We start from the raw sequence: 72,089 nt of genomic DNA on the forward strand, positions 1-72,089 counted from the left end.
CATACTTTATCATCAAACTCTTGGCCATTTAGGCCATCTACAATTTTACTGTTTCGTCTGCATTTAATGCAGCCATATCTGAATCGTCGGTTATCAATCGGAGGTGATTTCAAAAGAATTGTGTTTTAGATGATTAAACGCTGATGGTAATATGGTGGAATATAAAAGGTTCCCCGGTAACAATAAAGAGCACGCATATATATCAAAGTTATAATAAGGTTGTTTCGAACGAAAAGTCGAAGTTGACTTGCTGGAGCTGTGACAAAATTTTCTACTTTGAAAGGAATCACCAAGTTATTTTGGGTGATAATAACACTAAATAAATTAGCACAGCTACGTGTTAAACGTTTACTCAGTTTTCGAGTGTTTTCAGGTGCATAACTATATGCATCAATCTCTTCTTCCGTAGATGGAGTGCGGTTGGTTCATCCTATCGATTGAAGTGTTTTCAAGAATTATGAAAGGTTTGAATCGCAGATTGTAATCGTCAAGATACAAATGAGGTTTAAGACGAAATCAAGTGGCAAACTTGAAGAATTGTTTAGTTTCGTATGTTATAATAAATATTTTAATTCATTTTAATTGTCCAATATCGGCAGTCCACAGTTGATAGTCCACAGTTGACAGTCCAATATTTCATATATAGCTTAATATATAATATTCAAATTAATTAATACGTATCGTGACCCGTGTACATGTCTCAGACTCGATCACAACTCAAACTATATATATTATTGTAGAATCAACCTCAACCCTGTATAGCTAACTCCAGCATTACTGCATATAGAGTGTCTATGGTTATTCCAAATAATATATATAGATGCATCGATATGATATGTCAAAACCTTGTATACGTGTCTCGATATTTAAAGTGCGTAAAATAAATAACAGAAATTAAATGACGATAAATAAAATTGCGAGATTATAAATTGCGGTAAATAAAATGTAACCAGTTAGCTAGGAACAGTTAGCTAGGAACAGTTAGCGTGGATTCTTAACAATGTTTCAATTAGTTAATTCGTTTGTTTCTAACAAATTTTATTTTTTTCAATGTTTTCTTCATTATGCCACATGTTGGATTCTGAGAAGTCAAAATCCAAATATGAAATTGAATAAAAAATGGTTATTCCGTGGTGAACGGATTCGTATATCAATGAATGTAAATAGGATAGTAATTGACTGTTGAATCAGATTCGAGGAATGTACAGTGTAACTTACTAATGTGAAATCTAAATATTCCTCGGGTATTACCTACCCATTAAAATATTTTCACCATTAACAGTTTGTACGAAAGAATTTTTAATTACAATCTTTATGAAAATATACTTACATATATATTTTCTTCAGATGTAATCATAGATTTAATGAGTTAATATAATATTAATCTCATTTGATTTACCGTTATAACTAGAATACATAGTCTCTAAAACATTAGAGATTACATAATCGCCATGAAGAATGAAGATAATTGATGTAGAATGATACGTAGAACGATAATTGTACTCGAGGTACTGAATGGGATGTTGAGGCATAGATTGTTGATGGTACTGGTGCTGTTACTGATGGTACTGTTGGTGCCGGTGATGTTGTTGAAGCTGGTAAATTTTGCACCATATTCTCCAAATTAATTACTCGAGCGCGAAGCTCGTTGACTTCTTCTATTATTCTGGGTTGATTATTAGTCGGAACGAGTGGATGAATAAGGTTTAGAATTGTATAAATTATGTGATCGTTGTGAGATATTCTGGAAATGAGAGAAACAAATGGTGTTTCGGATTGGTTCGCCGGTGAATGATTCAGGTTCTTCGCCCAGCGGACAATATGGTGGATGAAAGGGATCGTTTCTTCTTGTCTCCAATGATTAAGTAGACTACGAACCCATCAGATGAATTAGGGATGGCTGATTGGTTGATTCATTCTGGTGACGCTGCTTCCGGAGCTTAGGTGAATATCCATGTCGGAATAGCTGTCAGAATAACTATCGTAATAGCTATCGGAATCTGAGGGACTCGAACTGGTTGAGGGATTCATCTCGTACGATCAGAAGAAAGATTTTGGATAAGAAATAGATTATAGGATGTAGATTAGTACCCTGCAATACATAGTTTACATATGCATATATAATACTAAAATCCCATAAGTTACGGAGGAATCTACGGAAGCTGTTAGGCAAAGGTAACAATAGCAGATACGCTAAGATATGAATTTATCTAAACACTGTCTATGTAATAGAGGCAGTAGGACATGTCTAGACTAAGAATGATAAGCAGGTAATTTCCTAAGGATGATAAGCAGATGATTTCCGACTAGAAATGATAAGCAAAACTTTTGACATGCAGACACGGTCGAAGTCCAGACTCACTAATGCATCTAAACAACTATCAGTTAGACACAATAATGCAAGACCTGGTTCGCTAAGACCACCGCTCTGATACCAACTGAAAGGACCCGTCCAAATCCATCTGGACGAAGTCTTCAACAGCTGGTCCCATTGCAAGGTTCTGACCTCTATATGCTCTGAATGACTCCATGTAATATGAGCAAATGCACAGCGGAAGATTTCTTTCATACCTGAGAATAAACATGCTTTCAAGTGTCAACCAAAAGCTTGGTGAGTTCATAGTTTATCGTAAAACAATAAAATTCATCATTTTGATAGACCACAGGATTTAAATACTGCATGGTACAAATGGGCCCGAATCCTATACTGAAAGGATCCGTTCATATACATTATAAACGATTCACAATAGTTGATTACATCGCGAGATATTTGACCTCTATATGATACGTTTTACAAACATTGCATTCGTTTTTAAAAGACAAACTTTCTTTACATCTAAAATTGACGGCATGCATACCATTTCATATTACATCCAACTATAATTGACTTAATATTAATCTTGATGAACTCAACGACTCGAATGCAACGTCTTTCAAAGTATGTCATGAATGACTCCAAGTAATATCCTTAAAATGAGCTAATGCACAGCGGAAGATTTCTTTAATACCTGAGAATAAACATGCTTTAAAGTGTCAACTAAAAGGTTGGTGAGTTCATTAGTTTATCATAATCAATCATTTTTGTAATAGTAATAGACCACAAGATTTCTGTTTATAAATATATGTACACTCGCAAGTGTATAAAAGTATTCTATAAGTTGTAGGCACCCGGTAACAAGCCTTAACGTTCATGTTTTACCCTCTGAAGTACACCAGATCAGGTGTGTTTAATATAACCTCGAAGTACTAAAGCATCCCATAGTCAGGATGGGGTTTGTCAGGCCCAATAGATCTATCTTTAGGATTCGCGCCTACCGTACATAGACAAGTAGTTTAATGTTACCAAGCTAAGGGTATATTTCTGGTTTAAACCCACATAGAATTTGTTTTAGTACTTGTGCCTATTTCGTAAAACATTTATAAAACAGCGCATGTATTCTCAGCCCAAAAATATATATTGCAAAAGCAATTAAAAAGGGAGCAAATGAAACTCACAATACTGTATTTCGTAGCAATTATGTATATGATGGAACTGAACAAGTGCAGGGTTTGTCTCGGATTCACGAACGTATCAATATTGTGATTCAATATTGCAGGAAAGTACGTAGACGCAACGAAAATGATAAACGTTAGGTTGACCTCACGAGCAATACCCTCGAACAATACCCATAACCTCTATAGCTATAACCCATAATTTCCTTAGCTCTATCCCGTTTGAAAACTTATTTTGAAATCGTCTGAATATAACTCCGTCGTAGTATTTTATGTATACTAATAATATCTTGAAATAATACTAAGTAAATATATATATATATATATATAATTAATTCGATTGAGAGAGTTTAGAGAAATATATTTTCAAGTTTCTATGAAATAATGAAACCTATTGAATTCTATTTATAATAGATTTTTGAATTATTAAAGTGAATTATTAAAGTATGAATTATTAAAGTAAATTATTAAAGTATGAATTATTAAAGTGAATTATTAAAGTCTGAATTATTAAAGTATGAATTATTAAAGTAAATTATTAAAGTATGAATTATTAAAGTGAATTATTAAAGTATGAATTATTAAAGTGAATTATTAAAGTATGAATTATTAAAGTATGAATTATTAAAAGTGAATTATTAAAGTAAATTATTAAAGTAAAAGTAAAGTAAAAGTAAAGTAAAGGTAAAGTTAAAGTATAGTAAAAGTATAAAACTATATACGTATAATACGCGTATATATAATATTAATTTAAATCGTTATATATATTTAATAAAATAAAATATAAATATCGTTATCTTTATCATACTGGTTAAGTAATGAGTTGTCAAAAGTGGTTCTAGATATTTATAAAAGTTATATACGTTTTAATAATAAAGGTCTTTTTAAACTGAAAACGTCTTTGTACTTTTGAAACTAAATTAATAGAATATTATGGAAACCAATTCCCCACTATCTTTTGTCTAACTTTCGTAAATGACACTTTTTGTTTTTATTTATAAATAGCTTTACAAATTATTCTGAATATCGTTAAGAGGAATAGATTTTCTCAAATCATAGTGGACCTCTCAACAGAGACTTGTAATCATAATTCAATGTTTCTGATAATTCAATCATTTAATATATTTTTTTAATTTCATCGAAAATCATATTGAAACAAATACGTTCGTGTAAGGTATTATACGTTTAATACTTTATTAATATTCTCAAGTTATAATACATATATACATATACATATCGATTTATATATAACGGTTCGTGAATCGTCGGAATTTGGTCGAGGTTATAATGAATGTATGAACACAGTTTAAAATTCTTGAGATTTAACTTAACAAACTTTGCTTATCGTGTCGGAATAATATAAAGATTAAAGTTTAAATTTGGTCGGAAATTTCCGGGTCGTCACAGTACCTACCCGTTAAAGAAATTTCGTCCCCGAAATTTGATAGAGGTCGTCATGACTAACAATGAGAATGTTATTATAATGATTATAGAGTTTTATCATGTTTAAGAAGAATGGATAAAATAATTCGATTAATTGAAACGTGTGAGTGAAGTTATCGTAAATGAATGAAATAAGATAATAGTGATTCGTCGTATCTTTTGACGTCATCACGATTGATCTCCGAAAAGAAAATCTTTGTAATATATATTGGATTTGATTATTCGGCGATTAAGGAAATTATGATCCTCTTCGAATTAATGCGATAATCCATTTTGATTTCTCTGTCGGATATTTCACTATAAATCCACCTCATTTGTTTTCTTACAACTCACACCTTCTCAACTCATATTTTAAAGTATTTGTCAATATACTTCATCCAGTGTTGATTCTTGATATACTCCTCACTTTCATATCTGTCGCTCTTCTTTTTCATCTACCTCCGGAAGAATCTATTTACTTCTACTATACTCTTGGTTTTATAGTGTTTTTAGTTCTCCCGTGTCTTTATATTGCTATATGCATTGATATATACGGTTTGTGATTTCAGGGTTGTTGTTGGGTTTTATATCTTCCCTTATATTTCAAAGTCCTTGCGTCTTCTATAATCATTGTCATCCCCAATTAATGCTCTCTTTTATTTGCTGCGATTTATACCCCAATTTCTATTTCGGAGTTTTGTCCTTTCGTTTCTTCTTCTTGCGATTAAGCACCGCTTGTAATGGTCCAGAATTCGCATATTTGAATTTCGGAATGAACATTGTTAATGTTCTAAGAAGTAAATTGTAATGACACGATCTTGACTTGTCAAATTACTAGAATACCTCGAAAAAGGCCGAATCATCAAGAAATATTTTCTTGATATTTTAGAGGTTAAAGAGAATACAAGAGTCGTGTAACATAGCACATGATGACGTTATGATCTGTGAATCATCACGTTCCATTTAGAAACTCAGCATGACTTAATGTAATATAATCACGTTGATCAAGTGTCATTATATTATACTAGTTCATGCTTCAGTTCACAACACTACTTCAAAAATATTCCTATTTTAAATTCGAAAGTTTCAGAATTTAGAAACTAAAATAGTTTCTTTTACGATGTAATACAGACAACACGAAGAGGTAAATGATTTCAGATAAGAATAATTATGGAAATATCTTCAAAAATATGGAGGATATTTATAATGAAAGATACGATGATATCTTAAAATTTCTAATATCAGAGGATGATGAAGAATATTGTCCGTAAGAGTTTAGAGTCAGGAGCAAGGTATTCGATAATGACTTCAGCAGACACGGAATCATTTAGATTCTTTGAAGGTAGATTTCGTCCTTGTGATTTATCCACAGCCTTCTTCATGGTTTGCTCAATTCGTATTTTTCAGTACCAAATATTCTCTTTTTCTGAGCTTTACCAACACACGACTCTTTATCATCAAACTTTTTACTGTTAAGGTCGTTTATAGTTTTTGCTGCTTCATCAGTATTTCAAGAACTAGTTCGCAGTTTAGGGTGTTTTTCAGAAACTTCACATTCAAAGTATATAAGTCCAGAAGATAGACACATATAATTGTTGGCGTAGACATGCTGCGAGATTTCAAAATACTGATTGCTAATTTCCGATGATTCGTATGGCAATTCTCGTTACAAGATGCAGATGAGTAAATGATGGGGTTTTGATAAATATAAAGATATTTCGGAAAGTCAAAGATCAATGAAGTTGTTAATAAGTTTACTGCTAATGTGGCGAGATATGAAAGGTTCCCTGGTAATAATGATGAAGGGGTAATCATTATAATAAGGCTTATTCGAATGAACAATTGAAGCTGGTTTGCTGGAGCTGTGACAAAACCGTCTATTTTTAGAAGGGATTGAAAAGTTATTTTAGCTAGTAAATGCCAAAAGGTCTGACATGGATACATGTTAAATTATGACTTTGGTTTCAAGAGTTTTTCAGGTACGTAACTGTGGATAACATGTGGTTGGATCATCATCTCTATTGTTCATTATTTGAAGTGTCTTCAGGTATTTCGAAGGGCTTGAACACAGATTATAATCGTTAATATACATACAATGTTCTAACACAGTTTTGAAGTTAAAGTATAGCTTTGAAAGATGTAAGAATCTAAGAGTGATGATACCGGTTATAACTTGAATTAAATCCGGCGATTTCAAAATCAGAATATGTAATTAGATTTTTGAATGAGTATGGTTGTTTTGATTTCTATAAAAGAATGTATATTGTTGTGAAAGTAGGGAGTATAATGGATAATTTGCTGAATCAGATTCGAAGAATGTAACATATTAATTGTGAATTTATATATCTCTCGGGTATTACCTACCCGTTAAAAAAATTGTCACAATTAATATTTTGTACAAAAGAATTTTATTAAAGTCTTTATGGAAATATATGTGTATATTTCTTCAGATGTAATATTGATTTAATGAGTTAATATCAAATTAAACTCACTTAATTTATGGTTAAGGCTAGGATAGATAATTTCTAGACTTTAGAAATTACATAATCGTCGTAGAATGTTTTCCCAATGAAGTTATGAATCAATACTTCATCGTTGTGGTATTCCTTAGTATCTACAGGGCGTATGACGTCGATGCTCATGGGACAGATTGTGAAGTTGAGGTTTGCGATGCGGTTGTTGTTGGTGGTGGTAATGGTACTGTTGATGTTGTTGATGGTGGTAGTGGTTATGTTGTTGTTGCTGCTACTGGTGTTTGTAACCTTTGCACCATATTCTCCAAAGCCACTACCCGAGCGCAAAGCTCGTTGACTTCTTCTATTACACCGGGGTGATTGTTGGTTCGGACGAGCGGATAGATAAGATCTAGAATTTGGTGTAGTATATAATCATGACGAGATACTCTGGAAATGAGAGAGAAAATGGTGTTTCGGACAGGTTCGCCGGTAAATGCTTCAGGTTCATTGCCAAGAGGGCAATGTGGTGGATGAAAGGGATCACCTTCTTCTTGTCTCCAATGGTTAAATAGATTACGAACTCATCCCCAATTCATCCAAAATAGATGATGGCTAATTGTTTGATCCATTTCGGTCATGCTGCTTTCGGAGCTCATGTGAAAATCCATATCGGCATAGTTGTCGGAATCCGAGGAACTCGAACTGGTTGAGGGATCCATCTTGTATGATCAGGGAAAGAATTTTTGGTATGAAATAGATTGTAGAATTTAGATTTGGTATTCTTCAATACATAATTTACATATGTATATATAATACCAAAATCCCATAAATTACGGAGGAATCTTTGAAAGATGTCAATCAAAGTTCACAGTAACAGATATGCTAAGATAAGAATTCGTCTATACATTATTATGCAATAAATGTAGGAAAACGCGTCTAGACTTAAGAATGATAAGCAGGTAATTTCCTAAGGATGGTAAGTAGATGATTTCCGACTTAAAATGATAAGCAAAACTTTTGACATGCAGACACGGTCGAAGTCCAGACTCACTAATGCATCTTAACAACTATCAGTTAGACACACTAATGCAAGACCTGGTTCGCTAAGACCACCGCTCTGATACCAACTGAAAGGATCCGTTCATATACATCATAAACGATTCACAATAGTTGATTACATCGCGAGATATTTGACCTCTATATGATACGTTTTACAAACATTGCATTCGTTTTTAAAAGACAAACTTTCTTTACATCTAAAATTGACGGCATGCATACCATTTCATATTACATCCAACTATAATTGACTTAATATTAATCTTGATGAACTCAACGACTCGAATGCAATGTAGTGACCCGAACTTTTCCATGTTTATATATATTAATTGAGATTGATATTTACATGATTAAATGTTTCCAACATGTTAAGCAATCAAACTTGTTAAGACTTGATTAATTGAAATATGTTTCATATAGACAATTGACCACCCAAGTTGATCGGTGATTCACGAACGTTAAAACTTGTAAAAACTATATGATGACATATATATGGATATATATATATATAGTTAACATGATACTATGATAAGAAAACATATCATAAAGTATATTAACAATGAACTACATATGTAAAAACAAGACTACTAACTTAATGATTTTTAAACGAGACATATATGTAACGATTATCGTTGTAAAGACATTTAATGTATATATATCATATTAAGAGATATTCATACATGATAATATCATGATAATATAATAATTTAAAATCTCATTTGATATTATAAACATTGGGTTAACAACATTTAACAAGATCGTTAACCTAAAGGTTTCAAAACAACACTTACATGTAACGACTAACGATGACTTAACGACTCAGTTAAAATGTATATACATGTAGTGTTTTAATATGTATTTATACACTTTTGAAAGACTTCAATACACTTATCAAAATACTTCTACTTAACAAAAATGCTTACAATTACATCCTCGTTCAGTTTCATCAACAATTCTACTCGTATGCACCCGTATTCGTACTCGTACAATACACAGCTTTTAGATGTATGTACTATTGGTATATACACTCCAATGATCAGCTCTTAGCAGCCCATGTGAGTCACCTAACACATGTGGGAACCATCATTTGGCAACTAGCATGAAATATCTCATAAAATTACAAAAATATGAGTAATCATTCATGACTTATTTACATGAAAACAAAATTACATATCCTTTATATCTAATCCATACACCAACGACCAAAAACACCTACAAACACTTTCATTCTTCAATTTTCTTCATCTAATTGATCTCTCTCAAGTTCTATCTTCAAGTTCTAAGTGTTCTTCATAAATTCCAAAAGTTCTAGTTTCATAAAATCAAGAATACTTTCAAGTTTGCTAGCTCACTTCCAATCTTGTAAGGTGATCATCCAACCTCAAGAAATCTTTGTTTCTTACAGTAGGTTATTATTCTAATACAAGGTAATAATCATATTCAAACTTTGGTTCAATTTCTATAACTATAACAATCTTATATCAAGTGATGATCTTACTTGAACTTGTTTTCGTGTCATGATTCTGCTTCAAGAACTTCGAGCCATCCAAGGATCCATTGAAGCTAGATCCATTTTTCTCTTTTCCAGTAGGTTTATCCAAGGAAATTAAGGTAGTAATGATGTTCATAACATCATTCGATTCATACATATAAAGCTATCTTATTCGAAGGTTTAAACTTGTAATCACTAGAACATAGTTTAGTTAATTCTAAACTTGTTCGCAAACAAAAGTTAATCCTTCTAACTTGACTTTTAAAATCAACTAAACACATGTTCTATATCTATATGATATGCTAACTTAATGATTTAAAACCTGGAAACACGAAAAACACCGTAAAACCGGATTTACGCCGTCGTAGTAACACCGCGGGCTGTTTTGGGTTAGTTAATTAAAAACTATGATAAACTTTGATTTAAAAGTTGTTATTCTGAGAAAATGATTTTTATTATGAACATGAAACTATATCCAAAAATTATGGTTAAACTCAAAGTGGAAGTATGTTTTCTAAAATGGTCATCTAGACGTCGTTCTTTCGACTGAAATGACTACCTTTACAAAAACGACTTGTAACTTATTTTTCCGACTATAAACCTATACTTTTCTGTTTAGATTCATAAAATAGAGTTCAATATGAAACCATAGCAATTTGATTCACTCAAAACGGATTTAAAATGAAGAAGTTATGGGTAAAACAAGATTGGATAATTTTTCTCATTTTAGCTACGTGAAAATTGGTAACAAATCTATTCCAACCATAACTTAATCAACTTGTATTGTATATTATGTAATCTTGAGATACCATAGACACGTATACAATGTTTCGACCTATCATGTCGACACATCTATATATATTTCGGAACAACCATAGACACTCTATATGTGAATGTTGGAGTTAGCTATACAGGGTTGAGGTTGATTCCAAAATATATATAGTTTGAGTTGTGATCAATACTGAGATACGTATACACTGGGCCGTGGATTGATTCAAGATAATATTTATCGATTTATTTCTGTACACGTATACAACTAGTTGTAGGTTACTAACGAGGACAGCTGACTTAATAAACTTAAAACATCAAAATATATTAAAAGTGTTGTAAATATATTTTAAACATACTTTAATATATATGTATATATTGTTATAGGTTCGTGAATCAACAGTGGCCAAGTCTTACTTCCCGACGAAGTAAAAATCTGTGAAAGTGAGTTATAGTCCCACTTTTAAAATCTAATATTTTTGGGATGAGAATACATGCAGGTTTTATAAATGATTTACAAAATAGACACAAGTACGTGAAACTACATTCTATGGTTGAATTATCGAAATCGAATATGCCCCTTTTTATTAAGTCTGGTAATCTAAGAATTAGGGAACAGACACCCTAATTGACGCGAATCCTAAAGATAGATCTATTGGGCCTAACAAACCCCATCCAAAGTACCGGATGCTTTAGTACTTCGAAATTTATATCATATCCGAAGGGTGTCCCGGAATGATGGGGATATTCTTATATATGCATCTTGTTATTGTCGGTTACCAGGTGTTCACCATATGAATAATTTTTATCTCTATGTATGGGATGTGTATTGAAATATGAAATCTTGTGGTCTATTGTTACGATTTGATATATATAGGTTAAACCTATAACTCACCAACATTTTTTGTTGACGTTTAAAGCATGTTTATTCTCAGGTGAATATTAAGAGCTTCCGCTGTTGCATACTAAAATAAGGACAAGATTTGGAGTCCATGTTTGTATGATATTGTGTAAAAACTGCATTCAAGAAACTGATTTCGATGTAACATATTTGTATTGTAAATCATTATGTAATGGTCGTGTGTAAACAGGATATTTTAGATTATCATTATTTGATAATCTACGTAAAGCTTTTTAAACCTTTATTTATGAAATAAAGGTTATGGTTTGTTTTAAAAATGAATGCAGTCTTTGAAAAACGTCTCATATAGAGGTCAAAACCTCGCAACGAAATCAATTAATATGGAACGTTTTTAATCAATAAGAACGGGACATTTCAGTTGGTATCCGAGCGTTGGTCTTAGAGAACCAGAAAATTTGCATTAGTGTGTCTTATCGAGTTTGTTAGGATGCATTAGTGAGTCTGGACTTCGACCGTGTTTTCTTTAAAAATGATTGCTTAACATTTTTGTTGGAAACTATATATTTTTAACATATGAATATTATGTGATATATTAATCTCTTAACGTGTTTGATATTATGTGATAGATGTCTACCTCTAGAACAAGTCCCATTGACTCACCTAATAATAATGAAGAGTCAAATGTAAATTGGAATGATTTGTGGACTGATTCACAAGTTCCCGAAGAGGAACCGGAAGAAGAGTCGGAACCGGAAGAAGAATCGGAACCGGAAGAAGAATCGAAACCGGATGAAGAAATAGAACCGGAAATGGCACCGACTACTCGACACACCGTGAATATGAATGAAGAGGAATTCCGTACTTTTCTAGCTTCAAACATAGCCGCAGTACAGGCTGCGCTACATACCAACAATAACCTTGGATCTAGCAGTACAGGAAATCGTGTAGGATGCACCTACAAAGAATTCACTGCCTACAAACCTTTGGAATTTGATGGAACCGAAGGACCGATCGGATTGAAACGGTGGACCGAGAAGGTTGAATCGGTGTTTGCCATAAGTAAGTGTACTGAAGAGGACAAAGTGAAGTACGCTACGCATACCTTCACAGGTTCTGCGTTAACATGGTGGAATACCTATCTAGAGCAAGTGGGACAAGATGATGCGTACGCACTACCGTGGTCAGTATTCAAGCACTTGATGAACGAGAAGTACCGTCCCAGAACCGAGGTCAATAAGCTCAAGACAGAACTTAGAGGGTTACGAACCCAAGGATTTGATATTACCACGTACGAAAGACGATTCACAGAATTGTGCCTATTGTGTCCGGGAGCATTCGAAGATGAGGAAGAGAAGATCGACGCGTTTGTGAAAGGATTACCGGAAAGAATCCAAGAAGATATAAGTTCACACGAGCCCGCCTCCATACAACAGGCATGTAGAATGGCTCACAAACTAGTGAACCAGATTGAAGAAAGAATTAAAGAACAGACTGCTGAAGAGGCCAATGTGAAGCAAGTCAAAAGAAAGTGGGAGGAAAACGGTGATAAGAATCACCAATACAGCAACAACAGCAATTACAACAATAATCGCAACAATTATCCCAACAATCGCAACATCAATCGCAACTACAACAAACGGCCCAACAACAACAACAACAACAACAACAGCAACTACAACAATCATCCCAACAACAATAATAACCGCAACAACAACAACAATCAGAAGCAGCTATGCCAAAGGTGTGAAAAGAATCACTCGGGGTTCTGCACCAAATTTTGCAACAAGTGTAAAAGAAATGGTCATAGCGCGGCGAAGTGTGAGGTCTACGGACCAGGGGTTAATAGAACGAAAGGAACAAATGGTGTTGGAACGAGTAATGGCGGAGCAAGTAGTGTCGGAGCAAGTTATGCCAATGTAGTTTGTTATAAATGTGGAAAACCAGGCCACATTATTAGAAATTGCCCGAACCAGGAGAACACGAATGGACAAGGCCGTGGAAGAGTTTTCAATATTAATGCGGTAGAGGCACAGGAAGACCCGGAGCTTGTTACGGGTACGTTTCTTATTGACAATAAATCTGCTTACGTTTTATTTGATTCGGGTGCGGATAGAAGCTATATGAGTAGAGATTTTTGTGCTAAATTAAGTTGTCCATTGACGCCTTTGGATAGTAAATTTTTACTCGAATTAGCAAATGGTAAATTAATTTCAGCAGATAATATATGTCGGAATCGAGAAATTAAACTGGTTAGCGAAACATTTAAGATTGATTTGATACCAGTAGAGTTAGGGAGTTTTGATGTGATAATCGGTATGGACTGGTTGAAAGAAGTGAAAGCGGAGATCGTTTGTTACAAAAATGCAATTCGCATTATACGAGAAAAAGGAAAACCCTTAATGGTGTACGGAGAAAAGGGCAACACGAAGCTACATCTTATTAGTAATTTGAAGGCACAAAAACTAATAAGAAAAGGTTGCTATGATGTTCTAGCACACGTCGAGAAAGTACAAACTGAAGAAAAGAGCATCAATGATGTTCCCATTGCAAAAGAATTTCCCGATGTATTTCCGAAAGAATTACCGGGATTACCCCCACATCGATCCGTTGAATTTCAAATAGATCTTGTACCAGGAGCTGCACCAATAGCTCGTGCTCCTTACAGACTCGCACCCAGCGAGATGAAAGAACTGCAAAGCCAATTACAAGAACTTTTAGAGCGTGGTTTCATTCGACCAAGCACATCACCGTGGGGAGCTCCTGTTTTGTTTGTCAAGAAGAAAGATGGTACATTCAGGTTGTGTATCGACTACCGAGAGTTGAACAAACTTACCATCAAGAACCGCTACCCACTACCGAGAATCGACGACTTATTTGATCAACTACAAGGCTCGTCTGTTTATTCAAAGATTGACTTACGTTCCGGGTATCATCAAATGCGGGTGAAAGAAGATGATATTCCAAAGACTGCTTTCAGAACACGTTACGGTCATTACGAGTTTATGGTCATGCCGTTTGGTTTAACTAATGCACCAGCTGTGTTCATGGACCTTATGAACCGAGTGTGTGGACCATACCTTGACAAGTTTGTCATTGTTTTCATTGATGACATACTTATTTACTCAAAGAATGACCAAGAACACGGTGAACATTTGAGAAAGGTGTTAGAAGTATTGAGGAAAGAAGAATTGTATGCTAAGTTTTCAAAGTGTGCATTTTGGTTGGAAGAAGTTCAATTCCTCGGTCACATAGTAAACAAAGAAGGTATTAAGGTGGATCCGGCAAAGATAGAAACTGTTGAAAAGTGGGAAACCCCGAAAACTCCGAAACACATACGCCAGTTTTTAGGACTAGCTGGTTACTACAGAAGGTTCATCCAAGACTTTTCCAGAATAGCAAAACCCTTGACTGCATTAACGCATAAAGGGAAGAAATTTGAATGGAATGATGAACAAGAGAAAGCGTTTCAGTTATTGAAGAAAAAGCTAACTACGGCACCTATATTGTCATTGCCTGAAGGGAATGATGATTTTGTGATTTATTGTGATGCATCAAAGCAAGGTCTCGGTTGTGTATTAATGCAACGAACGAAGGTGATTGCTTATGCGTCTAGACAATTGAAGATTCACGAACAAAATTATACGACGCATGATTTGGAATTAGGCGCGGTTGTTTTTGCATTAAAGACTTGGAGGCACTACTTATATGGGGTCAAAAGTATTATATATACCGACCACAAAAGTCTTCAACACATATTTAATCAGAAACAACTGAATATGAGGCAGCGTAGGTGGATTGAATTATTGAATGATTACGACTTTGAGATTCGTTACCACCCGGGGAAGGCAAATGTGGTAGCCGATGCCTTGAGCAGGAAGGACAGAGAACCCATTCGAGTAAAATCTATGAATATAATGATTCATAATAACATTACTACTCAAATAAAGGAGGCGCAACAAGGAGTTTTAAAAGATGGAAATTTAAAGGATGAAATACCCAAAGGATCGGAGAAGCATCTTAATATTCGGGAAGACGGAACCCGGTATAGGGCTGAAAGGATTTGGGTACCAAAATTTGGAGATATGAGAGAAATGGTACTTAGAGAAGCTCATAAAACCAGATACTCAATACATCCTGGAACGGGGAAGATGTACAAGGATCTCAAGAAACATTTTTGGTGGCCGGGTATGAAAGCCGATGTTGCTAAATACGTAGGAGAATGTTTGACGTGTTCTAAGGTCAAAGCTGAGCATCAGAAACCATCAGGTCTACTTCAACAACCCGAAATCCCGGAATGGAAATGGGAAAACATTACCATGGATTTCATCACTAAATTGCCAAGGACTGCAAGTGGTTTTGATACTATTTGGGTAATAGTTGATCGTCTCACCAAATCAGCACATTTCCTACCAATAAGAGAAGATGACAAGATGGAGAAGTTAGCACGACTGTATTTGAAGGAAGTCGTCTCCAGACATGGAATACCAATCTCTATTATCTCTGATAGGGATGGCAGATTTATTTCAAGATTCTGGCAGACATTACAGCAAGCATTAGGAACTCGTCTAGACATGAGTACTGCCTATCATCCACAAACTGATGGGCAGAGCGAAAGGACGATACAAACGCTTGAAGACATGCTACGAGCATGTGTTATTGATTTCGGAAACAGTTGGGATCGACATCTACCGTTAGCAGAATTTTCCTACAACAACAGCTACCATTCAAGCATTGAGATGGCGCCGTTTGAAGCACTTTATGGTAGAAAGTGCAGGTCTCCGATTTGTTGGAGTGAAGTAGGGGATAGACAGATTACGGGTCTGGAGATTATACAAGAAACTACCGAGAAGATCATCCAAATTCAACAACGGTTGAAAACCGCCCAAAGTCGACAAAAGAGCTACGCTGACATTAAAAGAAAAGATATAGAATTTGAAATTGGAGAGATGGTCATGCTTAAAGTTGCACCTTGGAAAGGCGTTGTTCGATTTGGTAAATGAGGGAAATTAAATCCAAGGTATATTGGACCATTCAAGATTATTGATCGTGTCGGACCAGTAGCTTACCGACTAGAGTTACCTCAACAACTCACGGCTGTACATAACACTTTCCACGTCTCGAATTTAAAGAAATGTTTTGCTAAAGAAGATCTCACTATTCCGTTAGATGAAATCCAAATCAACGAAAAACTTCAATTCATCGAAGAACCCGTCGAAATAATGGATCGTGAGGTTAAAAGACTTAAGCAAAACAAGATACCAATTGTTAAGGTTCGATGGAATGCTCGTAGAGGACCCGAGTTCACCTGGGAGCGTGAAGATCAGATGAAGAAGAAATACCCGCATCTATTTCCAGAAGATTCGTCAACACCTTCAACAGCTTAAAATTTCGGGACGAAATTTATTTAACGGGTAGGTACTGTAGTGACCCGAACTTTTCCATGTTTATATATATTAATTGAGATTGATATTTACATGATTAAATGTTTCCAACATGTTAAGCAATCAAACTTGTTAAGACTTGATTAATTGAAATATGTTTCATATAGACAATTGACCACCCAAGTTGATCGGTGATTCACGAACGTTAAAACTTGTAAAAACTATATGATGACATATATATGGATATATATATATATAGTTAACATGATACTATGATAAGAAAACATATCATAAAGTATATTAACAATGAACTACATATGTAAAAACAAGACTACTAACTTAATGATTTTTAAACGAGACATATATGTAACGATTATCGTTGTAAAGACATTTAATGTATATATATCATATTAAGAGATATTCATACATGATAATATCATGATAATATAATAATTTAAAATCTCATTTGATATTATAAACATTGGGTTAACAACATTTAACAAGATCGTTAACCTAAAGGTTTCAAAACAACACTTACATGTAACGACTAACGATGACTTAACGACTCAGTTAAAATGTATATACATGTAGTGTTTTAATATGTATTTATACACTTTTGAAATACTTCAATACACTTATCAAAATACTTCTACTTAACAAAAATGCTTACAATTACATCCTCGTTCAGTTTCATCAACAATTCTACTCGTATGCACCCGTATTCGTACTCGTACAATACACAGCTTTTAGATGTATGTACTATTGGTATATACACTCCAATGATCAGCTCTTAGCAGCCCATGTGAGTCACCTAACACATGTGGGAACCATCATTTGGCAACTAGCATGAAATATCTCATAAAATTACAAAAATATGAGTAATCATTCATGACTTATTTACATGAAAACAAAATTACATATCCTTTATATCTAATCCATACACCAACGACCAAAAACACCTACAAACACTTTCATTCTTCAATTTTCTTCATCTAATTGATCTCTCTCAAGTTCTATCTTCAAGTTCTAAGTGTTCTTCATAAATTCCAAAAGTTCTAGTTTCATAAAATCAAGAATACTTTCAAGTTTGCTAGCTCACTTCCAATCTTGTAAGGTGATCATCCAACCTCAAGAAATCTTTGTTTCTTACAGTAGGTTATCATTCTAATACAAGGTAATAATCATATTCAAACTTTGGTTCAATTTCTATAACTATAACAATCTTATATCAAGTGATGATCTTACTTGAACTTGTTTTCGTGTCATGATTCTGCTTCAAGAACTTCGAGCCATCCAAGGATCCATTGAAGCTAGATCCATTTTTCTCTTTTCCAGTAGGTTTATCCAAGGAAATTAAGGTAGTAATGATGTTCATAACATCATTCGATTCATACATATAAAGCTATCTTATTCGAAGGTTTAAACTTGTAATCACTAGAACATAGTTTAGTTAATTCTAAACTTGTTCGCAAACAAAAGTTAATCCTTCTAACTTGACTTTTAAAATCAACTAAAAACATGTTCTATATCTATATGATATGCTAACTTAATGATTTAAAACCTGGAAACACGAAAAACACCGTAAAACCGGATTTACGCCGTCGTAGTAACACCGCGGGCTGTTTTGGGTTAGTTAATTAAAAACTATGATAAACTTTGATTTAAAAGTTGTTATTCTGAGAAAATGATTTTTATTATGAACATGAAACTATATCCAAAAATTATGGTTAAACTCAAAGTGGAAGTATGTTTTCTAAAATGGTCATCTAGACGTCGTTCTTTCGACTGAAATGACTACCTTTACAAAAACGACTTGTAACTTATTTTTCCGACTATAAACCTATACTTTTCTGTTTAGATTCATAAAATAGAGTTCAATATGAAACCATAGCAATTTGATTCACTCAAAACGGATTTAAAATGAAGAAGTTATGGGTAAAACAAGATTGGATAATTTTTCTCATTTTAGCTACGTGAAAATTGGTAACAAATCTATTCCAACCATAACTTAATCAACTTGTATTGTATATTATGTAATCTTGAGATACCATAGACACGTATACAATGTTTCGACCTATCATGTCGACACATCTATATATATTTCGGAACAACCATAGACACTCTATATGTGAATGTTGGAGTTAGCTATACAGGGTTGAGGTTGATTCCAAAATATATATAGTTTGAGTTGTGATCAATACTGAGATACGTATACACTGGGCCGTGGATTGATTCAAGATAATATTTATCGATTTATTTCTGTACATCTAACTGTGGACAACTAGTTGTAGGTTACTAACGAGGACAGCTGACTTAATAAACTTAAAACATCAAAATATATTAAAAGTGTTGTAAATATATTTTAAACATACTTTAATATATATGTATATATTGTTATAGGTTCGTGAATCAACAGTGGCCAAGTCTTACTTCCCGACGAAGTAAAAATCTGTGAAAGTGAGTTATAGTCCCACTTTTAAAATCTAATATTTTTGGGATGAGAATACATGCAGGTTTTATAAATGATTTACAAAATAGACACAAGTACGTGAAACTACATTCTATGGTTGAATTATCGAAATCGAATATGCCCCTTTTTATTAAGTCTGGTAATCTAAGAATTAGGGAACAGACACCCTAATTGACGCGAATCCTAAAGATAGATCTATTGGGCCTAACAAACCCCATCCAAAGTACCGGATGCTTTAGTACTTCGAAATTTATATCATATCCGAAGGGTGTCCCGGAATGATGGGGATATTCTTATATATGCATCTTGTTATTGTCGGTTACCAGGTGTTCACCATATGAATGATTTTTATCTCTATGTATGGGATGTGTATTGAAATATGAAATCTTGTGGTCTATTGTTACGATTTGATATATATAGGTTAAACCTATAACTCACCAACATTTTTTGTTGACGTTTAAAGCATGTTTATTCTCAGGTGAATATTAAGAGCTTCCGCTGTTGCATACTAAAATAAGGACAAGATTTGGAGTCCATGTTTGTATGATATTGTGTAAAAACTGCATTCAAGAAACTGATTTCGATGTAACATATTTGTATTGTAAATCATTATGTAATGGTCGTGTGTAAACAGGATATTTTAGATTATCATTATTTGATAATCTACGTAAAGCTTTTTAAACCTTTATTTATGAAATAAAGGTTATGGTTTGTTTTAAAAATGAATGCAGTCTTTGAAAAACGTCTCATATAGAGGTCAAAACCTCGCAACGAAATCAATTAATATGGAACGTTTTTAATCAATAAGAACGGGACATTTCATGCAACGTCTTTCAAAGTATGTCATGAATGACTCCAAGTAATATCCTTAAAATGAGCTAATGCACAGCGGAAGATTTCTTTAATACCTGAGAATAAACATGCTTTAAAGTGTCAACCAAAAGGTTGGTGAGTTCATTAGTTTATCATAATCAATCATTTTTGTAATAGTAATAGACCACAAGATTTCTGTTTATAAATATATGTACACTCGCAAGTGTATAAAAGTATTCTATAAGTTGTAGGCACCCGGTAACAAGCCTTAACGTTCATGTTTTACCCTCTGAAGTACACCAGATCAGGTGTGTTTAATATAACCTCGAAGTACTAAAGCATCCCATAGTCAGGATGGGGTTTGTCAGGCCCAATAGATCTATCTTTAGGATTCGCGCCTACCGTACATAGACAAGTAGTTTAATGTTACCAAGCTAAGGGTATATTTCTGGTTTAAACCCACATAGAATTTGTTTTAGTACTTGTGCCTATTTCGTAAAACATTTATAAAACAGCGCATGTATTCTCAGCCCAAAAATATATATTGCAAAAGCAATTAAAAAGGGAGCAAATGAAATTCACAATACTGTATTTCGTAGCAATTATGTATATGATGGAACTGAACAAGTGCAGGGTTTGTCTCGGATTCACGAACGTATCAATATTGTGATTCAATATTACAGGAAAGTACGTAGACGCAACGAAAATGATAAATGTTAGGTTGACCTCACGAGCAATACCCTCGAACAATACCCATAACCTCCATAGCTATAACCCATAATTTCCTTAGCTCTATCCCGTTTGAAAACTTATTTTGAAATCGTCTGAATATAACTCCGTCGTAGTATTTTATGTATACTAATAATATCTTGAAATAATACTAAGTAAATATATATATATATATATATATATATATATATATATATATATATATATATATATATATATATATATATATATATATATATATATATATATATATATATATATATATATATATATATATATATATATATATAATTCGATTGAGAGAGTTTAGATAAATATATTTTCAAGTTTCTATGAAATAATGAAACCTATTGAATTCTATTTATAATAGATTTTTGAATTATTAAAGTGAATTATTAAAGTATAAATTATTAAAGTAAATTATTAAAGTATGAATTATTAAAGTATGAATTATTAAAGTGAATTATTAAAGTATGAATTATTAAAGTGAATTATTAAAGTATGAATTATTAAAGTGAATTATTAAAGTATGAATTATTAAAGTATGAATTATTAAAGTATGAATTATTAAAGTGAATTATTAAAGTGAATTATTAAAGTAAAAGTAAAGTAAAAGTAAAGTAAAGGTAAAGTTAAAGTATAGTAAAAGTATAAAACTATATACGTATAATACGCGTATATATAATATTAATTTAAATCGTTATATATATTTAATAAAATAAAATATAAATATCGTTATCTTTATCATACTGGTTAAGTAATGAGTTGTCAAAAGTGGTTCTAGATATTTATAAAAGTTATATACGTTTTAATAATAAAGGTCTTTTTAAACTGAAAACGTCTTTGTACTTTTGAAACTAAATTAATAGAATATTATGGAAACCAATTCCCCACTATCTTTTGTCTAACTTTCGTAAATGACACTTTTTGTTTTTATTTATAAATAGCTTTACAAATTATTCTGAATATCGTTAAGAGGAATAGATTTTCTCAAATCATAGTGGACCTCTCAACAGAGACTTGTAATCATAATTCAATGTTTCTGATAATTCAATCATTTAATATATTTTTTTAATTTCATCAAAAATCATATTGAAACAAATACGTTCGTGTAAGGTATTATACGTTTAATACTTTATTAATATTCTCAAGTTATAATACATATATACATATACATATCGATTTATATATAACGGTTCGTGAATCGTCGGAATTTGGTCGAGGTTATAATGAATGTATGAACACAGTTTAAAATTCTTGAGATTTAACTTAACAAACTTTGCTTATCGTGTCGGAATAATATAAAGATTAAAGTTTAAATTTGGTCGGAAATTTCCGGGTCGTCACATATACCCACCTCTAATGTACATGCTATATCTTTTAAATACAGTACATCTTTCTCGTGTACGAAACCATTTTCATAAATCATAGTAACCGTACACATATCTTGTGCACAAAAATAACATACACATAACCTGTGTATAAAATCATTCTCTCAATATATAATATTCACATCAACTGGTGGCAATTATCATGTCCACATAATTTAATGGTGGCAATTATCATGTCCACATAATTCAATGGTGGCAATTATCATGTCCACATAATTCAATGGTGGCAATTATCATGTCCACAAAATTCAATAATAATCCACATAACTTCTGTCTGCATAATAATTCATTCGAGGAATGTTTTACTTGTGTCTATCTCGTCAAACATTTATAAAAGCATTTCATGTATTCGCAATTCAAAAATATATTTCAAAAAGCATTTAATAAAGCAGTTGTAAAAACAGCGCATGCATTCTCAGTCCCAAAAATATAAAGAGTAAAAGGGAATCAAATGAACTCACATACTGTATTTTGTAGTAAAAATACATATGACGTCATTTAACAAGTGTAGGGTTGACCTCGGATTCACGAACCTATATCAAGTATATATATCAACACACATAATGAACACATAATGGTATTCAACCAAGTTTATATATATTAATTACATAATATACTACTTATTTAATTTAGTATGTATTTATTATTTCAAATGTTATATATATATATATATATATATATATATATATATATATATATATATATATATATATATATATATATATATATATATATATATATATATATATATATATATATATATATATATATATATATATATATATATTACTTTTATATTAACATAGTAAATTAGACATACTTATTATATATAAAAAAAATACATTTTTATACAAGTACCTTTTGTTTGTTAAAATAATAATCGTGATTTTACTAAGATAATGATAATTAAAATAATGATATTTATAATAGTAATAATGATAATACTTTAGTAATAATAGCAATGATATTTGTTAATATTGATAATAAACATATTAATAAAATAATACTACTAATAATAATAATAATAATAATAATAATAAAAATAATAATAATAATAATAATAATAATAATAATAATAATAATAATAATAATAATAATCTAATAAAATAACAATAAACTACCTTTAAGGAAACAAGCTAAAAATAAACGTCACTGCCCGGGCTCGAACTCGCGACCTCTCGATTAAACTTAAAGGCCCTTAACCAACTGCTCTATTTATGTTCACTGGTTATATTCATACAAAATTTCTTTTAACCCTTAAATATGTACGGCTCAAAATTTAGTTCATCACAACCCAATTATATGCTAAGGAGCCCAATTATAATGGTCCATTAAACAGTCCATCATATACATCATCCAAGGCTCGATCAGTTTGCAGTTTTAGGAAGTGGCAGTACAACGAAGAAAAGAAAAAAATATGGTAGGGTTTACAAAAGAAGCTGCAACAGTCGATCACCACCTCATTCATCTTCATTAACTCATCTCGTTAATCATTGTGTATTATCATTACCAACATCGACTATCATCATCCCTACCATCCTCTTCAAATCATAACTATCCAAATTCCATCGTCATCTTAATTCCTAACATATCATCATCATAATCGAAATCATGATTGATCATCACCAATATCATCATTATTAACTTAACATCGTTCTATTACCTCATCATCCTCATCTATCTTTTTGTATTATCTCGTTACCATCACAGTCCATAAACTGTTGTGTAGCTCGGCCCAACAGTTAAAGCATGTAACCAGCTCGATCACCAATTTATCTAAGCCTAACTAGTATAAGTGGCCCAATAGTTTCAAGTAATATGGGAGGTTCAGTTTATAAAAAAAAATATTGGAAACCTAATTTCTAGGCTTTACAGTGTGACATCCTATTTTGATAATGATGATTTACAGCTCGACAGAAATATTGAATCCATAAAATTCTGTTTTGCGTCAACCAGAAAAACAGGAAAAAAAAATATTATAAAGAGAGGAGTGGTTGTAGTGGTTGTCGAATAGAAGGAAAAGAATACTAGGAAATTGATGTCACTAGGAACCCCACATGTTTTCCTTGGATACTCCATCAAAGCTTTACCACTTAATTACTTAATTCATATCCATCAGTACGCATCATCATAGTTTATGTATTTTAACCATCATTATTTTATTATTCATCCCACTACCATCACCTTTATTAATATCACACTTGTATTATTGATATTGATGTATTAGAAGCATAAGAAGGAACGACTAGTGGCAGCTCAACAATGTTTGGGTGTCGACTGAACATTAAATCGAAAGAAATGTAGTAGATAGTAACAGATTTCGCTATGATGTCGGTTCAAACAACCAAGCAGTAGAAGCTGCTGTTCGAGGCCAAATGATCGAGCAAACAGGTAGCAAAACAATTAAGGTGAGAGGTGATGGCCAATAGCCCGTAATAGTAACAGAAATATGGGTTTGCAGGTGGGTGTTAGAAGGTGACGAGTTTGAAGTGATGGTGGTCGTGAGGTGATTTGGTTTGTGATGATAGTACGATGGTGGTTTAATTGGGTTTTATTAATTTGGCAAAATAACACAGGAAGTTGGTGATTGTGTTTCAACTTCTTATGCCATGTATTTGAATACATAAAGTTATAGATAGTTGGAAGAAAAGCAAAGTACTGTAATCTCTAATCATAAACCCACTATCACGGATATAACATATAATATTACAATATAATACTATCATGAATCAATTAGTCACCTTTATGTCGACATGAATGAATAATTAAATAAAATAATAATAATTATAAAATAAAACGTATGAATATATTAGCCGTCTTCTACTATTCTTTTCACGGATTGAATTTCGTATTTCGTTGTTAATCAGTGGCGGATAAAAAGTCTTCAGAAAAATCTCATAGTTTTAAATTAAATATATTCAATTATTCTGGTTATTATGGTATAAAATTCGATCATTAATTTATTAAATAATAATTACCTCAACTGTCCCTCTCAATTACGGGTAAAATATAAAAAGTGTTAAAATTTAATAAGTAGGTCCTAAATACATTTTTAGTAAGCCTAAAATTTATAGATCTCATTTTTGAATCACCGTTTATTTTAAATTTGTATAAGTTTGTTAAAATAACCATTTGAATGATATACGAGTGTTATTATTGTTTCCTAAATCAATTTAAAACAATTAATTTTCGAATTACATTATATTTACATAAATATATATTAACTAACAATTTAATTATTAATTTAAAACATCAAATCATATAATACTTTATTTAATACCTCTAAGTATTATTTATGCACTTTTATATATATATATATATATATATATATATATATATATATATATATATATATATATATATATATATATATATATATATATATATATATATATATATATATATACATATATATATTTTTAAATAATTATTCGTGAATCATCGGAAATGGTCAAAGTCAAAAGGTAATTGAATATATGAACGTAGTTTCAAAATTTTCGAGACTCAACATTACAGACTTTGCTTATCGTGTCAAAATCATATAAAGATTAAGTTTAAATTTGATCGAAAATTCCCGGGTCGTCACAATTAATTTCCTAAGTATTTGATTTTCCATGCTTAGAAGCTTCGCGATGCTAACTAATTGCCTAAGGATCGTTTCAGCGGACTTGGAAGATTCATAACGTATAAATATATACAAATGTAGATTGTTTTGCAAAAGTACATACTTATTATGTGCACGATAATAAAAGTTGGAAATTGCAAAGGGCAAGTGTATGTTATGAATACTGATAATAAAGCGCTATATAAATATAAGTACTTGCAAAAAGATAAACAACGAAATTTTATTATTAAAACGCAGAGGTAGCTGCGCTAATATTACAAAAAACATCCTTATTCTTTAGATAAGTCAAGCTTGATGATGTCATCTGCAGTGGCATCATCTTGCTCGATTATCACGATTATTTTGGGATGGGAATCTCAACTATATTCTCCTTTGCAACAACAAACGCTGCTTGCGCATCTGTCACAGAGCATAGGAGGTCTGATATTTCATACGGTAACGGCTCTGGCAAGTGACAGTTGGTGGCGATCTGATCCATAAACTCCACCCTCTCGCGCAGTTGCAGTGCGGCAGCGTATGTTGAAAATTTCTTGGAAACAAGAAGAGAGTTTAGCACTTTTCTGGACAACTCAGGCAGATGTTTGCGAAGCTTTGCAAATTCTAGCTCCGCGGAGGATTTAGCGGCTAGAGCATTGTCCCGCTCTGATGTTAGTTTTGCAACATCCTCCGCTAAAGTTTTGTTGGTTGTCTGCAGGTTGGTTTCTTTATCTGCTGCTGCAGAAATTTGCTGCTTTAAATCTTCAATAGTAGCTTTTGCTGCGGTGACTTTCGCAGATAGGTCAAAATAGCGTTTTTCGCTATCTGCGAGTTTGGCCTTTTCAGTATAAAATTTGGCCTTCTAAGCCTCAAGAACATTGAAAAATTGTTCTTGGCGGTACATCATGTCGTAGGCAAAGATGAATTCCATATAAAATTTCTGCACAAAGCAGTTGCGTGCTTCTGGAGCAGGAAGCTTCGCAAACTCATGGCGAAGCTCATCCGGTATCGCCAATTTCATTTGATGGCGTTGGTCTAATGCCGTAGAAGAGGAGGTGCACGTACACCATGTTAATTCGTCAACTCTCACCCTATAGGAGTCGGCCAAAGTGCGGAACAGTTCAGTAATCTTATCCACGGTGTCAGGACTCGAGAAGATTGGGTCGCCCGTTAAGTCACCTGCGATAAAAACAATTTTGCGAATTAGTGAAGAATATTAATAAGTTCTAACACTATGATGAGAGGATAATATTTTTGGCTTACTCATCTGTTGCTCTAGATCATAGTCGGATATCATCGGGTTCTCAAAAAGAGTTGTTTCGTGTTGTTTCAACATCTTATTTTGAGACGATGGCGGTGTCTCATATGGTCGTTTGGCAGAATCAATTTGAGTAAGTGGGGATTTCTTTGTTAAATCAACAACTGGAATCAGATGTTTTTCCTTCACAGAGGATACTGTTGACTTTGATTTCGGGCTCGTTAATAGGTTGGTAATCAAGTTTTTTGGGTTTACTTTGCTATCGACTTCTTCGATTCTCATGTTGAAGATTAAATGAGTTGTGAATGAATGTAAGTGCTTTGAAGGTTAGTAGAGAAATTGATTAATTACGAGTATTTTGAGTTACGGGTAAAGATTTTGTGATTACTAATGTCGATATATATAGGGAGGTTGAGAATGTTAATCGATTATGCCTAAGTCCCAATCATGTAAATTTAACGGTAATATTTATCACCAACGGTTGAAAATGGTAACTTTGTTTCATTTAACGGTAACAAACGCATAGCGAAATAATTCAATGCGGGTTGCAGAAATAAGTAACTGTGAATTTTATTTTTTAGAGTTTATCATGCTGCATTTTTTATGAAAAATGTACCATAATAAACTGGGGGGACTTGATCATATACATAGTGTTGTATATAGTGTTGTATATGCATATTTTAAGTGCTAAAGACTAAAAACAGAAGTTACGCGATGTATGCTTAAAGGATTTGGCAGAACCACTGAAAGTTAAGTTAGAGGATTAGATTGCGCATTAATAAAGATTGCGGATTCTTTCCGCTAATTCAATGCGGATGATAAGATAATCCGCACACCGCAAATACTCTGAAAACTATAAATAGGGAGTTTGGCCTCTCATTTAGAGGTTGTTGATTCTCTGCCATTTGCTCTAGCCTTTGTAATTTTCACTTGTGACTTTGTCCAAGGAACTTTTACATTGTGTTAAGGTGAATTATGCTAATCAATGATCAAGACCGAGTCGGGGTGGTTGATCACTTGTTTGATAAAGTGAAAGACGATCATCAGGGCCCAAAACAATCATCAAACATCCCATTCCACCATTTCAATCTCATTACATTCAATCCTTAATTAAGTATCTTTAATTTAGGATTGATCAAAAATGACATAACACTCTAAATATGGTAAACCCAACATTCTTGGAGAAGTGTCTTGATTGTCATTTTAGGTAATCTCAGTTTGGTCAAGACTTAGTTAGGTTCATTAATGCATTTGGTTGAATCCTAAAGACTAGTCAACATGTCATTAACTTGCTAGTCTCAATTAATCACAAGTCATATTCATTCTAAGACTAAGTAGAGATTAATTGAATGATCTATTTCTAAATTAAACATTAAGTGCGTAAAGACATCAATGTTAAGTCATACTTGGACATATTACACAATGTATTACTTAGACAAAACCAAATAGATTATTAACCATTATTGTTTGTGAACCATTTTACACTTAATTCATTGAAGTAAACTAGTTACTTGAATCCTAGTGTTCTAACTAATAACACATAGCAAGTTTAAGAGCATGTTATCAAGTTGGCAAATTAATGAGTATTAAAGATATTAGCAAGTAGCAAGTAATACTCACACATAGTAAGAGATAGTTATTCTAAGATCAATCATATGGATATTTGCACAACACTATGGTTCAAGCTTTAGCAAGCTTACTTGCAATATAACATATTGCATGATTAATATGTAAGCACACATTAATGTCCAACACATGCACAAGGGAAGAGCAATCTCTAGTTGGGACTTGGTGACCATCCTAATTGTATCTAAGTGTATTGTAGGATTGCAAGTCTTTACTAGTTACACTTAAAAATATTGTTCTTCATTTAGCCTTAATTTGTCACTAAGTAATCTTTATTTGTAATTAGTGTTCTAGTGACATTAGCTTATGTGTGTTGGTACTTGGTGATCATCTTAAGCATGTCTAGACAAGTTAAGATCACAAGTTATTGATTAACACTTTTGTGTTACGCCTAATTATGGTTAAATTGTCATTAAGATGTAATTAAGCGTAATTAACCAAGATTAGTGTTTTTATGACCAAAACTCATTTTAGTATGAAAGAGGCATCTATTCTAAGCGTGTTGAGAAAGGTTTCATGAATTATAGATGTCGGGAAGTGGTCAAACTAAATTTGATCAAAAATGGTGACAGAGAAATCTGCGATCGCACTGCGGTTGACCGTGGTGGCGACCGTGTGACTTGTTTTCACAAAACTGTGTTGCAGATTCAGTCTAGGCTTCTACGGTCAAGTATACGGTCGACCGTGGTTTGACCGTGTAACTTTACGATGTTTATTTTCATTCTAAGTTTTTTTTTAGTCATTTGCTAGATCAAGTATGGATTAGTGAACTTGCGTGTTTTATGTTAAGATGTCGATCATCACTTACGCATATGTATGTGTCATCATCAAAACATATTCTTTGGTTAAGCATCATACTTAACTTTGTGGGTTAGTCCATTAACCAACATTCAAGCAACAACCATGTATCCCTACCAGTTCTCTCGGGCTACGATATGCAACAAGCTACGTCCATAACTATATCACCCAACGCCATCTACTAGGTCCACTATGCCATGAACCAAGTCTTGCATCAATCCAAATCAAGAAGGATTCATGCCCCATTAAAACTTCGTACTTCATTGGTTCATAAACGCACCACTTAACCGGTCAATCATGAATATTCTCTGAATCAAGAACCAACTTCACCCGTCACCACCACCGGGTTATTCCTTCAACAAAGGAATTTCGGTATCACAAAATAATTACGCTAGGGACACAACTTTCTCATCAATCGATCCGCCCACTGAAATGTCCCGTTCTTATTGATTAAAAACATTCCATATTAATTGATTTCGTTGCGAGGTTTTGACCTCTATATGAGACGTTTTTCAAAGACTGCATTCATTTTTAAAACAAACCATAACTTTTATTTCATAGATAAAGGTTTTAAAAAGCTTTACGTAGATTATCAAATAATGATAATCTAAAATATCCTGTTTACACACGACTATTACATAATGGTTTACAATACAAATATGTTACAACAAAATAAGTTTCTTGAATGCAGTTTTTACACAATATCATACAAGCATGGACTCCAAATCTCGTCCTTATTTAAGTATACGACAGCGGAAGCTCTTAATAATCACCTGAGAATAAACATGCTTAAAACGTCAACAAAAATGTTGGTGAGTTATAGGTTTAACCTATATATATCAAATCATAATAATAGACCACAAGATTTCATATTTCAATACACATCCCATACATAGAGATAAAAATCATTCATATGGTGAACACCTGGTAACCGACATTAACAAGATGCATATATAAGAATATCCCCATCATTCCGGGACACCCTTCGGATATGATATAAATTTCGAAGTACTAAAGCATCCGGTACTTTGGATGGGGTTTGTTAGGCCCAATAGATCTATATTTAGGATTCGCGTCAATTAGGGTGTCTGTTCCTTAATTCTTAGATTACCAGACTTAATAAAAAGGGGCATATTCGATTTCGATAATTCAACCATAGAATGTAGTTTCACGTACTTGTGTTTATTTTGTAAATCATTTATAAAACCTGCATGTATTCTCATCCCAAAAATATTAGATTTTAAAAGTGGGACTATAACTCACTTTCACAGATTTTTACTTCGTCGGGAAGTAAGAATTGGCCACTGGTTGATTCACGAACCTATAACAATATATACATATATATCAAAGTATGTTCAAAATATATTTACAACACTTTTAATATATTTTGATGTTTTAAGTTTATTAAGTCGGCTGTCCTCGTTAGTAACCTACAACTAGTTGTCCACAGTTAGATGTACAGAAATAAATCGATAAATATTATCTTGAATCAATCCACGACCCATTGTATACGTATCTCAGTATTGATCACAAATCAAACTATATATATTTTGGAATCAACCTCAACCCTGTATAGCTAAATCCAACATTCACATATAGAGTGTCTATGGTTGTTCTGAAATATATATAGATGTGTCGACATGATAGGTCGAAACATTGTATACGTGTCTATGGTATCTCAAGATTACATAATATACAATACAAGTTGATTAAGTTATGGTTGGAATAGATTTGTTACCAATTTTCACGTAGCTAAACTGAGAAAAATTATCCAATCTTGTTTTACCCATAACTTCTTCATTTTAAATCCGTTTTGAGTGAATCAAATTTCTATGGTTTCATATTTAACTCTATTTTATGAATCTAAACAGAAAAATTATAGGTTTATAGTCGGAAAAATAAGTTACAAGTCATTTTTGTAAAGGTAGTCATTTCAGTCGAAAGAACGACGTCTAGATGACCATTTTAGAAAACATACTTCCACTTTGAGTTTAACCATAATTTTTGGAAATAGTTTCATGTTCATAATAAAAATAATTTTCTCAGAATAACAACTTTTAAATCAAAGTTTATCATAGTTTTTAATTAACTAACCCAAAACAGCCCGCGGTGTTACTACGACGGCGTAAATCCAGTTTTACGGTGTTTTTCGTGTTTCCAGGTTTTAAATCATTAAGTTAGCATATCATATAGATATAGAACATGTGTATAGTTGATTTTAAAAGTCAAGTTAGAAGAATTAACTTTTGTTTGTGAACAAGTTTAGAATTAACTAAACTATGTTCTAGTGATTACAAGTTTAAACCTTCGAATAAGATAGCTTTATATGTATGAATCGAATGATGTTATGAACATCATTACTACCTTAAGTTCCTTGGATAAACCTACTGGAAAAGAGAAAAATAGATCTAGCTTCAACGGATCCTTGGATGGCTCGAAGTTCTTGAAGCAGAATCATGACACGAAAACAAGTTCAAGTAAGATCATCACTTGAAATAAGATTGTTATAGTTATAGAAATTGAACCAAAGTTTGAATATGATTATTACCTTGTATTAGAATGATAACCTACTGTAAGAAACAAAGATTTCTTGAGGTTGGATGATCACCTTACAAGATTGGAAGTGAGCTAGCAAACTTGAAAGTATTCTTGATTTTATGTAACTAGAACTTGTAGAATATATGAAGAACACTTAGAACTTGAAGATAGAACTTGAGAGAGATCAATTAGATGAAGAAAATTGAAGAATGAAAGTGTTTTTAGGTGTTTTTGGTCGTTGGTGTATGGATTAGATATAAAGGATATGTAATTTTGTTTTCATGTAAATAAGTCATGAATGATTACTCATATTTTTGTAATTTTATGAGATATTTCATGCTAGTTGCCAAATGATGGTTCCCAAATGTGTTAGGTGACTCACATGGGCTGCTCAGAGCTGATCATTGGAGTGTATATACCAATAGTACATACATCTAAAAGCTGTGTATTGTACGAGTACGAATACGGGTGCATACGAGTAGAATTGTTGATGAAACTGAACGAGGATGTAATTGTAAGCATTTTTGTTAAGTAGAAGTATTTTGATAAGTGTATTGAAGTCTTTCAAAAGTGTATAAATACATATTAAAACACTACATGTATATACATTTTAACTGAGTCGTTAAGTCATCGTTAGTCGTTACATGTAAGTGTTGTTTTGAAACCTTTAGGTTAACGATCTTGTTAAATGTTGTTAACCCAATGTTTATAATATCAAATGAGATTTTAAATTATTATATTATCATGATATTATCATGTATGAATATCTCTTAATATGATATATATACATTAAATGTCTTTACAACGATAATCGTTACATATATGTCTCGTTTAAAAATCATTAAGTTAGTAGTCTTGTTTTTACATATGTAGTTCATTGTTAATATACTTAATGATATGTTTACTTATCATAGTATCATGTTAACTATATATATATCCATATATATGTCATCATATAGTTTTTACAAGTTTTAACATTCGTGAATCACCGGTCAACTTGGGTGGTCAATTGTCTATATGAAACATATTTCAATTAATCAAGTCTTCACAAGTTTGATTGCTTAACATGTTGGAAACATTTAATCATGTAAATATCAATCTCAATTAATATATATAAACATGATAAAGTTCGGGTCACTACAGTACCTACCCGTTAAATAAATTTCGTCCTGAAATTTTAAGCTGTTGAAGGTGTTGACGAATCTTCTGGAAATAGATGCGGGTATTTCTTCTTCATCTGATCTTCATGCTCCCAGGTGAACTCGGGTCCTCTACGAGCATTCCATCGAACCTTAACAATTGGTATCTTGTTTTGCTTAAGTCTTTTAACCTCACGATCCATTATTTCGACGGGTTCTTCGATGAATTGAATTTTTTCGTTGATTTGGATTTCATCTAACGGAATAGTGAGATCTTCTTTAGCAAAAAATTTCTTCAAATTCGAGACGTGGAAAGTGTTATGTACAGCCGCGAGTTGTTGAGGTAACTCAAGTCGGTAAGCTACTGGTCCGACACGATCAATAATCTTGAATGGTCCAATATACCTTGAATTTAATTTCCCTCGTTTACCAAATCGAACAACGCCTTTCCAAGGTGCAACTTTAAGCATGACCATCTCTCCAATTTCAAATTCTATATCTTTTCTTTTAATGTCAGCGTAGCTCATTTGTCGACTTTGGGCGGTTTTCAACCGTTGTTGAATTTGGATGATCTTCTCGGTAGTTTCTTGTATAATCTCCGGACCCGTAATCTGTCTATCCCCCACTTCACTCCAACAAATCGGAGACCTGCACTTTCTACCATGAAGTGCTTCAAACGGCGCCATCTCAATGCTTGAATGGTAGCTGTTGTTGTAGGAAAATTCTGCTAACGGTAGATGTCGATCCCAAATGTTTCCGAAATCAATAACACATGCTCGTAGCATGTCTTCATGCGTTTGTATCGTCCTTTCGCTCTGCCCATCAGTTTGTGGATGATAGGCAGTACTCATGTCTAGACGAGTCCCTAATGCTTGCTGTAATGTCTGCCAGAATCTTGAAATAAATTTGCCATCCCTATCAGAGATAATAGAGATTGGTATTCCATGTCTGGAGACGACTTCCTTCAAATACAGTCGTGCTAACTTCTCCATCTTGTCATCTTCTCTTATTGGCAGGAAGTGTGCTGATTTGGTGAGACGATCAACTATTACCCAAATAGTATCAAAACCACTTGCAGTTCTTGGCAATTTAGTGATGAAATCCATGGTAATGTTTTCCCATTTCCATTCCAGGATTTCGGGTTGTTGAAGTAGACCTGATGGTTTCTGATGCTCAGCTTTGACCTTAGAACACGTCAAACATTCTCCTACGTATTTAGCAACATCGGCTTTCATACCCAGCCACCAAAAATGTTTCTTGAGATCCTTGTACATCTTCCCCGTTCCAGGATGTATTGAGTATCTGGTTTTATGAGCTTCTCTAAGTACCATTTCTCTCATATCTCCAAATTTTGGTACCCAAATCCTTTCAGCCCTATACCGGGTTCCGTCTTCCCGAATATTAAGATGCTTCTCCGATCCTTTGGGTATTTCATCTTTTAAATTTCCCTTTTTTAAAACTCCTTGTTGCGCCTCCTTTATTTGAGTAGTAAGGTTATTATGAATCATTATATTCATAGATTTTAGTCGAATGGGTTCTCTGTCCTTCCTGCTCAAGGCATCGGCTACCACATTTGCCTTCCCCGGGTGGTAACGAATCTCAAAGTCGTAATCATTCAATAATTCAATCCACCTACGCTGCCTCATATTCAGTTGTTTCTGATTAAATATGTGTTGAAGACTTTTGTGGTCGGTATATATAATACTTTTGACCCCATATAAGTAGTGCCTCCAAGTATTTAATGCAAAAACAACCGCGCCTAATTCCAAATCATGGGTCGTATAATTTTGTTCGTGAATCTTCAATTGTCTAGACGCATAAGCAATCACCTTCATTCGTTGCATTAATACACAATCGAGACCTTGCTTTGATGCGTCACAATAAATCACAAAATCATCATTCCCTTCAGGCAATGACAATATAGGTGCCGTAGTTAGCTTTTTCTTCAATAACTGAAACGCTTTCTCTTGTTCATCATTCCATTCAAATTTCTTCCCTTTATGCGTTAATGCAGTCAAGGGTTTTGCTATTCTGGAAAAGTCTTGGATGAACCTTCTGTAGTAACCAGCTAGTCCTAAAAACTGGCGTATGTGTTTCGGAGTTTTCGGGGTTTCCCACTTTTCAACAGTTTCTATCTTTGCCGGATCCACCTTAATACCTTCTTTGTTCACTATGTGACCGAGGAATTGAACTTCTTCCAACTAAAATGCACACTTTGAAAACTTAGCGTACAATTCTTCCTTCCTCAATACTTCTAACACCTTTCTCAAATGTTCACCGTGTTCTTGGTCATTCTTTGAGTAAATAAGTATGTCATCAATGAATACAATGACAAACTTGTCAAGGTATGGTCCACACACTCGGTTCATAAGGTCCATGAACACAGCTGGTGCATTAGTTAAACCAAACGGCATGACCATAAACTCGTAATGACCGTAACGTGTTCTGAAAGCAGTCTTTGGAATATCATCTTCTTTCACCCGCATTTAATGATACCCGGAACGTAAGTCAATCTTTGAATAAACAGACGAGCCTTGTAGTTGATCAAATAAGTCGTTGATTCTCGGTAGTGGGTAGCTGTTCTTGATGGTAAGTTTGTTCAACTCTCGGTAGTCGATACACAACCTGAATATACCATCTTTCTTCTTGACAAACAAAACAGGAGCTCCCCACGGTGATGTGCTTGGTCGAATGAAACCATGCTCTAAAAGTTCTTGTAATTGGCTTTGCAGTTCTTTCATCTCGCTGGGTGCGAGTCTGTAAGGAGCACGAGCTATTGGTGCAGCTCCTGGTACAAGATCTATTTGAAATTCAACGGATCGATGTGGGGGTATTCCCGGTAATTCTTTCGGAAATACATCGGGAAATTCTTTTGCAATGGGAACATCATTGATGCTCTTTTCTTCAGTTTGTACTTTCTCGACGTGTGCTAGAACAGCATAGCAACCTTTTCTTATTAGTTTTTGTGCCTTCAAATTACTAATAAGATGTAGCTTCGTGTTGCCCTTTTCTCCGTACACCATTAAGGGTTTTCCTTTTTCTCGTATAATGCGAATTGCATTTTTGTAACAAACGATCTCTGCTTTCACTTCTTTCAACCAGTCCATACCGATTATCACATCAAAACTCCCTAACTCTACTGGTATCAAATCAATCTTAAATGTTTCGCTAACCAGTTTAATTTCTCGATTCCGACATATATTATCTGCTGAAATTAATTTACCATTTGCTAATTCGAGTAAAAATTTACTATCCAAAGGCGTCAATGGACAACTTAATTTAGCACAAAAATCTCTACTCATATAGCTTGTATCCGCACTCGAATCAAATAAAACCTAAGCAGATTTATTGTCAATAAGAAACGTACCCGTAACAAGCTCCGGGTCTTCCTGTGCCTCTGCCGCATTAATATTGAAAACTCTTTCGCGGCCTTGTCCATTCGTGTTCTCCTGGTTCGGGCAATTTCTAATAATGTGGCCCGGTTTTCCACATTTATAACAAACTACATTGGCATAACTTGCTCCGACACTACTTGCTCCGCCATTACTCGTTCCGATACCATTTGTTCCTTTCGTTCTATTAACCCCTGGTCCGTAGACCTCACACTTCGCCGCGCTATGACCATTTCGTTTACACTTGTTACAAAATTTGGTGCAGAACCCCGAGTGATACTTTTCACACCTTTGGCATAGCTGCTTCTGATTGTTGTTGTTGTTGAGGTTATTATTTTTGTTGTGATGATTGTTGTAGTTGCTGTTGTTGTTGTTGTTGTTGTTGTTGTTGTTGGGCCGTTTGTTGTAGTTGCGATTGATGTTGCAATTGTTGGGATAATTGTTGCGATTATTGTTGTAATTGCTGTTGTTGTTGTATTGGTGATTCTTATCACCGTTTTCCTCCCACTTTCTTTTGACTTGCTTCACATTGACCTCTTCAGCCGTCTGTTCTTTAATTCTTTCCTCAATCTGGTTCACTAGTTTGTAAGCCATTCTACATGCCTGTTGTATGGAGGCGGGCTCGTGTGAACTTATATATTCTTGGATTCTTTCTGGTAATCCTTTCACAAACGCGTCGATCTTCTCGTCCTCATCTTCGAACGCTCCCGGACACAATAGGCACAATTCTGTGAATCGTCTTTTGTACGTGGTAATATCAAATCCTTGGGTTCGTAACCCTCTAAGTTCTGTCTTGAGCTTATTGACCTCGGTTCTGGGACGGTACTTCTCGTTCATCAAGTGCTTGAATGCTGACCACGGTAGTGCGTACGCATCGTCTTGTCCCACTTGCTCTAGATAGGTATTCCACCATGTTAACGCAGAACCTGTGAAGGTATGCGTAGAGTACTTCACTTTGTCCTCTTCAGTACACTTACTTATGGCAAACACCGATTCGACCTTCTCGGTCCACCATTTCAATCCGATCGGTCCTTCGGTTCCATCAAATTCCAAAGGTTTGCAGGCAGTGAATTCTTTGTAGGTGCATCCTACACGATTTCCTGTACTGCTAGATCCAAGGTTATTGTTGGTATGTAGCGCAGCCTGTACTGCGGCTATGTTTGAAGCTAGAAAAGTACGGAATTCCTCTTCATTCATATTCACGGTGTGTCGAGTAGTCGGTGCCATTTCCTTCAAAATAGTCAAATGGAACAAGTTAATCATACAGAATATTAAGAGTAGTTAATAGTATTTCGTAGCATAATATGAACTCATTTATAAAAGCTTTTTCTTCATATTAGCGTTTTATAAGTTTAAATTCGGGTAGTACCTACCCGTTAAGTTCATACTTAGTAGCTAATATACAATTCAACTACTACAATTCTATATGAAAAACTGATTATAATAATATTTCGCGTTTAAACTTTTACACAATATTTTACAAACTTACAATACCGCTTATTTTACATATAGCATGAAATATAGCACACAATAAATTTGATACAAGATGGTTGTGAAGATAATTCTAGCTAGTACACAAGTCGTTCAGCAAAGGCAATAAAGACACGTAATTCATACGTCCAGAAACAAGTCATGCATTCTGGTTTTACTAGGATTACTTCCCATCCTTGGTCTAGTGGAACATAACCGTTATGGCCGTTGATAAGACAGCGTGTTGTAACCTCGTCAAAGGGACGAGGGTTACGTAATGTCCAACAGTCCCGTAACAATCTAAAAACCTCATTTCTTACCCCAATTACCGACTCCATCACTTGTGGAAACGTTTTGTTTAATAGTTGTAGCCCGATGTTCTTGTTCTCACTTTGGTGAGAAGCGAACATTACTAATCCGTAAGCATAACATGCTTCTTTATGTTGCATGTTCGCCGCTTTTTCTAAATCACGAAGTCCAATATTCGGATATATTGAGTCAAAATAATTTCTTAACCCATTCCGTAAAATAGCATTTGGGTTCCCCGCAATATATGCGTCAAAGTAAACACATCGTAACTTATGGATTTCCCAATGTGATATCCCCCATCTTTCGAACGAAAGCCTTTTATAAACCAAGGCATTCTTGGAACGTTCTTCGAATGTCTTACAAACTGATCTCGCCTTAAATAGTTGTGCCGAAGAATTCTGACCGACTCCAGACAAGATTTCATCAATCATGTCTCCGGGTAGGTCTCTTAAAATATTGGGTTGTCTATCCATTTTGTGTTTTTATACTGTAAAATAGACAAGAGTTAGATTCATAAAAAAAATACTTATTAATACAAGCAATTTTTACATATATCATAAAGCATAAGCACACTATATTACATATATTACACCACACGAATACAACTATCTTATTCCGACTCGCTTGTTTCTTCTTCTTCGGTTTTGGTTCGTTTTGCCAAGTTTCTAGGGATATATGATGTTCCCCTAATACGAGCCGTCGTTTTCCACATTGGTTTAGAAAAACCTGGTGGTTTAGAGGTTCCCAGGTCATTGTTACAACTTAAGGACTTCAGGGGTTGACGATACATATAAAGTTCATCGGGGTTGGAATTAGATTTCTCTATTTTTATGCCCTTTCCTTATTATTTTCTTTTGCCTTTTTAAATTCAGTTGGGGTAATTTCTATAACATCATCGGAATTCTCGTCGGAATCCGATTCATCGGAGAATTGGTAATCCTCCCAATATTTTGCTTCCTTGGCGGAAACACCATTGACCATAATTAACCTTGGTCGGTTGGTTGAGGATTTTCTTTTACTTAACTATTTTATTATTTCCCCCACCGGTTCTATTTCTTCATCCAGTTCCGATTCTTCTTCCGGTTCCGATTCTTCTTCTGGTTCCGACTCTTCTTCCGGTTCCTCTTCGGGAACTTGTGAATCAGTCCACGAATCATTCCAATTTACATTTGACTCTTCATTATTATTAGGTGAGTCAATGGGACTTGTTCTAGAGGTAGACATCTATCACATAATATCAAACGCGTTAAGAGATTAATATATCACATAATAGTCACATGTTAAAAATATATAGTTTTCAACAAAATTTGTTAAGCAATCATTTTTCAAGTAAACATGATCGAAGTCTAGACTCACTAATGCATCCTAACAAACTCGATAAGACACACTAATGCAAAATTCTGGTTCTCTAAGACCAACGCTCGGATACCAACTGAAATGTCCCGTTCTTATTGATTAAAAACGTTTCATATTAATTGATTTCGTTGCGAGGTTTTGACCTCTATATGAGACGTTTTTCAAAGACTGCATTCATTTTTAAAACAAACCATAACCTTTATTTCATAGATAAAGGTTTTAAAAAGCTTTACGTAGATTATCAAATAATGATAATCTAAAATATCCTGTTTACACACGACCATTACATAATGGTTTACAATACAAATATGTTACAACAAAATAAGTTTCTTGAATGCAGTTTTTACACAATATCATACAAGCATGGACTCCAAATCTCGTCCTTATTTAAGTATACGACAGCGGAAGCTCTTAATAATCACCTGAGAATAAACATGCTTAAAACGTCAACAAAAATGTTGGTGAGTTATAGGTTTAAACTATATATATCAAATCATAATAATAGACCACAAGATTTCATATTTCAATACACATCCCATACATAGAGATAAAAATCATTCATATGGTGAACACCTGGTAACCGACATTAACAAGATGCATATATAAGAATATCCCCATCATTCCGGGATACCCTTCGGATATGATATAAATTTCAAAGTACTAAAGCATCCTGTACTTTGCATGGGGTTTGTTAGGCCCAATAGATCTATCTTTAGGATTCGCGTCAATTAGGGTGTCTGTTCCCTAATTCTTAGATTACCAGACTTAATAAAAAGGGGCATATTCGATTTCGATAATTTAACCATAGAATGTAGTTTCACGTACTTGTGTCTATTTTGTAAATCATTTATAAAACCTGCATGTATTCTCATCCCAAAAATATTAGATTTTAAAAGTGGGACTATAACTCACTTTCACAGATTTTTACTTCGTCGGGAAGTAAGACTTGGCCACTGGTTGATTCACGAACCTATAACAATATATACATATATATCAAAGTATGTTTAAACTATATTTACAACACTTTTAATATATTTTGATGTTTTAAGTTTATTAAGTCAGCTGTCCTCGTTAGTAACCTACAACTAGTTGTCCACAGTTAGATGTACAGAAATAAATCGATAAATATTATCTTGAATCAATCCACGACCCAGTGTATATGTATCTCAGTATTGATCACAACTCACACTATATATATTTTGGAATCAACCTCAACCCTGTATAGCTAACTCCAACATTCACATATAGAGTGTCTATGGTTGTTCCGAAATATATATAGATGTGTCGACATGATAGGTCGAAACATTGTATACGTGTCTATGGTATCTCAAGATTACATAATATACAATACAAGTTGATTAAGTTATGGTTGGAATAGATTTGTTACCAATTTTCACGTAGCTAAAATGAGAAAAATTATCCAATCTTGTTTTACCCATAACTTCTTCATTTTAAATCCGTTTTGAGTGAATCAAATTGCTATGGTTTCATATTGAACTCTATTTTATGAATCTAAACATAAAAAGTATAGGTTTATAGTCGGAAAAATAAGTTACAAGTCATTTTTGTAAAGGTAGTCATTTCAGTCGAAAGAACGACGTCTAGATGACCATTTTAGAAAACATACTTCCACTTTGAGTTTAACCATAATTTTTGGATATAGTTTCATGTTCATAATAAAAATCATTTTCTCAAAATAAAAACTTTTAAATCAAAGTTTATCATAGTTTTTAATTAACTAACCCAAAACAGCCCGCGGTGTTACTACGACGGCGTAAATCCGGTTTTACGGTGTTTTTCGTGTTTCCAGGTTTTAAATCATTAAGTTAGCATATCATATAGATATAGAACATGTGTTTAGTTGATTTTAAAAGTCAAGTTAGAAGGATTAACTTTTGTTTGTGAACAAGTTTAGAATTAACTAAACTATGTTCTAGTGATTACAAGTTTAAACCTTCGAATAAGATAGCTTTATATTTATGAATCGAATGATGTTATGAACATCATTACTAACTTAAGTTCCTTGGATAAACCTACTGGAAAAGAGAAAAATGGGTCTAGCTTCAATGGATCCTTGGATGGCTCGAAGTTCTTGAAGCAGAATCATGACACGAAAACAAGTTCAAGTAAGATCATCACTTGAAATAAGATTGTTATAGTTATAGAAATTGAACCAAAGTTTGAATATGATTATTACCTTGTATTAGAATGATATCCTACAGTAAGAAACAAAGATTTCTTGAGGTTGGATGATCACCTTACAAAATTGGAAGTGAGCTAGCAAACTTGAAAGTATTCTTGATTTTATGTAACTAGAACTTGTAGAATATATGAAGAACACTTAGAACTTGAAGATAGAACTTGAGAGAGATCAATTAGATGAAGAAAATTGAAGAATGAAAGTGTTTGTAGGTGTTTTTGGTCATTGGTGTATGGATTAGATATAAAGGATATGTAATTTTTTTTTCATGTAAATAAGTCATGAATGATTACTCATATTTTTGTAATTTTATGAGATATTTAATGCTAGTTGCCAAATGATGGTTTCCACATGTGTTAGGTGACTCACATGGGCTGCTAAGAGCTGATCATTGGAGTGTATATACCAATATTACATACATCTAAAAGCTGTGTATTGTACGAGTACGAATACGGGTGCATACGAGTAGAATTGTTGATGAAACTAAACGAGGATGTAATTGTAAGCATTTTTGTTAAGTAGAAGTATTTTGATAAGTGTATTGAAGTCTTTCAAAAGTGTATAAATACATATTAAAACACTACATGTATATACATTTTAACTGAGTCGTTAAGTCATCGTTAGTCGTTACATGTAAGTGTTGTTTTGAAACCTTTAGGTTAACGATCTTGTTAAATGTTGTTAACCCAATGTTTATAATATCAAATGAGATTTTAAATTATTATATTATCATGATATTATCATGTATGAATATCTCTTAATATGATATATATACATTAAATGTCTTTACAACGATAATCGTTACATATATGTCTCGTTTAAAAATCATTAAGTTAGTAGTCTTGTTTTTACATATATAGTTCATTGTTAATATACTTAATGATATGTTTACTTATCATAGTATCATGTTAACTATATATATATCCATATATATGTCATCATATAGTTTTTACAAGTTTTAACGTTCGTGAATCCCCGGTCAACTTGGGTGGTCAATTGTCTATATGAAACATATTTCAATTAATCAAGTCTTAACATGTTTGATTGCTTAACATGTTGGAAACATTTAATCATGTAAATATCAATCTCAATTAATATATATAAACATGGAAAAGTTCGGGTCACTACACCCACAACCATCTGCCACTGGATTAATCCAGGACGACAATAATACACTACGAGCTAGACAACACGTCAACACTCGACACAAGGTTTCTCCTCTACCCTACAACACAACCACACAAGACGGTTTCTTAGTACTAGCATGGAAACTATTCATATACTGGAATCCTATCAATAGCGAATATCATCACACAAATTCGCAATTTGCCACACGACCCACAAATATATTCACCAACGCCAGGTAAATCCTCCTACCTAGACCGTCTGTTAAGGATGACCTCGACATTTCGATTCAACCAACGGGTCACATCACTAGGGAACACACCTTCACAACCAGAACATATGTGTGTCTCTATGTGAGACAATCGAAACCGGTACTCCCCGCCTCACAATCATCCATAAAGTGGAATAATCAATTGAAAATTTCCACGATCACGTTTCTCGACAGGGAAAATACAGTATCCACCACAATGTCGAACTCGTACTCACTCAACAGTACTATCCGAGTTTCACACCAACCCAAATTTACATCAGTAGAGCACCCGCAACGACACTTCCATTCTCTCGCTTCCGTGATCTCAACCTCCACACTTGGTCTCATACCACACTTTGGTACTACATGACCACCTTACATAAGAAGTCTTACACTTCACTTGATCTAACACCACCATAGCTTCCTCGGGCAGCAGTAAAAACTCCCCCACTTAGGATTCAGCTCCACATTTTCACCGGCAAGATGATAACATCCTGCGAAATTGTCATTCCACGAAACACATGACCATTCTCATCGTTGGTCACATACTCCAAATCACCACGAATTCACTTAAGGCTCTCAGAGTCGACATACACATTCACTTGAAATGCCGTATATGCGATGACATCGCACCTTCATACCACAAATCATAATCAACTCCCTTAATCATTCACAAAGCGAACTCCACCAAAGTCCCACATATGCCTCTATGCCTAAGCATATGCCACTCCGCTTAATCAGTCGTGTATCCCAGTCGAGAATAACCGACCTTCCACCCAACGAACCTTTATCAACAATTGCTCACTCTCATGGAGAAGAGTGATCAATCCGACATAATAATTGCGTCAACCGCAATATCAACAATTCATCATAACCTTCGACCTAACCGACCATTAAGTCCATCACTGGCTCAGCGGTCATCTTTACTCGTCTAACACTTAAGAGGAGCAAAATTCGCTCATCCGTCACTTCGTAAGAAGTATTTACCGCAATACTTTTAAACTTTAACTTTCGCAACCGTCAAATTACTATCACCCATCGATCACTATTGTAATCTCCGCTGCCTCCAAGGGTATCTCACGGGCACCCTAAGCACAAAGTGATCACACCATCACCGGAGTTGAACATCACACTAGCAGGTATATAGGGGCATCTGACGCAATGTCATGCAGACTCCCACCGCAATCTACCGAGATTTAGAAACTCGATCTTTGGGTTACATACACCCGATGTCACCCATCTCTCCACAATAATGACCGGAAGTCATAACCACCCGACAAACCTTACGGTTTATTGTCTTATAAAAAGTTCCTAGCGATCACACGCTACCCACAATTCCCACAAGGTCAAACGATATATCCTAACAAAACCTTTCATCTAACACTACGGAGATGCTTGGGAACACCAAGTCTTACACCCTTCCACATCTCGATAAAACCACTACCACAAGTCTACAAATGATATTCCGTTAGGAATGTTATCCTATAATGCACAACACACTAACACACTAACGCAACCATTGTCATACGGGTCCCACTCCCATGAGTTCAACGACCCGAAGACTCCTCGATTCGCCAATTCCAAGGTAACTCATAACAACAATCCTAACACGATTCTCTAACCACACACTCTACTGAGTGTAACCCAATACCACAATCATTAGACTCGTTGCATCCTATTACGAAATTCAAGTCCTCGATGCACCCAATACTTAGGGTGACTAAGCACGTACTAAACTCGTGACTGAACAATTCCCGACTCTCAATGAACCCGATGTGACAACAAGCACATCACCCAAAAAAACTATATCCTAGGAACCAATAAAAGATTCCTAATTCTTCCTGATTCTACCCCAACCATGCCACTTTTCCTTCGTTCGGTACTCACCATGTCATGCTTGGTGTCAAGATACACTTTCGTAATAATGGTTATCGGTCACTATTACAATTGCGTACCTTACCATTTCCACATGGTCACGTAAAGTACTTTACTCGGACTGACGCAACATTCACACAATACAAAACACAATACCATTAGTGCTTTCAAACCATCGAAGTCCCATCATTAGACTGGACTATCCAAAACCCCCAAGTACCCGAGCCCCACCATTAGACTCATTACTAACACATTGTACACTATTTATAGTATAATAATATATACACACATGTACATCGCAACAACAAGTCAACCTACAACCTAGGTGACTATTATTCCACCTGATAACCGAGTCAGCCTACTTACACTAGGCACTATCTACCTAAGGCACAAGCGCAAAACCAATTAAGGCACCACCTATCCACATGTCCTAGTTAGTGTACATACGCTAAGGCACTAACTATTATCATCCCGACCCATATTTCTACAAGTTCGGATACAATTTTACACTGTCAAGTCTAAGTTTAGGCACCTATCAAAAGTTACCTAGATCGCTTAGACCATGCTCTGATACCACTTATAAAGTCCCCAAAACCATTTAACTAAAATAAACACATTTATTTTAAAGGCCTGACCATTGTTTTAGGTATAAGGTGCGGCGCGGCCCACAACTGAAACAGATGGTCAGCAAGAGTCAAACTTTTGTTTCCAAAATACATTAGGACGCTCGGCGCGACGCGACTTATAGCCTGACCTGATGCTGACTTCAAGTTAATTTAAAATCTCAACTTTAAATAATACAAGCTTTACTTAAATACGCAATGTCATATCAACACATTAAACGTTTATTTGCAACCCTTGGTACACGAATGACCCATTATTCAAAATACGGGTTAATCCTCAACAACCCAACCCGATACCAAGAACATAATCCCGGGGACTACCAAATCCCCAATTCGCGTCCAAATATCCAAAAGCTAATCCTCCAAGCTTAAGCAACGTCTATTAACCCTAGTCTAGCACCTAGGTAATTCCGCATCAACGGTACCTATAAAAAGGTAATAACGAGAGGGGTAAGCATAAAACTTAGTGAATGCAATAATTATACATATACATATATAATCTACTTACTTGCAAACACTTACACAAATACCACATACATGCTAGCAATCTAATTAGCATACCATCGCAAAGTATCAAGCTAAAAGTATCCAATACCGCAAGCTAGCACGATCAATAGCATATAACCAACTCAATATAATATGCTAATAATAATACAACACATAACCATGGTTAACCATAAGTACAAGGGAATGGTACCCGTGAATGACCATCGGTGTTCACAACAACCGTTAGTGTACAATGACATATATCACTAACCCCCGAGTGGTATCGTACAAGCAAACTTTAAACCCACCCGTCACATGAAATGTGGTATCGTATACGCGAACTTTAAACCCACACTTCACGCCCACACACACATAATGATATGGTATCAAACACGCGAACTTTAAACCCATACCACATGCCAATACGATGTGGTATCAAACACGTGAACTTTAACCCACATCGCACTTCACACAAGTAAATACACCATATACATACACATATAATTATTTCACTCACCTTGGAATGCCCGCACAAGTCATGTATAACATGATCTCCCTCCTCAAATGTGAGCAAGTAACCACCTATAGCACACATAGGCATAAAATACACATAAATATACATTCTCTAAAAGAGAATCTGACACAATCATCCCTTAGTCGAGGGATCATACTTGCTCGCCAAAAACCCGCCCATTTAACACATAATGGACACAAACCAATTACCACTTCAGGTGGTAATTCAAACCCAATCTACAAAGTACAATTTAACCCAAATTATACTTGACACTAAATTGACCATCCTAGGTCCCGACACTAGATTACTACTTAGGTAGTGATCATTCCAAACTGTCATTTGCACCAAAACTACACACGTGCAATATTGACCCATCTTGTTTTTGACCATGTTTGACTTTTTAAAATATCACTTTGACTCAAAATCACCTCTCATGTGCGATTACTTCCAAAAATGCCATTTAACACTTAACACAAGTCACAAGTCACAAGTCACAAGTCACAAAAACTCCCATAATCACTAACGGCTAGTGATTATATTTCCAAAACTCTAATTAACACCTAAGCCAAGTATTTACATACTTGATTCACCAACACTTGACTCAAAACTTAGTTTGACACTAAATCAAAGTCAACACCTATTTTGACCAATGCTTGTTCCTAAGAACATCAAAACACTAACATACTTACAACCTAGTGATTCAACACCCAAACTATGAAAAATACTTCCAAATTCGTCATCAAACCCTAAACCCACAATAATCGGGTTTAGTTACACAATACATACAACAAAACCCTTAATTTCATGGAAAATAGGGTTTAGTACCCAACACTAACTCAAACCCTAACCCCAAATCAAAATCAAAGTAAATAAAATCTGAGTAAAGACTTACCACCACTAACCAAACGTAGCTAAGAGCAAGAGGAACAACTTTAATTCTTGCGCTTTCACCCAATTCGAGCTTCTTCTTCCTCGATTGAGCTCCCTCTCTCTAAAACTGGATTTCTCTCACTATGATAGGATGAGAGAGTTTTGTAGATGAGAAAGGAGATAAAATGAGGATAAGAATATGCTCCTCACTTTTTATCCCGTCCCCATGTGAATTGACCAAAGTTCCCTTCATTTAAAATAAAAACAAGGAACTTCCACCACGTAGGAGCCACGGCACAGCCCCATAGAGGTGCGGCGCGGCTTATAGTGTAAATCTGGAACAACAGCTTCTTCAGGGACTGAAGTTGTCTAATTCTGATGTAAATTCTGAAAATGCATAAGTATGAGTAGACTTTTCCTGACACTTTCTGAGAACACTCTCCGCTGACACTTTACGAGAACACTCTCTGGTGACACTTTTTGGTAGTACATTCTGATGTATAAAATTCAAAGTCTTACATACAATATTTTTGAAATTGATATGCGTGGTATATTTTCAAATGAGAATTTTGTGTGTACATGTATCCCAAAATATTCGAGCAAGACTTGAATAAGACATCTCTATGACATTGTAGTCTTGGTCATATAAATAAACAACGCATTTCAAAACTCTATTCAAATGGATTTTTGGAATTAAATAGCTATGAGTCATTTGATGTATGCGAGTCATATTTATATGAAAAGATGACAAAGGTTCCTATATTTGATTTAGGTGAAAGAGCTAAAGATCTTTTAGGAATAATACATACTGATGTATGGGCCCTTTTAGAACAATGTCTAGAAAAAGTGAATCATACTGCATTACATTAACTGATGGTTATAGCACATATGGTTATGTTTACTTGCTGAAACATAAACATGAAGTTTTTGAAACGTTTAAATGTCTTTCAAAATGAAGTAAATAATCAGCTTGGAAAGACATTAAAGCACTTCGCTATGATGGAGGAAGTGAGTATATGAGTCAAGAGTTTTTGGACCACCTGAATTGTGGGATTGTCTCACAATCCACTCCACCTTGAACACCAAAACAAAATAGTGTATGCGAAAGGAGGAATTGAACTTTACTTGATACGGTTCGATCTATGATAAGTTTGACTACTCTATCATAGTCTTTTTGAGTTATGCATTTGAGTCTGCTGCACGCATACTCAATATAATTCCAACCAAGAAGGTAGAAAAGACACTATATTAGTTATGGCATGGGAAGAGTCTTAAGTTTTCTTATTTGAAAGTCTGAGGGTGTGAAGCGTATGTGAAACGCGATACTTCAAACAAGTTAGAACCCATAGGTATCAAAAGTCACTTTGTGGGATACCCAAATGAAACACTAGGTTACTACTTTTACTATTAAGCTGAAAACAAAGTGTTTACTGCTCGATTCACTGAATTCTTTGAAAAAGACCTTCTCTTACAAAAATTCAGTGGGATTAAGTAGCTCTTGAGGAAATTCAAGAATCACAAAGTAATATATCTTATGTAAGCACTATCTATCCATACGTTGGAGCTGAGCACACTGTTGGTGAGCCCGAATGTGTTGGACATGCACTTCATAGATCTAGTATAACTCCTCATTGGTCTGAGAGGTATACTTATCTGATTAATTCAAATAAACCTCGCCAAGGGGATTATGATTAACTCTTTAGCTACCGTGAGGTCATATCAGATCCAGAATCTGACAAATGCTGTAACGACCCGGAAATATCCGACCAAATTTAAACCCTAATCTCTATATGTTTCCGACACGATAAGCAAAAACCCTAATGTGGAGTCTAGAAAATTTGAAATCTATATTCGGTTAATCAATTACCCTTTTGACCATACCTGACGATTCACGAACAATTGATTATAACTTTATATGTGCATATATATATATATAAATAATATGTTGATATAATAATTGATATGTACAAATTGTTATAGTTTTATAATTATTGAGAATGAGATTATAGTGACATTATTATAATTAATATTATTATCATTATGAATGATGTTTTTACCCCCCTTTGAGTTTAAGTGTTAGTACTTCGTACACGATAATTGAAACAGAAAATAAATAATTAGTGAACCTTTTTGATCAGGTTTCAATTAGGTAATGAGTGAAATACTTTAATATATTTAATCTAAAAACTTAAGATTTTTAGGAGCAATTTTATACGTTAACTGTTTAACAATGGTCACGATATAGTCACTCGGGGAAAAATTGTTACAAATATCTTCGATGGCTATTCTATTTAAAATCCCTGTGCTTGATTGATGGAGTAATTGAGGTCTTTTATCACCTACTACATATTTACATTATGAATATAATTATAAATATAATACATATACATATATATATCACATATTAGAGATTAGGTATGGTGCTTTTTTCCTTCTTCAAACCTTCACCTCGTCACACCTATCTCGATATCTTTCTCTCTTAATCGATGAACCAACCGCTGGGAACTACCGTCTCCCTCATTTTCTCTCCCATCTAGAACCACAAACCACTCTTACTACTACCTTCTGTCGACGCAAAACACCTCAACCATGATCTCCATTTCATCACCTTCAGCCCTCCTTCATATGACTACTATATCTATTTTTATGTTTCTATTTTTAATTATCAACATTCACCACCTTCCATCACTACAACATCACCCACAACCATAAACAACCACCTTAGAACTGCTACCCTTCTTCATCAACCCTATACCAATCACCACCTTAACTCATCGCCATCGAGCTCCATTATAACCCGCCATCTTCTACCTCTCTTCGCCTATTTCATTGCTATTCGAACATCTCCCCAAACAATAACAAAAACCCACCTGCAAAAATAAACTACCACGTTTGTTTTATATATTTTTTTTCCTTCTGTTCATGTTCCTGTGATAAACTATTACGCTACCTATCTGTTTCTGTTTACTAACCGTGATTCAGTCCCCACCTATATACAACTCTCATTAATTCAACTACTATTAAATTGAATTACCTCATGTGACAAATGGTTGTTGTTATATGTTTTATTCCTTGGTGGCCGACCATCAGTAAACATTTAACCCCACAAGAACTAAAAAAAAAAAAACTCACTTGCACTAAATATCTAGAAACGATTTGTTTGGCAAGAGGGGCCGTATAGTTTTTTTGGATTTGCATGGGGTACCGATTTTACGGTTAGGCCATGGTCTAACTTATGATACACTATTGGGCCGAATATATTTTTGTAGTTGGGCCGCTTGTCATGCAAAACCCACGAACCACATACTGTTATATGTATTTTTTTTGGTTATTCAGTTCAAGTGAAATAAGATACAAATGATGATTTACGAATTAATGGTAGATGTTGTAATGATAAGTTATGAAGCGAAAAAGAAAATTATGATTAGGAATGATAAGGATGATGATGAGATAATGACTAAATGATGATAAAGGGAGAATAGGTAATCCATGATAATTTGATGATCATAATGATCATGAAAGTTACGGTTGGTATGGTGATAATGATTTTATATTTAAGATGATGGTGATTCACTATAGAAGTAACACAATAATAATAATGAACTGTAAATGATTAATGGCAAAATGATGAAGTTGGGATTTGGAAAATGAGACGATCTTTACGGGTTAATTAATTAAGTGGGTTAGAAATTACAAGAAAGTGACTATTGGAACAATAGTTTGGAGTGTGATCGTTGAAGAGCGGATGGTCGCGGGTTCAAACCCGGACCTGGGCATTTTTTTAAGGAGTACTCCTTGAGGTAGTTAATATTATTATTATTATTATTATTGTTATTATTATTATTATTATTATTATTATTATTATCATTATTATTAAAAATATTATTAATATTATTATTAGTATCATTTTTATTAAAAACTATTAATTATATTAATTGTATCATCATTTCTATTATTATTATCATTATTAGAAAGATTATCATATTTATCAAAATTATTATTATTACTATCATTATTATTATTTTGAAATTAATATTATTATTTTCATATTATTAATTATCAATATTATTATCAAAATAACTATTATTATTACTTTTAGTTATTTATTATTATCAATATTATTTTGTCAAATAACTGTTAGATACATAAAACTATATTTACTACATATAACATAACTATATGAATATTTTAATAATAAATATTAATAAATGTAACTGAATAGGGTTTTAATGAAACACTTAATTAAGATAATAATTATATCACTATTAATAAGTAAATTCGTTCGATTACAATTATATGTGTTAATATATATATATAAATGATATAGGTTCGTGAATATGAAGTCAAACCTACACCTGTTCAATGATGTTATATGTATTTTTACTACAAAATACAATATGGTGAGTATATAGTCCCACTTTTAAACTCTAAATATTTCAGGATGAGAATACATGTATTTTATGTTTTACGTTATGGACACAAGTAACTGAAAATATATTCTACGTTGAGTTGTACCACTAGCATACTTCCCTGTAGCTTGGTAACTAATATTTACAGCGGTATTGTAAACGCGAATCCTGTTGATAGATCTATCGGGCCTGACAACCCCAACCGGACTGGACGACCAGTATTCAACGGTTGCACAGTACTTCGTTTTGTGACTACACTTGGTACGGTGTAGTAAGATTTCTTAATAAAGGGAATATGCGACGTGATTAAATGTTAAGTATGGTTACCAAGTGCTCAACCACTTAGCATATTTTTATTAAAATGTTTACATATGAAATCTTGTGGTCCATAGTTATAACGCTGCTGGCATCAAACCTATATATCTCACCAACTTTATGTTGACTTTTTAAAGCATGTTTATTCTCAGGTACGAATTAAGTCTTCCGCAGTGCATTAGCTCATACTAAGGACCTTATTTGGAGTCGATCATCGCAATGGAACCAGATATTGATGATTCCGTCCAGGGGGACTTGGACGGGGTTTGACAGAATGGTATCAGAGCGTTGGTCTTAGCGAACCAGGCCTTGAATTAGTGAGTCTGGACTTTGACCGTGTCTACCTGTCAAAAAGTTTTGCTTATCATTTCTAGTCGGAAACCATCTGCTTATCATCCTTAGGAAATTGCTTGCCTATCATTCTCAAGTCTAGACACGTTCTACTGCATTCAGTGCATCGATAGTGTATAGACAAAAATTCATATCTTAGCGCATCTGTAGACTTGCTTGTCATATGCCGTAAGATCCTCTGTAGGCTACGAAATCTTTATTATTATAGATATTCTATGAAGTTAGAATATCATTCTATATTCGAAAATCATTTCATGTCAAAGATTCTTCTCAAATTGCTCTCTTGGCAATAAACCTGAAAGCACTTACTGGCGAACCTGTTCGAGAAACCATTTACCCTCTCATTTCTAGAGTATCCCGTCACGATTATATATTATTCTATATTTCGAATCTTACTCAACCGCTCGTCTCAACCGTCAATCATTCCGTAGTACTAGAAGAAATTAACGAACTACGCGCTCGTGTGACGACTTTGGAGAACTTGGTGCAAAGGTTACGAATACCAGCAGCAGCACCAGCAGCATAATCAGTACCACCATTATCAACGTCGACAGTACCCTTATTATCCCTAAACCATAACCGCGCCGTAACTCTCAACATCACAACCTGTACCTCGAAAATCAACATTTCACGCCTCAATATCACCATCTGTACTTCGAGTATGAACTTCGTTCTACACATCGATTTACATCGATTATCTTCGTTTTACGTATCATTCCACCTCATTTTATCTTCGTCCGACATGACAATTATGTAATCTCTAAAGTTTTAGAGACCAGGTAATCAAGTGCTAACCATAAATCAAATGAGTATAAAATCTTATTGACTCATTAAATCCATAATTACATCTGAAGAAAATATATATGCAAGTATATTTTCATAAAGATCGTAATTAAAAATTCTTTCGTACAAACTGTTAATGATGAAAATATTTTAACGGGTGGGTAGTACCCAAGGAATATTTAAAATTCACATTAACAAGTTACACTGTACATTCTTCGAATCTGATTCAACGGTCATTTACTATCCTACTTACAATCACCGATATACGTATCAATTCATCACAGAATAACCATTTCCATTCAAATTTCATATTTGGATTTTTACCTATCCGAATTCAACAAGTGGCATAAAGAAGAAACATTGGACAGATTAAAAATTGTTAGAAACACACGAATTAACTAATTGAAAATCTGTTAAGGATTCCACGCTAATTGTTCCGGCTAACTGTTCCCAGCTAACTGATTAACATTTAATTTATCGCAATTTACATTCTCGCAATTTTATTTATTGTTATTTAATTTCCGCACTTTAAATAACGGGACACGTATACAAGGTTTCGACCTATCATATTGACCCATCTATATATATATTTCGGAACAACCGTAGACACTCTATATGTGAAGGTGGGAGTTGGCTATACAGGGTCGGAGTTGATTCCAAAATATATATATACTTTGAGTTGTGATCGACACCGAGACCGGTACACGGGTCACGATACGTATTAAGTAATTCGAATATTATATATATCTAATATATATATGAATCTATTGAACCATTAGACAATCAGACTATTAGACTGCTAATTTTGGACAATTAAAATGAATTAAAATGTTGATTATAACATATGAAACTAAACAATTCTTCAAGTTTGCCACTTGATTTCATCTTAAACCTCCTTTGTACCTCGACAATTACAATTCGCATTCACAACTTTTCATGATTCTTGAAAACGTCTCGATCGAGAAGTTGAACCAGCCGCACCTCGTCTACGGAAGAAAGATTTATGCATACAGTTATGCACCTGAAAAACTTTCGAAACTGAAGTTATAGTTAAAACATATCCGCGTTGAATTCTTTATCATTCATTAGCCAAAACAACCATACGATTCCTTTTCAAGAAGCTAATTTTGTCACAGCTCCACTTCGACTTCTCAGTGAGACTACTCTTATTATAACCTCGATATTTATACCTTGTCCCTTCGCCGTTATTACCGGAGAACCTTTTATATTCCACGACATCATCAGCAAATGTACCAGCAGCTCGTTATCTCTTTGGCGAAATCCGCAATTAGTGTTTTAAAAATCTCGCAGAACTTCTTCAGTTATACCTATAATATTTATTCCTAAGAAATTCATACTCCGAATGTGAAGTTTCTGAAAACACCCTGAACTATGAAGTAGTTCTTAAAATGCTGATGAAGCAGCAAAAACTGTGAATGAATTTAGCAGTCAAAAGATGACGATAAAGTATCATGTGTTGGTAAAGCTCAGAAAAAGAGGAGATTTGGAACTGGAAAACGGATTGAGCAAAGTATGAAGGAAGGTGTGGACAAATCACAAGAACTGAATCTGCTTTCACAGAATCCAAACGATTCAGAACCTACTAAAACCATTAGAAAGAACCCTACTCGATATTCTAAACCTTTCCGGATGATATCCTTCATCATTACCTTATCTTAGATATTATAATATATCTTCATATTTTCTGTTATACATAATCTCCATATTTCAGGAGATATTTTCACAACTACTCCTATCTGCGATCATGTATCTTTCCGTAATATCTGCTTTATAAAATAAAAGAAACTATGTTAGTTTCTAAATTCTGAAACCTTCGAAATTGAAATATGAATGTTTTGAAGTAATGTTAGGAACTGATGCATGAATTAGTATAATCTAATGAAACTTGATCAACTTCATTATATTACAGTAACTCATGTTGAGTTTCTAATGAAGCATGATGATTCTCAGTACCGTCATCATGTGCCATGTTACACGACTCTTACATTCTATCCAATCTCCAAACATATTAGGAACATATCACTTTGATAGTTCTATCTTTCCAGAATATCCTGGTAATTTGACAATTCGAAACCATTCCATTACCATTTCTTTCTATGAACATTAGCTATATTCATTCCAAATTTCATACCTACGAATTCCGGACCATTGCTCGCTTGACTCAAGGACGGGAAGATATCAAACCCAACAACCACCCAGAAACTACAAACCGTGTATATCAATACGTATTGCAACGTAAAGACACGGGAGAATTAAAAAAACATATAATTCCAAGGAAATCATAAAAGTGAATAGATTTTTCTGGCGGCAGATGAAAAAGAAGAATAAAGGATATGAAAATTAGAAGTATAATAAGAATCAGGATTGGGTGGAGCATATTGGCGAATATTTTAAAGTAGGAATTAAGGAGAAAAAGTAAAAGATATAGGATATGGAAATAAGGAAACGAAGGGGGTAGATTTATAGTGAAATATCCGACAAAGAAATCAAAATAGATTTGCCACATTAAATCAAAGGAGATCCTGTTTCCTAAATCGTTGAAGAACCAAATCTTATTACATAAGATTTTCTTTAAATCCCTTAAATTCTGGAAATCAATTCTAGTCACGTCATCGGTTGAAACAATTCCATATTCACTCATTACATTCTTTTGTGATAGCTTCACTCGTGCGCTTCACATGATCGAATCATTTTATTCATATCTTCCGATAATGATAAAACTCTATTATTACCTCATATTCGTCATGAAAACATTCCTATTGTTATTTATGACAACATCTACCAAATTTCGGGGACGAAATTTCTTTAACGGGTGGGTACTGTAACGACCCGGAAATATCCGACCAAATTTAAACCCTAATCTCTATATGTTTCCGACACGATAAGCAAAAACCCTAATGTGGAGTCTAGAAAATTTGAAATCTATATTCGGTTAATCAATTACCCTTTTGACCATACCTGACGATTCACGAACAATTGATTATAACTTTATATGTGCATATATATATATATAAATAATATGTTGATATAATAATTGATATGTACAAATTGTTATAGTTTTATAATTATTGAGAATGAGATTATAGTGACATTATTATAATTAATATTATTATCATTATGAATGATGTTTTTACCCCCCTTTGAGTTTAAGTGTTAGTACTTCGTACACGCTAATTGAAACAGAAAATAAATAATTAGTGAACCTTTTTGATCAGGTTTCAATAAGGTAATGAGTGAAATACTTTAATATATTTAATCTAAAAACTTAAGATTTTTAGGAGCAATTTTATACGTTAACTGTTTAACAATGGTCACGATATAGTCACTCGGGGAAAAATTGTTACAAATATCTTCGATGGCTATTCTATTTAAAATCCCTGTGCTTGATTGATGGAGTAATTGAGGTCTTTTATCACCTACTACATATTTACATTATGAATATAATTATAAATATAATACATATACATATATATATCACATATTAGAGATTAGGTATGGTGCTTTTTTCCTTCTTCAAACCTTCACCTCGTCACACCTATCTCGATATCTTTCTCTCTTAATCGATGAACCAACCGCTGGGAACTACCGTCTCCCTCATTTTCTCTCCCATCGAGAACCACAAACCACTCTTACTACTACCTTCTGTCGACGCAAAACACCTCAACCATGATCTCCATTTCATCACCTTCAGCCCTCCTTCATATGACTACTATATCTATTTTTATGTTTCTATTTTTAATTATCAACATTCACCACCTTCCATCACTACAACATCACCCACAACCATAAACAACCACCTTAGAACTGCTACCCTTCTTCATCAACCCTATACCAATCACCACCTTAACTCATCGCCATCGAGCTCCATTATAACCCGCCATCTTCTACCTCTCTTCGCCTATTTCATTGCTATTCGAACATCTCCCCAAACAATAACAAAAACCCACCTGCAAAAACAAACTACCACGTTTGTTTTATATATTTTTTTCCCTTCTGTTCATGTTCCTGTGATAAACTATTACGCTACCTATCTGTTTCTGTTTACTAACCGTGATTCAGTCCCCACCTATATACAACTCTCATTAATTCAACTACTATTAAATTGAATTACCTCATGTGACAAATGGTTGTTGTTATATGTTTTATTCCTTGGTGGCCGACCATCAGTAAACATTTAACCCCACAAGAACTAAAAAAAAAAAAACTCACTTGCACAAAATATCTAGAAACGATTTGTTTGGCAAGAGGGGCCGTATAGTTTTTTTGGATTTGCATGGGGTACCGATTTTACGGTTAGGCCATGGTCTAACTTATGATACACTATTGGGCCGAATATATTTTTGTAGTTGGGCCGCTTGTCATGCAAAACCCACGAACCACATACTGTTATATGTATTTTTTTTGGTTATTCAGTTCAAGTGAAATAAGATACAAATGATGATTTACGAATTAATGGTAGATGTTGTAATGATAAGTTATGAAGCGAAAAAGAAAATTATGATTAGGAATGATAAGGATGATGATGAGATAATGACTAAATGATGATAAAGGGAGAATAGGTAATCCATGATAATTTGATGATCATAATGATCATGAAAGTTACGGTTGGTATGGTGATAATGATTTTATATTTAAGATGATGGTGATTCACTATAGAAGTAACACAATAATAATAATGAACTGTAAATGATTAATGGCAAAATGATGAAGTTGGGATTTGGAAAATGAGACGATCTTTACGGGTTAATTAATTAAGTGGGTTAGAAATTACAAGAAAGTGACTATTGGAACAATAGTTTGGAGTGTGATCGTTGAAGAGCGGATGGTCGCGGGTTCAAACCCGGACCTGGGCATTTTTTTAAGGAGTACTCCTTGAGGTAGTTAATATTATTATTATTATTATTATTGTTATTATTATTATTATTATTATTATTATTAGCATTATTATTAAAAATATTATTAATATTATTATTAGTTTCATTTTTATTAAAAACTATTAATTATATTAATTGTATCATCATTTCTATTATTATTATCATTATTAGAAAGATTATCATATTTATCAAAATTATTATTATTACTATCATTATTATTATTTTGAAATTAATATTATTATTTTCATATTATTAATTATCAATATTATTATCAAAATAACTATTATTATTACTTTTAGTTATTTATTATTATCAATATTATTTTGTCAAATAACTGTTAGATACATAAAACTATATTTACTACATATAACATAACTATATGAATATTTTAATAATAAATATTAATAAATGTAACTGAATAGGGTTTTAATGAAACACTTAATTAAGATAATAATTATATCACTATTAATAAGTAAATTCGTTCGATTACAATTATATGTGTTAATATATATATATATAAATGATATAGGTTCGTGAATATGAAGTCAAACCTACACATGTTCAATGATGTTATATGTATTTTTACTACAAAATACAATATGGTGAGTATATAGTCCCACTTTTAAACTCTAAATATTTCGGGATGAGAATACATGTATTTTATGTTTTACGTTATGGACACAAGTAACTGAAAATATATTCTACGTTGAGTTGTACCACTGGCATACTTCCCTGTAGCTTGGTAACTAATATTTACAGCGGTATTGTAAACGCGAATCCTGTTGATAGATCTATCGGGCCTGACAACCCCAACCGGACTGGACGACCAGTATTCAACGGTTGCACAGTACTTCGTTTTGTGACTACACTTGGTACGGTGTAGTAAGATTTCTTAATAAAGGGAATATGCGACGTGATTAAATGTTAAGTATGGTTACCAAGTGCTCAACCACTTAGAATATTTTTATTAAAATGTTTACATATGAAATCTTGTGGTCCATAGTTATAACGCTGCTGGCATCAAACCTATATATCTCACCAACTTTATGTTGACTTTTTAAAGCATGTTTATTCTCAGGTACGAATTAAGTCTTCCGCAGTGCATTAGCTCATACTAAGGACCTTATTTGGAGTCGATCATCGCAATGGAACCAGATATTGATGATTCCGTCCAGGGGGACTTGGACGGGGTTTGACAAATGCCGAGATGCTATGAAGGCAGAGATGCAGTCCATGAAAGATAATCAAGTATGGGACTTGATTGATCTTCCACCCAATTACAAGTCAGTAGGGTGTAAATGGGTGTTCAAGAAAAAGGCTGTCATGGATGGTAATGTAAACACTTTTAAGGCTCGGTTGGTGGCAAAAGGTTATACTCAGACTTAAGGAATTGATTATGAGGAAATTTTTTCACCCGTCGTGAGTATTAAACCAATTAGGATACTTATTTCCATAGCTGCTTTTCATGATTATGAAATATGGAAAATGGATGTCATAATTGCTTTCCTTAATAGCGAACAAAGCGAGGAAATATGGTTCAGCCGGAAGGGTTTGTGAATCCTAAGCATTCTAATAAAGTATGCAAGCTTCTAAAATTCATTTATGGATTAAAGCACGCATCCATGAGCTGGAATCTTAAGTTTGATGAGGAAATCAAAGAGTTTAATTTTTCTCAAAAAGAAGACGAGTCTTGTGTTTACATTAGATCTAGTGGGAGCAGAGTTACCTTCTTGATCTTGTATGTTGATGATATACTACTTGTTGGAAATGTCATTCCAACATTGCAAGATGTTAAGTCTTGGCTTTGAAAATGTATAACATGAAGGATCTCAAAGAAGCTACTTATATTCTTGGAATCAGGTTCTATTGAAAAAAATCCAAACGGCTTATTGGTTTGAGTCAAGTACATACATTGACAAAATCTTGTGTAGATTTAGCATGCAAAACTCCAAGTGCGGAGCATTGCCCATGCAAAAGGACGTAACATTGAGCAATTCTCAAAGTCCTATCACACCTAATGAGATAAGACGAACGAAATGTATCCCGTATGATTTCCATTATGTATGCCATGTTATGTACTAGACCTGATGTCTCGTTAGCTTCGAGTTTGATGAGTTATTATTTACAGAATCCAGGTGAAGAACATTGGATTGCTGTTAAGAGCATTCTTAAGTATTTACGAAGAACTAAATATATGTTCTTGGTTTACATTGGTTTGGAAAAGGAGTTGAGTATTAACTATTATACAAATGCTAGTTTCCAAACTGGTCGATATGATGCTCGATCCCAGTTAGGTTGTGTCTTTGTCATGATGGGCAAGGCAGTTGATTGGAAGAACTCAATGTCGAGCACAGTTGAGCAATCTACAACTAAAGCAGAATACTTGATGCCTGAGAAGTTGCTCTGGAAGTTTTCTGGATCAGAAAGTTTGTTGTTGAACTCATAATAGTTCCCAACATTAAATCTACTTTGAAAATGTACTGTGATAGTTCGAGTGCTATTACACTCGCGAAACAGACAAATGTACATAAATGGATCCGACACATTCTTCAAAAGTTTAACTACATTCATGAAGTCTTTGAGACAAATAAGATTAGTATTCTTAAGGTTCATACAAATGATAATGTAGCTGACCCGTGTACGAAGTCTATGATGCACAACAAGCATGATAATCATGTTAGTAGTATTGGACTTCACTATGCTACTAATCTTTTCATTTTTAATTTAGTATTTGGATATTTTGGAACATTAAACAGTTTTACCTTAATGAATTGATATACAGTTGGTATGATCATTTTCACTGATATTACTTTGTTCTATATTAGCATGTTTAATCCATGAATAATTGTTGATTATTCAGAATCTCCATAATTGGTCATGTTATGGGAATAACATGAATTAAGATTAATGTGAATGTTTGGTTTTATTCACTGGTGGTGTATAGTTAACTTGTTGAGACTAAAATTCATATGTATTCACTGATGATGAATATTAAAATGACCTAATCATAAGATGTCACAACATGGATCGTAGTCAGTAGTGAATCTTTTAGTGATTATGTTTTTATGTCCTTAGACTTGAGATGCACGCCAGTCTCGATGTGTGGAACATTGTACTTTGATATAGTTAAACGTTATCTTGAATAAGGCTGCTATAAAGGCCATTATTGAGTATAATGTAAAGCTCGTGACAAACACATGTATGCAATAAATTTGTTCCTCCAAAATGTTTGGAGTTAGATACTTTAAGCTCCTCGATGAATGAATAAGATATTTGTGAGGCCGCACCCATATGTAATTAAGACGAAACTTAATTAATTTGGTGACCTAATTCAGTTCTAAGATCTAGAAATTAAATTGTTAAACAAATGAGAATGACGATGATCCATATCTCAAGTTTAACTAAAGTATCCGAAACAACGGGACAAATGACATTTAACACTTATTATAAGCAGTTCTGAGAAACTACCTTCACGTGAATTTAGGGACAATGGCTTGTTGCTAAACATTTTTCATTGTTTGTATAGTTACTTGGTGTTGTACAATGCACAAGCGGGAGTTTATAGGATTAATGTGCAAGGTACAACATATAATTATATGGCTAAATTTATTTGAGCCTTCTGGGTCACATATATATACACCTAGACGTCAAATGAATATATATATATATATATATATATATATATATATATATATATATATATATATATATATATATATATATATATATATATATATATATATATATATATATATATATATATATATTACTCAAGTAACGAAATAAATTAAAAATTTAATTTGATTTAATGAATTAATTAATTGTTTAATTAATATATAAATCATAAACAAATAGAAATTGACTTTCTATATCATGTTGGTAGCTTATTGCTTACGTTTACATACAAAAGGAAAGGATCTTTACAAATTTGTTTTTCTATTAAAAATGGTTACTTTGGGAATAATCTTTGCAAATTATTTTGTACACGTTTATCTTCTACGACTCAAGGCAAATTAACATATACTAGTATATATATATATATATATATATATATATATATATATATATATATATATATATATATATATATATATATTGGAAACTTTTTGGACGGGTTGAGACATACGAATTAAAAAGAAATAAAACCTCACTCTATGTTTTTGATCACGAGTACCAGAGAAAAAATCCCAATTTCTTTCTTGGTTTTGCCGCATCAAAAACCAAAAACAAGACTATGTTTTGGGTTCTTTTTAAACAAAGAGATACAGAGTATTATTATTTAATTATTTTAATAAATTAATCAAATGTTGATTAATTTGTTATTTCGGTTTGGACTAGCATCCTATGGCGTTGTCTAAAAGTGTATTGAACTATTCAAAGAGACGATCATACTTTTGATCGTTAAGTTTCTCTTCTACAAGGCGTTTCGTTTCAACCTTCTCGTGAACATCAATTCGCAAAGGTATATATTACTAACTCACTTTGTGAATTTAAATTTTGACAATTATTAGTCGTGTAACTGGATCTAATGGGATGTTTAATCATTTGAATGTTTTATTAAATATATGAATTTTTAATCTTAAGCATGTTATATTAAATAATAAAAGGTTATTATTTTAATTGTCCGCTGCCTTTATAAAAATTAAAAGTACACATGATTTTTCATCACAACTCACTTGCCTTTTATCGGGTGAAAAAGTTTCCAATTATAACTCAGGAACACCAAAAAAGTTTATTTTCTTTCAGGATCTCTTCCTTTGTCTCTAACGCTGTATTCTCGAGTTTATTTTTCAGCGGAAAGGAGTGGAAAAGAAAGGGGATGAGAGTGTTTTACTATCCTCCCTAATCCGTCCAAATATGGTCGGAGAGTGTTGTTAATAAAATATAACTGTACTATCCTTTCTAATCCTCTACTCTCTTTTCATTTCCACTTAAAATAAAAACTCGAGAATCACTGTTATTTTTTAATCTGTCGGTTTCCTTTCCTTTCTGTTATAAAAAAAACTCGAGAATGCAGCGTAAAATAGAACTCTGGAAGATAGCCTAAATCTAAACCAATTTCTTCTCCTTTTTCAGATTTAACTCATCATCAATAAGTTAATGGACGTTCAGTGTGGTTTCATTCACTCACTCACCCTTAAAATTCAAATAACTCCCTTATGTACTAAATTAGGGTTTTATGTTATTTCTCTTACCCGTCTCTCTATTGTTTTATAGATACAAAAAAACACACCGCTTGATTACTGACATACACACGGTTACACACTGTTGAAAAATGCACAAAGTTTATGAATATGATTTCTTTTCCAAAACCCTTTTTCAATTGAAAAAGTAAGTAATCTGTTGATAATTTTGTGTTTGCGATCTGTTCTGTTTACTTATACATGTTCATATGTACAAGTAGATTGGTAGAGGTTCAAATACTTACCTTATGGAAATTCCAAATGGTACTTCTTATTATTGCTTCTGTTCATATTATTCATTTTTACATATGAATAAACTTTGCTTCTAATGCATCTTTGTTGTTGTATGATGCATATTAACTGCTTCTCATTCATCAGATGTATGTTAACAGGAAAAAAAAAAAAAAAAAAAAAAAACTTTTGATTAATGAAAAAGAGTGTTTAAGGTTTATAAATTAGGGTTTGGAAATTAGGGTTTAGATTGGGGTTTTGGGTTTACGGACGTAAACCCAAAATCACAAACTCTAAACCATAAAACCTAAACTCTAAATCGGACTAAATTCTAAAAAAATCTCAAAAAATGTTAACATACATCACATGCATTTTAAGCTCCTATTGAAAAAAAAAAATTATGAATCTACACAATCTCAGTTAATCACAGATTTTTTTTTAATTGGAGCTATAATATAAAAGATATAAAAATCAAATTTTACTTATCACCTTATCCCAAAAATGACAGTTATATATATATATATATATATATATATATATATATATATATATATATATATATATATATATATATATATATATATATATATATATATATATATATATATATATATATATATATAGTTTCTATTATATTGCTAAAATGATGATGTCATTATTAGGCTAATTCATTTGTTAAGAAAAAAATCAAAAAGAAAAGAAAAAAAATTCAAGCATGGTGGGTGATGTCATTAATCTAAATAATTTTGAATTAAAATTAAATCTTATTAATTGATTATTATTATTATTAAATCTTATTAATAATTATTGTAATTATTAAAATTAAATAATATTAAATTATTTTAATTAATTATTTTGAATTGAGTACGAGAAGGTATAAAAGTTAGGCAGAAGGAAACTAATTCTACATTTATATTTTAATTTACACTTTTAAAATAAAATGACAACCAATATTATCTCTTATAATTGAATGTTGATTGTTTAATATACATCTTAGGTGTTTGATGAAATGTTCAGCTGATGAGTTTCTTAGTCAGACTATGTGGTTCCACGGGTCATTAAACTAAATAACTTTATCATTTAAGTTCACTTAATACCTAAAACATATCATTAAATTGTTTCGTTTAAACAAACTCGTATATATACACACACACACACACACACACACACACACACACACACATATATATATATATATATATATATATATATATATATATATTGGTAGGATCAAGGGAGAAGTAACCGATCGGAGGGAAGCGGGGTAAAAACTGGATAAGTGAATATGAGCCTCACATTTAAGAAATTCCAATTTTATACTAAAAAACGCGGAGGGGTATTTTGGTCATTTTTATAATTTAATTTCCTTTGGCTTTTTTCAGCAGCAATAAAAGAAAAGGAAATAAAAGACTGCAGTTAGGGTTTACGTTCTTCAACGTTCATCTCAATCTCGGATCCAATTGTCGAATCTACTGTAACTCCATTCTGATGGAAAACCATGTGTACTATCAAATCAAATTAGCACAGCGGGTAGTTAAAATAAACTTATTTTACATTACAAAACATACACACGATTGACGGTTCCAACAATATCCAATTACACCACTAATAATTGTCAAAATATATAAATTCACAAAGTGAGTAAACGTCATACCTTTCTTGTAGAACTGGGTTGATGGAGAGAAACCTACGATCAAAGGTATGACCGTCTCTTTGGATAGTCCACACTACACTTCAAACGACCGCCAACGGATGCTAGTCCAATACCCAAGTAACGTATTAATATAATCAAAATATATTAATACAACAAATAATACTTCGTATAATATCTTCTTTGAGTTTAAAACGAAATAAAGAAAAATATGTTTCTCTGGATTCGATTTTGGAACTACATAACCAAAAACCAAGATACAAAGTATATATATTAATTTATGTGCATGTACTCTGTATTAACTTACACCTAAAATAGTAAGTTGTTTGTTTTGGGTTTTCTATCCTTTTTTTGCACTCTCTACAAAGTCAGTGACCACCTGTATTTATTAACCAATTTAGCAAATGGTGGAACAACAAAGTAGAATGATTCCTTTTACTTTTCCTTTACAAGTATACTTCCAATATGTGACAACCCGGAAAATTCCAACCAAATTTAAGCTTTAATCTTTATATGTTTTCGACACGATAAGCAATATTTGTTAAGTTAAATTTCAAGAATTTTAAACTATGTTCATACATTCATTCAACCTCGACCAAGTTCCAACAATTCACGAACCATTAAACAAATATGATTATATATGTATACGTGTATATATATTATAACTTGAAACGTAAACAAAATATTAGATTAAATACTTTATATGATTGTATCTGTTTCAAAATGTTTATCAATGGAATTAGAAGATAAGATCAAATGATTGAATTATCAGATATATTGAATTATGATTACAAGTCTCTGTTGAAAGGCCCACGTTGATTTGAGAAATCTTTCCATTTTAACAATATTCGGAAATGATAAAGTGATTTATAAATAAGAACAAATTGTCATTCATTGAGAACTAGACAAAGGATAGTGGAAGATTAAATCTCATAACGACTCGATTGATCTATTTAGTTGCAAACGTACAAAAACGTTTTCAGTTTAAAAAGAACTTTATTATTAAAACGTATATAACTTTTATAAATATCTAGAACCACTTTTGACAACTCATTACTTAACTAGTATGATAAAGATAACGATATTTATATTTTATTTTATTAAATATATATAACGATTTAAATTAATATTATATATATTTATGCGCGTATTATACGTACATAGTTTTATACTTTTACTATACTTAAACTTTACCCTTACTTTATTTTTACTTTACTTTAACTTTAATAATTCATACTTAAATAATTCATACTTTAATAATTTACTTTAATAATTCATACTTTAATAATTCACTTTAATAATTCATACTTTAATAATTCACTTTAATAATTCATACTTTAATAATTCACTTTAATAATTCAAAAATCTATTATAAATAGAATTCAATAGGTTTCATTATTTCATAGAAACTTGAAAATATTTTTCTCTAAACTCTCTCAATCGATTTACATATATATATTTACTCCGTATTATTTCAAGATATTATTAGTATACATAAAATATTACGACGGAGTGCTGTCCGAGTGATTTCGAAATTATTTTTCGGGTTGGATAGGATTAAGTAAATTATGGGTTATAGCTATGGAGGTGATTGAATATGGTTCATGGGTATGCTCGTGAGGTCAATATAGTGTTTATCATTTCCGTTGCGTCTACGTACCTTTCCTGCAATATTGAATCTCGATATTGATACGTGAGTACTCATAATTTAACTTTTACATACTAATAGTGTATCCCTGACTAGTGCTCGAGTATTTAGGATTATGCATGCTTGTACTTTTGATATTGCCCTTAGACAGGTTAGGTTAAATCTTGAATTAGTTACACTTGCAGTTGAGATAAGGTATAAGATATGCATGTCCTTGGAAAGCTAGCGAAAAATTAAGAACTTTTTCTTTAGATATCGAATGGTTTCGATGAACGGATTAGAAGTTATAATTAATTGAATTTTTGATATTTTTATTAAAAATGATTATTATTATCGTCGTTTTTATCATCGTTCTAGTTTTATCTTATTATTATCATTATTATTATCTTTATCAATAAAAGGAATTTATCATTAAAAATTGTTATTTTTTTATTTATTACTATCGTTATTATCGTTAAAGTTATTATTAGTATTATTATTATTATTATCATTATTAATATATATATCATTATTTAAAAATGGTTATTGTTATTGTTATTATTATTATTACTATATTATCATTAAGATAATTATTAGTGTTATCGTTAATAATGTTATAGTAACTATCATTATTAATATTAGTGTAATTAAAACAAATATTTGTAACACCTAATTATTTTGATTACTATTATTATCATTATTATGGACACGATATAAAAGATGATTTAAAAGCTATTAAACGAAACGATTAGGAAATAATGAGTAAGAGTATCATGATGAAATTAAAATATTATAAGATATTGATTTAGATAAAATTATCGTTCTTATTATTTTTATCATTACTATTATTATTAAAAGTATCGTTAGTATTAAAACTATCATTTTAACAAAAATTATCATTTTAATAGAAATGTCATTGTTACTATAAAATATCATTATTATTATTATTTTAAATTTAAATAGAATTATTATTTTAAAGATAATATTAAAAATTATCGTAAATATTAAAGTTATCATAATTAGAATTATCGTTTTATCATAATGTCATCTTAGTAATTATAAATATTGATATTTTTATAATAATAATTATTATTACAAAATAATACAACTTTTACTTACTATCAGTATAGATATTATTTTATCAAATAAATATGTGATACAAAAATATTTTACTACGTGTAATAACTTACTTTAATAATACCTATCATATTATCTTTATGACATTAAATGAACCCTATAAATTTTATTAATTAATATATATAAAAGTATATTTTATTATATAAATTTAATATAAAATTTTATTTATTAATAAATAAATTATATTATTTACTCTAATAAATCTTTTAAAAATATTTAAAAATATAAAACGACGATATTTAAACTATATATTAATCATGTATAGATTTTTGGAAATTATTTTGAGTCAAATTTACTTTTGTTGACTTTTGCATATTAGTCTCGAGCATTAGGATTGTGGTACACTATGACTTGACCTAATTTGTTAGACAAATATTGACCAACACATAAATATATATAATTAATTTAGGTTCGTGAATCCGAGGCCAACTTTGCACTTGTTCAATGACGTTATATATATTTTTACTACGAAATACAGTATGGTGAGTTCATTTGCTCCCTCTTACTCTTTACATTTTTGGGACTGAGAATACATGCGCTATTTTTACAACTGCTTTATTAAATGCTTTTGAAATACAATTTTGAACTGCGAATACATGCAAATGCTTTATTAACTGTTTTACAATATTTATATGTGTGAGTTTCATTTGCCTTTTTACCCTTTATATTTTTGGGACTGAGAATACATGCGCTTTTATAAATGTTTGACGAAATAGATACAAGTAATTGAAACTACATTCTATGGTTGAATTATCGAAATCGAATATGCCCCTTTTTATTAAAGTCTGGTAATCTAAGAATTAGGGAACAGACACCCTAATTGACGCGAATCCTAAAGATAGATCTATTGGGCCTAACAAACCCCATCCAAAGTACCGGATGCTTTAGTACTTCGAAATTTATATCATGTCCGAAGGAGGATCCCGGAATGATAGGGGATATTCTTATATGTATCTAGTTAATGTCGGTTACCAGGTGTTCACCATATGAATGATTATTTTTGTCTCTATGCATGGGACGTATATTTATGAGAACTGGAAATGAAATTCTTATGGTCTATTAAAATGATGGAAATAAATGATTATGATAAACTAATGAACTCACCAACCTTTTGGTTGACACTTTAAAGCATGTTTATTCTCAGGTGTTAAAGAAATCTTCCGCTGTGCATTTGCTCATTTTAAAGATATTACTTGGAGTCTTTCATAGCATATTTCGAAGAACGTTGCATTCGAGTCATTGAGTTCATCAAAGATTATTATTAAATCAATGTATAGTTGGATAGTAGATATTATGAAATGGTATGCATGCCTGTCAATTTACGATGTAAAGAAAGTTTGTCTTTTAAAAACGAATGCAATGTTTGTAAATTGTATCATATAGAAGTCAAATACCTCGCAATGTAATCAACTATTGTGAATCGTTTATAATGTATATGAACGGGTCCTTTCACAATACAACCATTGTAAACAATATATTACATAACTTTCGGTTGTAAAGCAATTAAGAAGTTGGTGAAAAGAAACCATATTCAGTTTGTTATTTTTGAACTTGACCAACAATTAAACCACTTGTCATTTAATATTGATTATTAATATAAAATTAAACATTTTAATTTGTTCCGTTACTTGAGTAATATATATATATATATATATATATATATATATATATATATATATATATATATATATATATATATATATATATATATATATATATATATATATATATAGTTTGACGTTTGGGTGTATATGTGTGTGACTCTGAAGGCTCAAATGAATTTTAGCAATATAATTATATGTTGTATCTTGCACATTAATCCTACAAACTCCTACTTGTGCATGGTACAACACCAAGTAACTATACAAACAATGGATACCGTCTAGCAACAGGTCATTGTCCCTAAATTCATGTGAGGGTAGTTTCTCGGAACTGCTTATGGTAAGTGTTAAATGTCATTTGTCCTTTTGTTTCAGATACTTTAGTTAAACTTGAGATATAGATCATCGGTCATTCTCATTTGTTTAACAATTTTATTTCTCGATCTTAGAACTGAATTAGATCACCAAATTAATTAAGTATCATCTTAATACATCTGGGTGTGGCCACACAAATATCTTATTCATTCATCGAGGAGCTCAAAAGTATCTAACTCCAAACATTTTGGAGGAACAAATCTTATCTTGATTATAAGCGTTTGTCACGTATTTCATATCATAAGTATTTTTATCATTCATCAGCTACTTTTATCATTTATTTGGTATTTTTTTGTCATTCATCGGGTATTTTTTAACGTTAATCACGTTCTTTTATCATTCATAAGCTATCTTTATCATTCACTGCGTATTTTTATCATTCATCGGATATTTTTTAATCATTCATCACGTTATTTTATCATTCATCGTTTATCATTCATCAGCTACTTTTATCATTCATTTGATATTTTTATCAATTATCTGGTATTTTGATGAATGATAAATGTTTGATGTATGATAGTATTTTTTGATAAATGAGAAGTGTTTGATGAATGATAGCATTATGATGAATGATAATCGTTTTTCGATAAAAGATAAATGTTTTTTATATGAATGACAACAATTAGATGAATGACAATTGTTTGATGAATGGTAAAAAAATAAGTGTTTTTTATCATTCATCAACTACTTTTATCATTCATTTGATATTTTTATCATTCATCGGGTATTTTTATCTTTCATCGGGCATTTTTTTTATCATTCTTTTGTTATTTTTATCATTCATCAGGTATTTTTTATCGTTCATTTTTTTTATCATTCTTTTGTTATTTTTATCATTCATCGGGTATTTTTATCGTTCATCGGGTATTTTTTTATCATTCATCAGCTGCTTTTATCATTCATTTGGTATTTTTATTATTCATCAGTTATTTTTATCATTCATCGGGTATTTTTTTTTATCATTCAACAGCTACATTTATCATTCAGTTGGTATTTTTATCATATCATTCATTGGGTATTTTTTATCGTTCATCACGTTCTTTTATCATTCTTCGCTTATCATTCATCAGCTATCTTTATCATTCATCAGATATATTTTATCATTCATCACCTTCTTTTATCATTCATCGCTTATCATTAATCAGCTAATTTTATCATTCAATTGATATTTTTGGCAGTTTTCATCACATCACTTTCCTTCACCCTCAGCTGGTGATATCCAGATCGCAAATCGATCTTAGAGTAAACGCTCGATCCTTGTAGTTGGTCAAAGAGATCGTCAATTCGTGGAAGAGGATACCGATTCTTGATTGTCAATTTGTTGAGTTCACGGTAGTCGATACACATACGGAAGGATCCATCCTTCTTCTTCACAAACAACACAGGTGCGCCCCAAGGCGAGAAACTTGGTTGGATAAATCCACGGTCCAACAGCTCTTGTAGTTGACTCTGTAGTTCTTGCATCTCGGATGGTGTAAGTCTATAAGGTGCACGAGCTACAGGTGCAGCTCCTGGCACTAAGTCGATCTGAAACTCTACTGCTCTCGGCGGCGGTAATCCAGACAATTCTTCAGGGAAGACATCGGAAAATTCGTTCACAATTCGAACATCGTTCACGCTCTTCACCTCGGTTTCTACCATTTTCACGTGCGCTAGGACAGCAAGACGTCCCTTCTTCATGATCTTTTGCGCTTTCACGCAACTAATGAGGTTCAGCTTCGAGGTACATCTCTCTCCGTAAATGACCAGTGGTTCACCGTCTCCTTGTT

This window comes from Rutidosis leptorrhynchoides, chromosome 7, assembly GCF_046630445.1.
Source record: "Rutidosis leptorrhynchoides isolate AG116_Rl617_1_P2 chromosome 7, CSIRO_AGI_Rlap_v1, whole genome shotgun sequence".
Classification (NCBI taxonomy): domain Eukaryota; kingdom Viridiplantae; phylum Streptophyta; class Magnoliopsida; order Asterales; family Asteraceae; genus Rutidosis; species Rutidosis leptorrhynchoides.